This window comes from Lathyrus oleraceus, chromosome 7 (genome assembly GCF_024323335.1).
Source record: "Lathyrus oleraceus cultivar Zhongwan6 chromosome 7, CAAS_Psat_ZW6_1.0, whole genome shotgun sequence".
Lineage (NCBI taxonomy): Eukaryota > Viridiplantae > Streptophyta > Magnoliopsida > Fabales > Fabaceae > Lathyrus > Lathyrus oleraceus.
The window spans coordinates 523381416-523453504 of NC_066585.1; the positions used below are offsets into that span (position 1 = coordinate 523381416).

Genomic DNA, 72089 nt, shown 5'->3' on the forward strand with positions numbered 1-72089 from the left:
GATATGCAGGGCTTTATTGTGATTCTTTCCTGCTGGTGTCAGATCAGCGTCGGAAAAGCCTAGGCCATTGTCAACAGCCAAGTGAGCAACATAATTTTCGAACTGATCAACAGATGTTCCCTGAGGCACGTGAGCAGTCTTCAAGAATTTTACCAATGCATTGGCATGAGATTCAGAAGATAACAGCAAGGATAACATTGAGATCTTAGACGGGGTATGCCCCAACTGTTCTACAACATCAAAATCACTCTTGCGAATGATTTTCAGCACTTCTTCCATTTCTTGTTTGGCAACATCTTCGGGAGTAACTTCAACCGGTGTCTCTGACTGGGAAGGGTTGACTGGTTCCTTTCCCCGAGTTTCAAGGACAGGAGGTGAGATTTCTGGAGAGAAGATCCTTCCGCTTCGAGTAATTTTACTGGTCCCCACAATGCCACTAGTATTAGCAGCATCATCCACTTGCTTCACGCCATGGACGTAAACATCACCGCCATAATTCCACGGAATAGCTTTGCTTGAGGAATACGGGATCGGGCCAGGTGCAGTGATGATTAGGGGAGCAACCCTGGGCTCAACAGTAATCCTCACAGGCGCCCTGGTAGCGGTAATCTTCACTGGAACTTTGGACCTAGAAACCACAGATATTTCTTCAATAGAGTTTTCCGCCTTAGGAATCCCTTCGAAGAGAACTGTACGATCGTCCATCAGCCGTTGAATACCATTCTTCAATTTCAAACAGTCCTCGGGCCGGAGTATGCAGAGATTGCAATCTTCAGCACAACCTGGAAATAAACCAGCTTGCAATAAATTCCTCTTTATGATCGGGAGGGGAGATATTAAGTCCGCCACATTGGAAATGAGAGAACCGTCATCTACAGCATTAACAGTCTTGTCATGGTTAGGCATAGGAGCAGTGATGACATTAGGAGTCTCCGGAGGCTCAAACTCAATTTCTCCAGCTTCGATCATATCCTGAATCTTGTTCTTCAATGGCCAGCAATCGTTTGTATCGTGCCCGGGGCTATCGGAGTGATATGCACACCTGGCATTGGGATTATAACGAGAAGAGGAAGTGTTGGGATTTGTAGGAGGATCTCTGAGGGTGATCAAATTTGCCTTTAGCATTCCCTGCAGTGCCTGTGCCAAGGTCATATTGATCCTGGTGAACTGCCTTCTTGGCCTGTCTTGTTTGGGCTGGAAGTTTTGAGATGGTGGTGCTGTAATCGTAACTGCTCCAATGTCGTGGTCACGGTTTTTCTTGTTACGACCCTTTTGACCGTACACAGCATTTGATTCGTTCTTCCCCTGGTAGGACTTTTTGCTGCTTGTAGAGGTAGCTGCCTGTATCTTTCCACTTCGAAGGCCGCTCTCCACCCGTTCACCTGTCAGTATAAGTTCAGTGAAACCTGATGAAGAACTCCCCAGTAGATGGCTGTAGAATGGGCCAGTCAGGGTACCCATGAACAGGTCTACTAATTCTCGGTCAGTCATAGGGGGTTTGACTCTGCCAGCCAAATCTCTCCATTTCTGAGCATACTCTTTGAAGCTTTCTTTAGATCCCATAGCCATATTCTGCAACTGTAGCCGAGTAGGCGCTAATTCAGAATTGTACTGGTACTGCTTGTAGAAAGCTGTTGCTAAATCAGTCCAGGTGCGGATGTTAGAGCTCTCGAGCTGATAATACCATTCCAACTGAGTGCCAGACAGACTTTCTTGGAAGAAGTGGATCCACAGTTTCTTATCAGTGGTATGCGGCTGAATCTTTCTCACATAAGCCCTTAAATGCATCTGAGGATAGGATGCACCATCGTACTTAGTAAAAGTGGGGATTTTGAATTTGCGAGGAATGGTCACATCGGAGACCAGACCCAAACTTTCGAAATCCAGACCGGGCGTCTTCTGACCCTCCATGGCTAGCATGCGCTCTTCCAGCAATTTGTACTTATCATCTCTCGGAGAGTACTGTTCATTTTCATACTTCTCATCATCATCATCAGGGTTGGAGAAATCAACATCCTCTTCCTCTGAATCATTCTCCGCCTCATCTTCTGGACCATTCGGGATTCCAAATTTGATTCCCGTAGCCTGTCCTTTACGCCTTCTTCCTGGGTTAATGAAACTCACAGCCTTCTTGTCTTTCTTCTTTTCGACCAAAAGAGCCTTCAGTTCCTCCTGCCCCTTGGATAAGCTTAGCATCATCTCCTTGAACTGAGCATTTTGAGTCTGGAGATCTTTGACAGTTTGTTCGAGATCCATTTTTCTGTTTAAGAGGCAGACCGTAAGAATATGGTCCTTTAGAATACCTGTTATGCAATGTTATGTTATGCGATGCAATGCATGAAATGTTTTCAAGGACTTTTGGAATTTAACTTTGCATAAATCACCAACAAGAGAGAAATGTTTATTGCTACTTTTTTGATCAATGTTCATTACAAAAGGAATAATAGCAAAATATAATGAAAGCTCAAGTCTCCCAGGGGCGATTTCTTTTTGGGCGAAGATATGCATTGAGTCTTCGTTCCTCATTAAGCTGACTGGTGAGCCCTAATACTTTCTTCCTTTCTGCATTGAACTGAGTTTCGAAAGTATCCCTCTCCTCTCTCAACTGGGTCCAGGATCTCTTTAGTTCCTCAACCTCAGTAGGTATATCTGGATAAGAAATGATCTGGGTAGTACCTCCTTCGACACTTGATTCAACCATCAATGGTCCGACTGCAAGATATGGCATGACAAACTCACGAGCTCTGGCTCGTACCCATCGGAGATAAGGCTCCATAGGAATGGAGTTTTTCTTTCCTGAATTGCTTCTTTTCACCATGCCCCAAGCTCGTACAAACGTTTGGCGGAGACCTTGAGAGTCATTGTCATAGTCAAACACTATACCTTGAATGATCATTTCATGTGGACCATCTCTTCGAGCATGCCCAAACTGACGTAGGGCTAAGGCGGGATTATAAGTAATACCTCCTCTTATCCCCATGAGTGGTACATTAGGGAATTCTCCACATCGGTCGATGATGATAACATTTTCTCTGAAGTTAGAACACCATCGGATGTCTGAATGGGAGAGTGCCATTATCCTTTGAGACCATTTCAGATTCTGATCATTCTTCAAGACTGATTGAGGGAGGTGCGAAATAAACCACCTAGACAACAAAGGTACGCAGCACATGAGAGTCCCTTGCCTTTTCATAGTACGGGTGTGAAGGGAATGCAAAATATCTCCGAAGCAAGGTAGGCACAGGGTTACGAGTGAGGAATATCTTAATAGCATTCACATCTATGAATTGGTCCGGATTAGGGAATAGCACCAAACCATAGATTAGCAATGCTAGAACATCTTCAAAAGCATGGACCTTCATAACTTTCAGGAATTCTCGGGCCTTACCTACCAGAAATTTGGCGAGTAAACCCTTAACTCCACTTCTTGTTACCCAATTAGTCTCAATGTCAGACTTTGTCATATGTAAAGCTGCGGCAACTTCTTCAGACTTCGGAATCTTTTCCAGACCACTGAAAGGTATTTGATCAAGGATAGGTATCTCAAGCAGCTTGGAGAATTCTTCTAGTGTGGGTACCAACTGATAATCTGGGAAAGTGAAGCAATGATGCTTAGGATCGAAGAACTGGAATAGGACTCTCATCATATCTTCTTTGAAACCAGTGGTAACCAAATTGAGGAGAGAACCGTGTTTCTTGATGAACTGAGCCTGATCAGGAAGTTCTGACACTAAATCCTTGAGTTGAGGAGAGATTGCTACAAAATTGATCCGGATGGTCTTCCTGGGAGCCATAGCCTTACAAAACAGAGCAAAGTTAAATCCCTAAGTCCTTGAAATGGTTAGTACAATGTTATGATGTCATGATGTTATGATGTTATGATGTTATGAGGTTAAATAAATAACAAGCACAAGCAAGTCACACAACCATCATTCCTAGGTTTTAAGGCTTGCATGAGTTCCATAGGTAAGTACCCTCCCCACTGAAGTTTAGTTGGTTCAACCTGTCCTAGAATAGTAACCGGGTTCTAGAAGGATCTCAGATCATCGACCTTCCTTTAAGTCCACTTCAGTGCAACACCAAGCGGTTGACCGAAGCTTCCCTAAAGTCCAATCTCAAAGAGTGTAGTATCGAGTATCAACCAACCCCAGTCGGAACCGAAGTCAGTTATCTCACTACTTTCTAATGGCCAGGATGAGTCAATTAGGGTTCTAAAGGTCTGGTTAATGCTTTGGTGACACCACGCGGAAGCCAAATTTTTCCTCAAGTAACATGAGGAACATCAGGACAACCAAAGTGTCACATTAACCGTAGCCATCATTTTAACCATTCCAGTATACGCCGGATAGTCGCGATGATCTATTGCTACTTACCTAAGGTACACTAGATCCGGGTGTAGGATCTTTCACTCAAGAATACCCAAGCAATCCCTTAAAAGTAAATCAGACAATTTTAAATAAGTGATCTTGTTTTTAAGGTAACCTCTCTTTTTAAAGAAGTCCCCAGCAGAGTCGCCAGTTCTGTCATACGGTGAACTGACTTGGGGTGTTTTGCTTTTTATCGCAATGTCGCGGATAGCAAGAGTCGCCACCGACTTTTCTTTTATCCAATAAGGAAAGGTGGAAAAGAACAGGAAAGACCTCAATAGATTTTGGGTTCGGGAGGTACATTATACAAAGGGAAGGTGTTAGCACCCTTTGTATCCATGGTTATCCATGGGCTCTTAATTGCTGGATCACTTATCTTTTTGTCTGAAAAAGTGTCGGTGAATTGCTTGAAAAATGTTTGAAAAGAGAATTTAACTTCGTAATGATTCTTGTATGAATATATACAAAGTGGTTATCTCGTTTAGTTTTGAAAATTGTTTAAAAAAATAGTTTAGAAATGTGTGAGGTGTAAAAAGTATTTTAGGTTATGATCCAGTAATTGAGAGTTATACCTTCCTAAGGTCGTTATGGGCATTTCCTATCCTTATGAGGGTAAAACTGTCCTTACTATTGAGGAGTAAGTAATTTTACCCTTTGGATGTTTAAGGGTCATCGTAGGGTCATCGATAGGTCATTGAAGGCAACAGTTGTAAGGATACCTTAGCATTCGAAGGGACGATCATCATTTAACCGTAGGCTACACCGAAGGGTCATCGAGGGACAAAATCGTATTTTCGAAGGCAACATCCGAGGGACCAGGATTTATTTTATGATGATTTAATCGAAGGGTCTTTGCTAAGTGTATCCCTACATTCGCGGGACATGACCGTTATACCGTAATATCGTAAGGCAAAAGAGAGGTCCAAGATCACATATTTAAAGGCCACATTTTAAAGTTAATTAGGTGATTATGATGAATCTCCACATTAAAATCAATACATTAAAAATGATACATTAAAAATAATACATTAAAATTAATACATTAAAATTAATTATTAAAATTAACACATTAAAATTAATTAAGCGATTTAGGGTGAGTCTCCACAAGGGTATCCCACAAATAAAGTGGAAGACCTAACGGCGGTCTTTTTTCTTGGAAACATGTAAACCTTTACACAATTCAACACACGGATTAGAGCATCGAGATAAAATATAATTGAAAGTTGCACCATAAAATAAACACAACAATCATGAACTCAAATCAAATGATGCAGAATTATAATAACATAAGATAGAACCGCCAAAAAAAATTGAAACAGCCACTGTCCCATTCGCCCCTGCTTCGCCTAGCGAAGGCCTAGCGAGTATTCGCTACTGGCTCGCTTAGCGATGTGCTAGCGAGCGCTGCTGGTTTTTGAATATGATATCAGTACAATCTCAACCAATTTTATGCCTTATGGATCTCATTACTGCAATTATACAATTAATCATTTAAAGTATGCATGGTATATACTAAAGTTCACATGCCAAGCTTAAGGTATTTCATAAATCTAATCATAAAGTCATATGCAAATTAAGAATATAAAAACAATGATAGCAATGTAAACCTGTTAACAGCTGAGTTGTGACTTCGAATCGGAAAATCGGATTGAATTGGGCGGCGGTAGAACTTGGTGCCGCCGGCTTTTCCTTCAGGGTTTCCTTCTGTGAGCACTAGGGTTTGCTTGCTAGGGTTCTCCTCTCTCCTTTTTTCGTCCTCTTTTCATTACTGAAGTGCTGGTATTTATAATGCCCTTTTTCATGACCTAATGGGCTCAGAACGAAGCCCGAAATTTTTTGTTGTCTGTCAGCCTCGCTAGGCGAGCTGGTAGCGAACGCGTAGCGAACGTTCGCTAGGCGAGCTGGTAGCGAACGTAACGTTCGCTAGGCGAGCTGGTAGCGAACAGGCCAGTTTGGGCCATTTTTTGGATTGGGCCATTCGTGAGCTGGGCCTTTGTTCCTTTAAGATCAGTGTCATAAAAATGAGTCAGAATGCCTTGAAAAATGTCTTGAAATATTAATGGGCAAATTTTGGGGTATGACAGATCTGTAAGATTCAAGCTCCATGATGAGTCAATAAGGTTGTTGACCGAAGTCAGGTATGTACCTGATTTGAAGAGAAATTTGATTTCTCTTGGTGAATTCGACAAGAAATGACATGTTTTCCAAGGAGACAAAAGTATTCTAAAAGTCATGAAAGGGTTAAAGGAAGTCTTAAGAGGCGTGAAGAAGCAAGGTTTGTATACCCCTGAGACTGAAGTTGCCAATGGTTCTACAATTGTTGCATCCACGGAAATTTTGCCAAAGAAATTTTTTTGGCACAAGAGATTGGGCCATGTCAGTGAAAGGGGTCTGGTTGAATTGGGGAAACAAAATCTACTTGGGGGAGAGAAAGTCAAAAAGCTGAAGTTTTGTGAACTATGTGTACTTGGAAAGTCTTGTAGAGTGAAGTTCAATAAAGACAAACAAAGAACACATGGATCCCTTGATTACATCCATGTGTCGTAGGAAGTCTTAAGAGGCCTGAAAAAACTAACCTGAGTCGCATGTTCAATCCACCTGAAGCTACTACCAACGGTGACATCAACACGAAACTAGAATATTTATTTTATTGCTAGTAACATGTATTTTTATTTTTAAAAAATTGTGACTGAATTTATAAGTTTAATGAATGGGAGCCTTGTTCTTCTGATTTTTTTGCACCTAACGATAATTATGGTTGCCTACTTAAAAGATAAATATGGATGATTATTTGAAAAACGGTTTTAAAATCACCTATTTTTATAAATGAAGAAGATGAGAGAAATCACTGTAGATGAAGGTGAATGGAGGAATGTAATAAACATAATAAAAGGGTTCAATCAGGAGAAACAATGGGGAAATGAAGGTTATGCAAGGCATCGAAACTAAGGGGAAAGGAAAACATTTTTCTTCTTTACATCCATATCAAAAGAGTGTAGGGCGAAGGAAATGTACGAAGCTTTCAGGGTCTACAGAGACATAAATGAAATGATTATTCTTAACAAGAGAGATATAAGGTGGAAGATGAAAACATGCTAGAAAGAAAAACTGGAAAACATATTCATAAGGAACCTAAAGATATTTGTCAACATACCTAGGTTTCAAAGGAGTAAGGTGGGGGTATCGTAGAATCGCCAAAGTCAGAGATGTTACATTAGCAAGGGGCATATCGAAGGAAGAGTCATAAAAAGGAGAAAAGGAAAATATGATCAGAAGGATATAGATAAATACAAAGGCATCAGAAAAGGAAAATATGAACATAAGGGATGGATAATAAGAATGTTCATCGTGAGGGAGGGAAAAGAGATGCAGGGTCTTACACAAATGTGTTGAATAATAACGCGCCACAAAATAAACTCAAACCACTTTGGATACATAAAGGAAACACCAAAAATAAATCAAATCGATTTTTTATCATCTAAAGTTCAACATCAAGAAAGAAGAATACCTCAACCATTTGTAGAAAGCATATACAGGTGTGGTGGAAGTTATAGGCTTGTCATACAATATCCAAGACTTTTTTGAAAAGAAAGATTATTTGGGAATAAAACTAACATCGTTAAGAGAAAACCTTTGTCTGGTGGAGGAGCATGAGGAAGGTAAACTCAAAGCTCTTGTTAATGAAGGAACTGAATGGTTGAAACAATGGTTCAAGGAAATCAGGATATGGAAACCTAATGATATTGATAATGAAAGGGTGACATGGGTTTGTTTTTATGGCATCCCGTGTCATGAATGGAAACCCAAATTCTTTGGATTTTTTATAAAACAACTCAAGGTTAGTAGTACCTTGCATATATTTAAAGACCCTCTTAACATCTATTGAGTGGGATTCTTTAGGATTTTATTGGAATCTAGCACAAAGACATACGGTGAATATAATATAAGGTCTAGAAGCAGCCAAGAATAAGAGAGAATGAATCATACCTCTATATACATTTTGTTCTACCTGTTTGCTTTCATCTTTCTCCATAATGCATGTTGGATGCATTAGAGTTTTGAATGGTTTGCATTCTGATAAGTTAAACTTCTTCATAAGTTCCCTTGTATAGTTACTTTGATAGATATATGTTCCTTCTGAATTTTGGTTGATCTGAATCCCCAAAAAGAACTTTAACTCTCCCATCAGACTCATCTCAAATTCTGCCTGCATAGACTTAGAAAATTCTTTGCAAGAGTAGCATTAGTAGAACCAAGAATAATATCATCAGCATAAATTTGCACAACTAAGATATCATTTTTGAATGTTTTAGAGAACAAAGTTGTATCTGTCTTCCATGTTGTAAAATTATTTTTCAAAAGAAAATTGCTTAGTCTTTCATACCATGCTTTAGCAGAGACCATTACAAAGATTTTTTTGAGTTTGTAAACAAATTTTGGGTTTTTGTGATTTTCAAAATCAGGAGGTTGATGTACATAAACTTCTTAAGTAATGTAGTCATTCAAAAATTCACTCTTAACATCCATCTGATGTAAAATGATGTTCTGATTTACAACAAAGGAAATTAAGATGAAAATAGACTCTCACCTGGCCACTGGTGCAAAGGTTTCAGTATAGTCAATTCCCCCATGTTGACTATAGCCTTGTGCAACCAGCCTGACTTTGTTTCTTACCACTTCTCCTTGCTCATTCAACTTGTTCTTGAATACCCATTTGGTTCCTATAACATGGATTCCTTTGGATCTTGACACAAGATCCCATACATTGTTTATAGAGATTTGATTCAACTCTTCTCACATAGCCATAATCCAATATGTGTCTGGAAGTGCTTCATCAATGTAAATATATTCTATTAAAAACACCAATCCTAGAAGCACTTCTTCAAATGGTTTAAATGAGGACATGGTTCTGATGGGTTCTGATTTATCTCCTATAAGCAATTCTTATAGATGTGAAGATCTTTGCCTTTTGATTCTTCAGAGGTGTTGGTGGGACAAAAGCTTCTGATTCAGTTTGAACAATTTTGGGTTGAGAGTCTTTAGAGTCTTTTACTTTAGATTCCTTGCCTTCTGAATTTAAGTAGCTAATCTCTAGATATTCAGACACGTCTATTTCTGAATAAACGTTAAAATATTTTGGAGATGTATCTTTGGAATAATTTTAAATATTAAATACATCCCACTCGAGTGCCACTTACATTTAAATGGTACCGGAGATGCATCTCCGTGATTATTCCAGAGATACATCTCTAAAATGTATCAGAACAGGTATTTCATGTTATAAATTATTTATATGTGTTCAGATGAAGTATAACGTATGACCGAAAATAAATAAATAGATGTACATAATTTCAGATGGACCAAAAATGACATACAAAAATAAAATAGCAATATACATAAAAAAATGCATACAATTGAGATCAATAATGTAGTAAGACCGTCAAAATAAAGTATAAAACATAATACTACAACGAAATAATAACAGACTACTACAATGTATGTCTGAGAACCTCTCATGTACCTCTTCTACCTCGTTTACCTCCTCGACCATTAATCCCATATGTCCTCCAACGATGTCTCTGGTACAACAATGCCATTTGTGCCTCCGTCATGATGGCATCTAGGACTCCTCTAACATTAAACCCCCCAGGGAAGATACCTTCGTTAATGTCTGCCCGCGCAATCTCCACTATGTGACGACACCTAGGCAAGAAATCATCAGTATGATCTAACCAAGTCTGCTCCTTCTCTAATATCTCTTGATGAGTTGGTCTCAACGGATCTCCTGGAGAAGCATGCACTATGTACGGATGTGACACCCTAAAGAACCATCTGATGTACCCGTCTGCATAGCTCCTTCCGCTCTTAGCTATGGTAACTCGTGCCTTCTCCGGTGCCAGATGACTCTCGTAATCATAAAACATCTTCTTTATTTGTCCATGTGTCAAGGCAGAAGGAGCAGAGACAACAAGGTTCCTGGAAATGGTCTGAACATAGCCAAACTGTCGGATGACGCACTCAGGCAGAAGAGGAACGGTGAGACGCGATCCGCAGGCTAATCATCCAGAGTATAACACCATCTCGTCAAATGGTCGCGTTTGACGCTGATCAACATAGCTGTTGAAGCGTATGTCCTCAGCAACCAAACGATCAAGATAGACTCTGAAAGGCTCGGTCACCTGGTTCCCTATGAGCGGGATAAAAGCAGTAGCGCACGACATATCCTTAGTATACTTAGGCACACTCGCCCAGACAGAGATGCGCGAGAAGTGCTTGAGGATCCAAGCCTGGAATAAATAAGTTTGGAACACATGAATCATCGGTAATGGCTTTGCAAGTATCAAATGAAAATAAAAAAACAATCAAATACCAAAACTTATTAACGTTAGTAGTGTCACATTGCCAGTGACCTGCTTCGTCTTCCACATACAACCCCCTCTCAGCTTCAAATACAGGTAGGCTAAGCAAGCCGCCCCTCAGTTGTACTCATGGATCTGCTCGAGATTCACGAAGTACTGTAGGTAGACGGCGTCGATATAAGTGACACTATTGTCCATAAAAACAGCAGTGCCAACAAAATAAAAGGTATGCTCTCAATGCACGCGATATGTGGACCACCACCTGCTCATGATCACCATCGGCTACTCTACTCTTTATATCTTAGCCACATAGATCTTCCTCAGGAACTCAAATATAACATGAGCACCCCTGGTCTTATCCACCTCATTCATAACCTCTCTGGATCATCCCTCATATGCTCTACCATTATCTCTATTGCCTTGTCTTTGGTAATCCACCCATGATCGAGGAATCTCCCTCTGATAAGAAGATGTAACAGACATGAGACATCGTCTAGTGTAATAGACATTTCACCATGCAAGAGATAAAATGACGAGGTCTCAGAGTTTCCTCTCTCCATGAATGCATTAAGCATCTCGTGGTTGATCGTAGTGTAACTGGTTATGCACAAGGCCGACAGGCCAGATAAGGACACAACAGACTGAAACAATCTGCCTCCTGCTGAGGCAAGGCAACAATCTTCCTCCCGTGGTTAACAAACTTATGGGGATTACGCTCCTGAAATTTGTCAGAAAATAATCAATATTAAGAATTATCAATCAATGTCAAAATTTTACGTAAAAAAATAAAGAATCAAACTAATGTCAGAAATGCTACATCTCCATCCCATATATGTCTGGAAGTATGGTCTGAATATAAAGACAGTAAATACAAATCAAATAGACCTCTAAAAGCCTTTGGCTCGGAATTTGCAACAGCATCACCCTTTGGAGGTGGCATTGGATCAGCAACATCATCATTAGGAGGTGAGACTGGATTAACAGCACCATCCGTAGGAGGTGGCAAGGGTGAAACCTGACGTCGGCGGGAGGATAGGGGGAGCGATGCGTCAGATGGTGACTCTCTTCTCTTACGTGAAGATGAAGGTGAAATGGCCTAAGCAGAAGCACGAGCCCCATAAGTAGACGACTTTGCCTGATCAGAGGGACCTAGAGCCTCCGGAACCTGTTGGCTCTGCTTCTGTCAAACAAATGCGTCCTGAGAAACCCTGCATGCCTCAGTCTGTCATGTCTATCAACCATTATCTTGGTAAGTTAAAGTAAGGCATATTGCACGCAGAAAATTCCGAAGATGCATCTCCAGAATCATTTGCAGAATATTAAACAATGAACAATTCCGGAGTTGAATCTCCAAAATTTTCTGCAACTCAGAATAACATCAATGGCGTAATGTACCATATGCAAGGTCAATTTTTTTGTTATGATCACCATTTTCAGCTAACAAACAACTAATACACTATGTCTAAACTATGTTAGGTGTAATTTCTACTCATTTACACCAAAACTCAAGTATTTATCAAAAACTCAAAAAACTTACTTGAAATTGATGTTTGATGAAGTTGAATGATGTTACAGATGAAGTTGAATGATGTTACAGATGAAGTTTGATGTTCCCTTGAGTTCCTTTGAGCCTTTTTTGATAAAAAATGACTGGGGTGTAGAGAAGTGTTTTGTGAGAGGTTTGTGAAAACTGTGAAATGAGAAAGGAGAAGTGTTTGTCGCGACTTATGCTCTAAAATATTCTTGAGATGCCTATCCGAAATATTTTAACATTCACTTACATTTTGGTGCATCCGGAGATGCATCTCCGAAATCATTTAAACGTTAATTTACATTTGGGTGCGTCCGCAGATGCATCTCTAGAAACAAGGGGACATTCGTAAAAAATTATATGGTGCCATAAAAAATCCCCAAAAATTTATAAAATGAAAATCTTTTCTATTTGCTATGATTATTAAAATACTATCACAATAATAGTGGAATCTTTTTCGAAAATATTATATCTAATATTTAAATATTATCACAATATTTTTCTATTTTCACTTTGACTCTTAAACTATAGATTTTAATTTGATCTATAGTCTCTTTTGATGGAAAAATTCATTTTATTTATAATATATTTTTTTATACTTTAAATTCAATATAGTTTTATTCATTATTTAATTTTGAATAATGTTATAAACATAGCCTTTAATTTATATTTTAGATCATGTATAATTTTATTCATTATATAATTATAAATAGGGTAATGCTAACTTGTGCCCCAATGACACATGTTAAGAAACCCACAAATAAAAAATTTGTTTTGGAAAAATAAAAAAAATTATTAATGATAAGTTTCTAATGAATTCAATACACATTTTTCAAGAATTTATTTCTATATTCATCTATTAACTTATTCCCTTGGGACACAAGTTAGCATTACACTTATAAATATAACACACATATTATAAAATTATGAAAGAATGTAAAATTATTCCTATTTTTTATTTGGTTTATTTATTTGTTAGTTTAGAATTTTTTATTTATTACTTATATTTTTATTCGATTACAAATATTTTAGAAAAGTGAAATTATTACTTATAATTGAATTCGATTTGATGACGATTCAGTTGAGACTGAGTTTCATGATATGTGAGACTCCCGGCCAGTATGGTATCAGAGTCTCGTTAAAAAGAAGGGGTGCATATGGTGTGAATATTAGTAAAGAAAGTAAGTAAGGGAGAAAACCACTTACACATGGAAACACCTGAACCAAACACTCAACCTATTACTACTACTTCTTCTTTATCGCTCCGTAAACTCTGTAAAAAGATAAATTCGCATAAAATAGAAAACCTTATTGAGTATTCTCATGTTCCAGAAGATGCTCAAATTTCCGAAATAATACCTCATTTATTAAGCCCGTACAACATCTTCAAAAGACAAAGAAGTGTTACCAGAACCATCAGAAATCTTATCTCTACGAACCGCCCTCATATGAAAGAATATGTCCAGTCATCTAGACTAGACCAATGTAGCTTAAGAGCTACGAACCAGGAGTAGTACGTAGATTTGGAGATTCCCCAGTATCTCATAAATCACTGGAAGACTGAAGGATATACAACCTTACACTTTGGGGATGTCAGGCTCATTCTTTCCCTACACGGAAGGAAGAACCAACCTGTCTTTTGCAAAATAGCTCTATTGGACTCGAGCTATCTCCACTATGAAAATGATGTGATAGGAACTGTTCTCACCACGTTGCATGCAGGGAGTGTCGTCCTCACCATTTTTCTTAATTATAACGTGAGTCTCAGTGATAATACTTTATCCACGAGACTAAAAGTACAGGTTCAAATCACTGAAACTGACCAAGTACCAGAAGCTATGTCAGCTACTCTCCAACACCAGATAATATACCGCTTGCAGAATCACTCGATAGATCTCCCTCTCTCAGGTTGCTCTTCTGATTCACTATTGGTTGTCACCAATAGAGAAGAAGACATACCATATATAGTCCAAATTCCGAGAAGAATTACAAGGGAAGAGTTAACTCAACTAATTCCCCTTGAATGGATAACCAACTACGAGAGACTTCATGTTGATAGAAGACCTATCCAATCCCAAGAGGCTACTTTCAGAAGATCTATTGACAAGACGGTCAAGACGATTTTCAAAAAGCCAAACGAAGGGTCGACCTCAATGTCTCCAATCTTCCAGACAATGATGATCCAACCAGTTTTAAAAGAAGATTGGTGTCCTGTCCATGCTGTTACAACAGAAGGAAAACCCATCTACACTGATAAAATAGATGGCCACTTCATCTGGGATGTTGATCCCACAAGATGTGACCCAGATTGTGACTGTTGGATGCACGACAATGATATTGACCGAGATATCATTCTTCCCAAAACAAATAAAAAAGGGAGATGTAAACCCTCTCCACCTCCTTAAAGAAGATTTGATCCAGACAATGGTCCATGGGTAGGAATCCATGGGAAAAAGAAACCCCTCTCTATCTATGAGGAAGGACTAAAAATCCTCAGGAAAGAAGGAGTGTTACCACCTGATGATCCAACTCTTGTTACCTGGTCACCAACAAACCATTGTAAGTCACTACATCCTCCAACTGTTGTCCAACCAATTCCTTGTTTTATGTACTCAGCTGCAACTCCAAAGTACGAACGACAATTTCCTTCCCTGGAAAGGAAAATGGATCCAATCACAGGCAGAACATCTAAACCCTTCATTCATTCCAGTGAAGTCCAGCCCGATGGGAAACTTAAGCCTTTAACTCAAGCTGAAGAAGTGCTAAACTGGCAATCTGAAAACATGGTTTCTCAAAATGAGATTCTCCAAAGCCTTGACAAAAGGGTGGATAAGATTGCTGAGAAAATTGATGAGACAGATGACAATCTCAAGGTTTTATCCCAAAAAATGCAGAAGCACTACAGGAGCTTAAAAGCCCAAGTATCTCAGCTGGATCGTGATTTGCGGCAGATGTTAGAAGAGAGAACTGTTGGCAAAACTTTTGACCAAAAGGAAAGAGAGAGATCAGAAATCTACAAGGCCAAGTAAAAGAGATAGATGATTTCTTAAGAGCCTTTCATGAAAGAAAGCCCAAGCCCGTTGAAAACTCTTTCTTTGACCCTCCTGCTTTTCCTACATATTTCAAACAACCAGAAAGGCCTTCTCCTTTCTACCCTATCTATGTTTCATCACCACCAGATCAGGTTAGATACATACCTACAACTTATAGGCCAAAATCTACTAAAACTTCAACTCCCTCGACCTCCAAGACAAAAGGAAAAGCTTCCTGCCTAAGCGCCTCATCCTCAGACTCTCAGGATATCCCTAAAACACCTCCTCCAAAAATCCAAAAGGAAGAAGAAACTCCAGATAAAGGTTTCCAAGCTATGGCGATCACTAGAAGGTAAGAATCTTCCCAGGAAAATCACCACCTTGCTGAAACATCGGCACGCAAGGAAGATGAGTCATCGACAGATAATGACAATAACTCGGATCAAGAAACATCTACTGATGAAACACCAGGATCTGTTTCCTCAAAATCAGAATCTGAAGACAACTATATCCCAAGACTCTTCATGGCAAATATAAAAGAGGAAGATTCCTTTTTTGAAGAAGAGTCCCCTGAAGAAACTTTGATCCCTGAAAGGATTAAACCAAATGGCGGTCCCTGGTTCACCTTTGATGACATTCCACCCAGTCGCTGGAGAAAAAGACTACTTGAATTTGGAGCTTGGCTTGACACCCAGATGATGAAAACAAGTGCAGATAGCTATAAGATCATTGAAGAATTTTGCTGTAGGATGACAGGCACAATGAAAGAATGGTATCACAATCTTAGAACTTTCAAACAAGATGAGTTACACCGTTTAGAAACTACAACTAATATTCTTGGTGTGCTTCATCGTGAATTTATCGGTGATATGGAGATGTTTGATAGGAAAAATAGACAAGAATTCTTTGAGATGAAGTGTTGTTCCCTCAAAACAAAGGATCTCGACAGACACTATCACAGGATGGCACAGAGATATTATGTCCTTAATGGATATAATGACCCTAGTCTCAAGAATACCTATGTCTCCTCTCTACCACAAGAACTCCAGCCAGAAATCCATAGGATGTTAGCCACAACTCAAAGAGATATCAAAACCATGAGTCTTGGACAAATTCACCAGGTGACAATAGAAGCACTTGAAAAGCTTTGCAGTTTTCATCACCAATTTTCAGAAGTTATAAAACAAAAGTCAAAATTCACTCACGCGTGTAGAAAACCCTACCTGGAGATTAAGTGTAAAGACAAAAGGTGTAGCTATACAACAAAAAAGAAACACCATCAACAAAAATACACCAAATCTCATAGGACCTTCAAGGGAAAGAAAAGGAAGAATATGAAGTTCTTCAGAAGAAAACCTTTTAGAGGAGAAGGGAAAAATGAGAGATGTTTTATTTGTGGAAAGAAGGGACATTTCTCTAAAGAATGTCCTAATAATACTCATAAAGCCGCAAAACTGATCAACTCTCTTCAACCTTTAGAAGGAGACTTAGAATCGTTGTATTCTGAGCAAAGCTCTGCTGACGAAGAAACAATTTTTGCCCTCCAAGACTCTTCGCTTGATGAGGCATCATCTTCGGAGTCGGAAGATGGCAGATATCTCCCTGTTTACTCCTTCAAAGAGATAGGAAGTTCTCTTCCTACTCCACATCTCCCTTGTGTTGAAGTTCATGTCCTCGCGACGAAGTTTTCACGTCCAAAGAAAGTTATAGCTTATATGTACACTAGGGCCCAGATTGCAATGATGAACCCTAGCATTCTCCCAGCCGAATCATGGGTAACACATGTCGCATACTTTGTAGCAACAGATGTGAAGGTTTTTAAGACAGATCTAATGACCAAGGAGAAAATAGGAATTAAATTCTTCCCCGACTGCATTGTCTGGACCAGGGTCATTGGCAGTAATCTTTCAAACAAAGATATTGTAGTAGGAATGGATGTCTATTCAGCAGCAAGCAGACTTCAAATTCTCCCCATAGGAATAAAGTTCAAAAGAGAATTCAAGCCTTATTCCGGAATATTGAAACTATATTCCTTGTCTAAGATCCCTATTGGTTATGAAGAAATCAAGTCCAACCTATTCAAACTCTGCGCAGACAGCCATGAAGAATTCCGCCATCCGAAACCCCTATGGAAAAATAAGGACTTTTTTGTTCAACTTCCTTTTAAGCTAAATGAGGATATTAATCCAACCAAGGCCACTCATCCAGGAATGAGTCCATCAGATTATTCATTGTCAAGGGAGGAATGCCACCAGTTGCTCAAGCAAGGTCTGATAGAGCCCACCAAATCAGAATGGGCTTGTCAAGCATTTTATATGGAGAAAAGATCTGAAAAGTTAAGAGGGAAAAAAAGCTAGTAATTGATTACAAACCTCTAAATTATTTTCTCTAAGATGATAAATTTCCCATTCCAAAGGCCTCGTCCTTAAATGTTTTCATCAAAGATGCACAAATCTATTCTAAGTTTGATCTTAAGTCAGGATTTTGGCAATTGGGTATCAACCCAGAGGATCGGTACAAAACAACATTTTGCATTCCTAACGCCCAGTACCAATGGACGGTGTTACCATTTGGGCTTAAAGTTGCTCCGTCACTCTTTCAAAAGGCCATGACAAGAATTTTTGAACCCATTCTCAATAGTATCCTCATCTATATTGATGATGTGCCATTGTTCTCAAAAGATGAAAAGACCCATAAACAATTATTGGGCCGATTCCATCAAATAGCCCAACAACATGGAATAATGCTCTCTGAAAGGAAAAGTCAATTGGGCCAAACAGAGATTGATTTTTTAGGGATGCATTTCTCCCAAGGGAAATATCAACCTCAACCTCATATTGCCAAAGAACTGTTAAACTTTCCTGATGAAAATCTCACTGTCAAACAAATCCAACAATTTCTTGGTATAATTAATTATATAAGAGATTTCCTTCCAAGACTGGCGAAATACACAAGCCCTCTATCACAAATGTTAAAGAAAACCCCCCCACCGTGGGGAACAATGCAAACTGAAGCAGTAAAAGCCTTGAAGAAGATCACACAAACTCCACCTGCCCTAAAAATCCCTGGAAATGGGAAAAGAATCTTGCAGACCGATGCTAGTGATCATTATTGGGGAGCAGTTTTGATAGAGGAACTTGAAGGGAAAAGATACTATTGTGGTCATGCCAGCGGCCAATTTAAAGAAGCAGAAAAACACTATCACACCACTTACAAAGAAGCTCTTGCTGTAAAAATGGGAATTCAAAAGTTTGACTTCCACCTAAGAGGCTACCAGTTTGAAGTACAGATGGATAATTCCTCTTTTCCCAAGATCCTTGAATTCAAAAATAAGATGCCACCCGATCCTCAAACCCTTCGCCTCAAAGATTGGTTTTCCAGATATGATTTCTCGGTAAAACACATCAAAGGAACCCAAAATGTGATTCCGGATCTACTATCCCGACCTATGAAACCTGTCCAGATCATCACAGCCAAACACACTTTCCCTTTGATTCTTATGGTCAGACCACTACCAGTTCATGCATCCACAACCAGAAATCTTCCTCCAGGAATAACAGTCTCCTCTTCACCATCTCAGCTCAAACAGTATGCCAGGAACAATCTCTTTTATTACATGACAAAAATCATAAGGAATAAACTCCCGGATCATACTCCTTATTTTCCTGACACACCTTTCCTCCTACCAATTTTAATAAACCCAAATGTCAAATTCACAAAAAACCATTTATGGTATGTCTGGTGTGCCACAATATTATATTTTATGCCTGTTCTTATTCCTACCGAAGCCATGTATCAACACTTGATGAATCCCGAAAATCACAAGTCCTTGATTTGGACTACTCTTGAATGGTATTCTCCATTACAATGGTGGAGGAATCAATTAAAACCAGTCATAGACGAGGTCAAAGAGAGAGGATTAACCTTAGAAGCTATTAACAAGCTCAAGTCTGTTTTCTTTCTACACATGCCTTATCAGACAGATCCTGAAACAAAGTTACTTAATTGCAAGAGTTATGTTCACTTATGGGAAACAATTGATGATTATCCTCCCAGTCTAAAAATCACCAGGGAATTAATGGAATATGTCAACTGCATCAATCTTTATGACCCAAAGAACCTTGATGATAGTACAACTTGTATAAGTCATGGAAAATTCCGAAGATCAGAAGTTGGAGAAAGCTCAACTTAAGCCATACAACAGAATCCAGATTCTCCAATGGAAGCTGAATTCTCAGAAGGACAACTGGAAGAAGCTAATAGAAAATTGATGGATCACACTTACATGATGGATGACATCTGGCAACATGAGTCATCACGTTATGGAGATTGCTTTTCTGATGAAAGCTTATCCGATCAGAACATGTCCCCATCTCATGAACCCATTTTCAAAGACTAGGTGACAAGTGTCCCTTATGGGCCATTAGCATGCTTATGAATAGTATTTTCTCGTCTTTTTGTGTAAAAATAATTTCATTATGTATGCTTTAGAGATAAGGGTGTCGGACTTTTGGAAAAGACATTTCTATAATGCCATGCTTGTAATAGTATTGCTTTTGTCCTTTATGCTCCTCCTTGCCTATAAAAGGAGGGCTCTTGTAAACTATTTTCATCAAGCAATCACAAATAAAAACTCTTTGTGTGTTCAAGAACAACTATATTCTAAATATTCTTTCTTTCTCCCTAAAAGCTTTAGTTACTATATTCATATCATAATCCCCACGTAGATGCAAGTATGCTCTACACCTGCCTCAACTGAGGATCTTGTGTATCAGAAAACATCTGACCTTCGATCCATACTACGGTCCTCACTATTATGGAATATCAGTTTTAATTGATAGTCTGTGTTATGCCTATGGTTGGCTGTTTGATGACGATTCAGTTGAGACTGAGTTTCATGATATGTGAGGCTCCGGCCAGTATAAAATTTAATAATCAATATTTATAGTTCTCATAGTATCTACTGACCTAATTAATCTGATTTAGAAGTCATTTCTAACCTCAAATGATTTTAGCATTCTCGAGATAATAATTGCAAGAAGATCGAATCATCGTCCTCCCTAACAAATTTAACGTCAAACACCGTTAAATCAATAAATAATTGATTTATATACTCTTTTTTACTCATGAAAAAGTTTAAGTGATTAAAATCACATAAAATATTCTTTAAGCATAAGCATAATTATTTTGATTTTATTCTATAAAATGTACAAAAATTAATTAGTATATGAGAAGAGATTAAATTACATAAATAATTTATAATTTATGTTAATAATTAAATTCTTTTTAGCTTTTGATATTATTAAATTTAATGGTTATAAATGACCACTTAACAATTTACATAATTCTTACTAAAAATAGTCTACTCACTTCTGGTAATAAATAAAAATATCATGTTATTAAATTCTAATATATCTTTTTCTAATTTTTTTATTACAACTCCATAACTAATATGATTCTTACTAATATTTCTTGATATTTTATTTAATATTTCATCATAATAAATATGATTTAAAAAAATATGTTTTCTTTCAATTTTAAACAAATTTCACTATCTACCTTTATTCTGCCGCCAGTTCCTTCCATTCCATTGTTCATAGCCTGCTTCAGCTGCTTTCCCTCTCCTCCGTTTTCCACTCCTTCGCCGCCGTTGCATCCGCCGCCGTTGGTATTTTTTTTCTCTTTTTCTTTTCTATTTTCTCTCTCAATTAACAATTTCACCCGTTCTCCTTGATTGCATATAAATCATGAAATATTCTTATTATGGTTTTCCACTGAATTAAACTCTTATTTTTTTTATGATAGAAATTGAGTGAAAGAAAGTTAATTGATAGAGAGTAAGAAAGTTAATTGAAAACATAAAATAAAGTAAATCAAACTATCACTCTTCTATATGCTATTGCAATTTCAATTTCCACACCAATAAAACAAATCTCCAATTTCAATTTTAGTTTTAGGGTTTAACAATATCTGCGTTTTTGTGTTGCAGTGCTACTTCTATGTTTTCTTTCTGTAAGGTAAAATATATCTTTCTACTTTGCTTACTAAAAGAATGGGTCAATTTGATTAAAAGGTTTTTTCTTTTGATTCCGTGCAAATGAAATCACTTTTACCATGCTAGTTTTGTTTTGGAATTTGTTGTTTATCTGAATGTTAGTTGTTCTCGAGAATGTTTATGTAAGTTTATAATAATAACCTATGAAACACTGACACTCTGAATCTGAATACGACCCTGAAACTAACACGACATGACGATACTCATGATAATTTGAATGTATCATTTCCCCGCTCCATTTTATATGTAATTTTTTTATATCCATTCATTAGGATTGAAATGATCAAACACCCGAGAGACTTTTGATTTTGATTTTGATTTTTAAACAGGATACTAAAGTTGCATTATTGTTGACTAGAGTGGGAAACATTGACATACTCCGGAAAACTAACAGCCTTACTGTGAATTCAAGTATGTCACTGAATTATATTTTACTCGCAATTCTGTAGACATGTATGGGATGATATCAAACGCCCCCATACAATGTTTTTTTTGGTTAATTTGTACATCATGAAGTGACTCCCTACTTGTATAACTGTTTTTTTGGTCAATGTTGGCAATCGGGATTTGCAGAATATAGAAGTTTTGTTCAAATTCCACTATTATTTGACATCACTTTGTACTAAATACTAGTATATTGCTAAACAATAGTGGTTTCTTCAAATTCCGCAAAACTGCAGGCTATAGTGCCGCTATTTGACAATACTATTCCAACTTGTGGTAGATACTCAATAAAGAACTTGTTTGTTTTTAGTTTTGTTTTTCTTTTTACTTACTTCTTTAGCTACTTAGTTTGACGATAATTATTTTTTTGTTGCAAATTTTTGTATGATTTGAAACAGGCTTTCGGTCTTGCTTTTGACGACTTTGACATGCATTGGGCCCGGGTTGAGTTGGATAAAGTTAGTTTAACTGACCGCTCTAACTGTTTCATGAACTAGGGTGCAAATTTTTATTTTGCAAAGATAGCAGAAGAACGTATATTGGCCGAGTGAGGTGTGCAGCTGCAGTGGCTGGAACAAGAGAGAGGATGGAGATGGAGAGGAAAGAGAGGGTAAGAAAAGCTGAGGCATTGGTGGAGATAGCAATGAAAGGGAATGATGCTTCTCATGATGCAGCGCATGTTTGGAGGGTTCGTGACCTTGCTCTCTCCCTTGCCTCTGAGGAAGGCCTCTCTTCTAATCCGCACTCCATGGAAATCGTAACTATCCTACGTTCTTCCTATTTCTACTTTACCATTATAAAATGTACATTTTGTTTTTTTAATCTTTCTATGCTCGCCTCATTCTTGTTTTTCTATTTCAGGTAGAGCTTGCTGCACTTCTCCATGATATAGGTAAGCAATTATCAATTATCAGTTATAATTGTTGGCAGAATTGTTTGTCCGTATAACCATGTGCGTGGTTTTTATTTTAATCAATAAAACTCAAATTGTAGTTGACTAATAAATTCACTTCTTTGTTGATACTTGCAGGTGACTACAAATACCTAAGGTTAGGAATTTTGGTTGATTTTAGGAATTTCTTTTTTTTGTCATTCATTTTGTTCATATTTTTCCCCTTCTCCTCATGTGAGCTAACAATGTCATTTAGAGACCCATCTGAGGAAGAAACTGTTGAAAATTTTCTCACAGAAGAGGGAGTTGAGGAGAATAAGAAATCAAAAATTTTGGAAATCATTAAAGGAATGGGTAAGTTGGCAAAGCTAAATTTTTCATACTTTTTTCATATGTACTTACTTTTTTCATGTTTTTTAATTGAAATTGATATGGTTAAGCATTAATTTAGGACATAACTGAAATTGAAATTGATATAGTTTCAAAGACTCATTGTTGATGCTGCTTCCAATATTCAGGTTTTAAAGAGGAGGTGACTGGAAAAGGAAATACCGAATGGTGTCCAGAATTTGGCGTTGTCCAAGATGCTGATAGACTTGATGCTATTGGTGCTATAGGTATTTGACAGAATCTGGTATCATATTACTGGAAAACGGGGAATAATAATTCTCTTTTGATCGCAGAAATATGACGGCTTTTCGAGGTTTCATATTTCTGCAATGTCTTATCTCGGACGCATGCTGGTGTCTGACACAACACCGATATTAGGAATTGCTACTTAAATGTGATATACTTAAATCAAGGTTTCCTATGCTTAGGAATTGCACGGTGCTTCACCTTTGGCGGGAGTAAGAAGAGGTCGCTGCATGATCCAGCCATTTTACCAAGGTCAGATTTATCCAAGGAACAATATATGAACAAAGAGGAACAAACTACCATTAATCATTTTCATGAGAAGCTTCTCAAGCTTAAAGATATGATGAAAACCAAGGTACATACAGCTGTATTACTATTTCGACGACCTTATCAAAATTTCACAATTCTCTGCTGTATTCGAAAAAATATTTACATTAATTTAACAAGTTTGTCAAGTATATCCCTGTGCATTAAAATGTGTCTAGGAGTTATAATTTAAGCCATTTATTTCAGGCTGGGAAAAGGAGGGCTGAGATAAGGCACAAGTTCATGGAGGAGTTTGTGAAAGAGTTCTACGACGAATGGAACGGTTCAATCTAACAAATACTTGTTCTCGTCTTCATGTAGTTTTACACTTATAAACTTGCATCGGTACTTGTAAAAAGACAAAAACATGCCCAAGATGCTGGAAATTATTTACATCTTGTCTTCTTAGTTGCAGCAGTTAGTAACCAATTCATGCTTCATGCTCTAAGCATAGTTTTTTTTTTACCATCAAAAGTCCTTGGTTTTGGAGGCTAGACTATATATATAACATGAGTTATCTGTTTTTTCCATTTTATTGGTATATAACTTCGCTGAGATCATTCATCAAACATTATGTTTTGATGTTAATTTGATTAAATAAATCTCGTGTATGTAAATCTAACTATGAACTATCTAGATAACATTGAACTTTAAATGGTTTAGATTGTGTTTAAGTAGTGATTATATGCCATTGAATCTTAGTTTAGAGAATTTGAATTCGTTTCTTAAGATTAATTGGACTTCTTACATATGATCCTTCAGATGTTTGAATATTATATAGTGGTAGAGATATTTGATTTTCAAGAGTGTGTTTGATTTGAATAGTGGATTCTAATGAGGCAATGTAGTCTAATGAGAAAAATTCAAATTCTTCTATCCAAATCACGTTTTGTATATAATTCTTTTGGAGAATTTGTAAAAATGAAGATTTTATAAAATCTTTTATCAAAGTTAAGTTGAGAAACTTCTAAATTTTATTTAAAAATCAAGAATTTGAAATTCTCTCATTATTTTTTTTATACGGTCTTTATATTTTTTTAAAATTGATATCTAAAAAGTTTTAAAAATTGTGAATTAATCCTTATTATTTTGAAATTGGTCTCTAAAATTTAACATTGTACTACAATTGGTCACTATTTTTTGTATTTCGAAATGGGTTCTTCAACATATTGAAATTTTATAAAAAAAATAAATAATTAAAAGTAAATAAAGTAAAAGATAAAAATCATTTAAACCAAATTATTTTTTAAGCAAATAAGAGGATCAATTTAAAAATAAAAATCATTTAAACCAAATTATTTTTTAAGCAAATAAAAAATAAAAAATCATAAAAAACAGTTCCATTTCATTTGTTTAAACCAAATTATTTTTACAAAAAATAAGTTAAAACATTTATATTGTTTATAACTTTGATTTTCATACAAAAATTAATTATCTAAAAAAAGTTAAAATTTAAAAGAGTTCAATTGAAATATAGAATATATCTTTGAACAAGAGATTAAAACATAAATCCTATTTTTTTTATTTCTTTGTAGAGGGAAATAACTTCTATGAATAATGTAAATTCTACTTAACTTTATAAGTAAATCATTTATAAAATAGTTTTGCTTAATTTTAACTAATAATATTGTAAATTCTACTTAACTTTATAAGTAAATTCTACTTAACCAACCCATAAATAACTTACTTTTTAATAGCTTTTATTTGTACTAAACATACATACATACATGGTTTCACATTAATTTAGTTTAAGCAAAATTTCACATTACTACTAGTATTTTCTAAAATTAATATTACACGTTACATAAAAAAAAGTATATTACAAATATATGAATTTATGAATATTTTATTTACAGCAATCCTCAGTCCAAACACAGAATCCATACACTCCTAATTTTAGCTATAGGACACAAATGAGGTTGCCATGAAAGTACATGTTTTTATGAACAAAAAGAATTAGTAATTTGAGTCTTGCACAACTTTTGTTTATTAAGAGAAGTTATGTACAACATTAACTACAATTCTACAAATGCACAAGCATACGAGAATATTGATATCTATGTTCTAGATTTTATGATTTGAATTGTGAATATCCCTTATATGACCCAAAAAATACACACTTTCCAAGTGGAAGGGGTCAAACAAAGCAGTGAACCTTGATGAATGCACCTACAAAACTTCATCAGCAAGTATGTTCCGACCTAGTTGAGCATGGCTTGGAAGTACTTAATAAATAATGACAAGTGGAAAATCTGCAAATTTTTTAACTAGAAGCCGAAGCAGCTTTCCGTTTATCCGATTCCTCTTGCTCTTCCTTGGCAAACTCTTGTATCAATTCACGCTGTCTCTCTGTCAGGCTTCTGTAAAATCACATCATAATAAACCAAGATTCATCAAAATGTATCCAAGATTCATGTTGCTCCAATTTATGGTTGGGCTCAGTTTTGTTTCAAACCAAGCAGTAGTACATAGAGAAAATCAGAAAAACACAGTTCATAAATAACACTGCGCCATATTATGAGAAACTCACGTTGGAATGCTGACATTAAAATGAACATATTGGTCCCCATATTTGAAAGTATTTGTTCCTGTTAAAAGAAAAAAACAAGTCACGATCAATGAAAGAAGTCTGTTTACTGAAACAATCTATTAAAAATTCCAGTAGCATGTCGGTATATTCCAAATCAGAGTTATCAACAATCACAAAATCGATATAGAAGATAGCCTCTATTTTGAAATTTCAGAGTAAGAGAGAAGCTAAAATGCTGTTCAATGTTTTTTAATTGAAAGAAGTCCTAAAATACCTAATAAAAAAGCCCTAACAATTACTTTAAGGGTTTCTTTTTGGAATTTTATCTCATTATGAGGTGCACTGCGCCGTTATTGTGGCTGCTAATCTAAACAGCTTTAGTACTGCATGTCTTGTGACGGCACTTTCCCAAAATGATTTCTAGAAAATAATAAATTTCTCTAAATAATATCACCTTGCATACCTTTCCTTATACCTTTCCTTTTCAAAACCACCTTTTGACCAGGTTGGGTGCCCGGGGGAACCTGCCAAACAGAACTCATGTTTCAAACAGAACCAGACATGCCAAAAGAAATAATATTATACAAAAGAGTGTTAGGAACACACTCTTCCCATCACTTTTTCTATTGGCTAAAATTCATACAGATCGCATTATTTTGAAAATTTGTCTCGCTATATAGGAAATGAGACCCGGATATATTAGTAGAATCCACATGAATTTTCGCCAATAATAGTGTTAGAAAGAGCATCTAAGCATGTTGCCAACACCTCTGTATTATGTGTTGTAAATTGTAATACTAACCTTAAGCATTACATTTCCAGTAAAAGACGGGACCTCAATGGTTGCCCCCAAAATCGCCTGAAATAAATATTTAAAAGAAAAACTAAAATTTCAACTATTTAGTTTATTTATATTTCTTATTATAATTATTATAACTAACAGTATCAATAATGTTCCAGAAACTATAATTAATAAGCAAGATAACTCCTAAAAAATATAATTAATAGCTACAATTATATTAATTGCAAAATACCCAACCCAATAACCCGTAAAATCAATGCTCAAGATTTTCTTCATGAAACATTACCTGAGTAAAACTTAAAACAGCATTCACATGAACATCTAACCCTTCTCTGCGAAAAACAGGATCTTCCCTAACCTGCAAAAAGCATGGATGAAAGAAATTTAATTGACTTGGCTTTAACATATAAAGAAATAATTAAAAATGGCAGTAATTTCTAAGCTACCGAAGTACCTTGATAGTAACATATAGATCACCAGAATGATGTCCATCAGGATTTGCTCCTCCACCTCCATACACCTTTAGAATCTCATTGTTGTCGATTCCTGCAAATGCAAGAAAAATCACACATCCTTGAAACATTTATCTCTGTGCCATATAACCACGGCCTACATAACATATTACAACAATGCATTCCAAAATTTTTGAAATAATTACCAGATATAATATCCAACTTTACTGTCTTTGTTCCTTTGACAACTTTCGCACCCTTGCAAGACTTGCAGAAATTCTGATACCAATAACAAAAGATTAAAAATCATCAAAAACCAATATATCATCTCAATATCATATTTGACATTAGTATGAAAACCCCCATATTCATTGCATTAATTTTAATTACAAAAATCAATGGTAGAGTGAACAAATAACTGCAGACTACCGGGTAAATGGATACAAAAACAATAAGCAAGTTATGTAAAGTTGTAAACACAAGAAGTTCATATATCATATTGGAAGTTCTGAATCTTTATATATAACATATTAAATAGAAAAGAATCAATATTGCAAATTAGAGAGGGCAATTTGTACCATACCGATACAATTCTTCCAGTTCCATTGCAGGTACCACAAGGACTCTGCATTCTGAATATTCCAGTTTGCACAAATATCTGGACATCTCGAAAATTATCAATTGAACAACACTTCTGAAGCTTGTAAAAGAATTAAATTATTTCCAACACGATACTGACCACCCCTGATCCTTTACATCGCGTACAAGTTTCAGGTCTTGTACCAGGAGGAACACCACTCCCACCTGAATCAGTTTGGCAAGTGAGAGATGTGTTAATTTTAAGGAGCATTGACTTGTGAGAATCAAACCTAAATGAAGACAAAATACCAGAGAAGGATAACAATTCAGAGCTTATTTATAAACATACCACAAGCATTGCAAAGTACATCTGTTTGAAATGTCAAAGTTTTGGTGCACCCTTGGATAGCTTCGGTAAAAGATAATTCAATGATAGTCTGTGATAAAAAAGATCAAAAAGAATATTAATATGGTTTTCATTTAACAATCACTAAGCATGCTTAATAAAGCATGAAAAGGAGTGATGGCAACACTCTCTTTCCAACACACTCGTATTGGGTAAAATACACGTGATTCCTACTATTTAGGAAATGGGTCTATATAAAGTGATGGAACCTGCATGTAATGTATTTCATCCAATAATAAGTGAGTGTTGCAAGGATAGTGTTTCTTTGCTAGCACTAGTCATGTCTGAATATGAGGAAAGAGAAAACCTTGACATCTGCACTTTGACGGAAAATGTTGAAAGGATTGAAGCCATTGAACACATGCTCGAAAGGATTGAAGCCACCCTCGCCTCCAAAACCAGTGCTTTGTTGGTTTACATAGCCATCATGTCCAACCTACGCATTCATGACAAAGTAACTCAAACGAGAGGCGGTAGATACTAGGGGGAAAGCAACAATCCACTCAATAAAATACACAATCAACTAAGAAACATGGACAACTTCGCAAGTACATTAAGCATAAGTCGTTCATAAACAAAGAAACAAATACACCTACATTCTATAAAATGTTGCTGAAGATCATAAAATTTCTAGCGATCTACTATGCCTATTAATAAAGTTTTCTTCCTTCCACTTTAAAGGGGGAAATGTCAACTGAAAACAAAGGGAAGAAACCACGAAAAAGCTAAAATAAAACGAGCTAGGCATTTCTGTTTCTCTCCATCTTTCTTTTTCTATTAAGGAGCTTTTAAAAAATTTATAGTTCTCCATGAAACAGGGCAGCACTAAAATCATATCACCCCTCTATAGGCATTAAAATTCACATTACAGTACACTTTCTCATTCATTAGAATTCACATGAACTTATCCTACAATATGTCCCAATTTGGTAGTTACAACAAAGTTTCTAAGAAATAGCCAGTAAGGAATTAAACCTGATCATACTGTTGACGCTTTTCCTCATCCTTCAAAACCTACACACAATAAAAGGGAATGTCAGCAGTCAAATAATTTGGGACATGAATATGGATTTAGGGGATATGCATGGTCAATGTAAAACAGTTTTCCATCGACATCCATGAAAATCTACTATTTTCCTACAACAGCCCAGCATTTTAAGGGTATTTTGAAACTGGTGGTATGAAATGGAAAATGGCGATCTCTCATTGGATGTCAATATAAAACTTTTACACAGACAATGTATGCCTGTTAACCTCTGAATACTTAAAGATAGATAGATATATGGCTCTGAGCAGTATGACAAGCAAAAACAACAATAGTACACCTCATATGCCACTGTGACTTCTTGAAACTTCTTTTCAGCTTCGGGATCATCTTTATTTGTGTCTGGATGAAGCTTCTTTGCAAGCTGCAGAAAATGGAGAAGAAAAATGAGGAATAATAATAAATTACAAAAGCAGATGAGTAATCCTGATTTCAAATTTGAATCAAACTTGATCTAATCTTAATTTCAATTTTAAATCAAATATAATCGAATCCTTAAATTAATCTTAACAAATCAAATGCAAACTAATCCTAGTTCAATTTTGAATTAAGAATATAATAATTGGAATAAAAATAACAATACTAAATGATTGAATTTCTCCCAAAACTTCCATCTTAATTTTAACCACAATAGAGGTTGGCTATGGTCTCCATGCTAGTATATAATAATGTGAAATTACTCAAAATAAAACAAACTCTTCTCAGTCCCACAACATGGGAAAGGATTGAGTTTCCATATGATTATTATATTCTTATGTTAAGAAACTTAATGAATCGACGAAGTTTAACAATGCAATGAGCTAGATACTTACAAAAAACACAAATCCATATTCCAATACCTATACTCACGTACATGGACAATTATGAGGAACAATAACCTACCCCGTAATAAGCTTTCTTTATTTCAGAAGAGCTTGCATCTTTACTCACACCAAGAACATCATAATAGTCCCTTGCCAATGATGCTATAAAATAGTTTGAGTGTGCAAAAAACAAGTCAGTGTCATGCATAAAACAATAAACAACTGAGCATAAGGAAGCAAGGACATACTTCAATGAAAAATGAAAGAACTTAAACCTAAATCTACCATTCTAGTAAATCGTAATCAATATAATTTAGTACCGTAGACAGCATGTAAGCTATAAATAATAACAACAACAACAACAAAACTCTCAAACGCGAGTCCATATGATTTCATGAGCAATAAAACAGGGCTGACATGCATCATGTAACACATGATTTATTAATTTATACCTGAGCCGTGAATTGATCTAGACGCCCCCAAATATGAATTAGCTGCTCCCCATAGCAACCAGTTCTTCAAATTAACACCGCCTCTAACAGCAACTACGCAACCGGAAGGTAATCAAAATCAATATACAAAACTATGGTGGTATAACCTTTTTTTAAAGAGAATAACACTTTTAAATTCCAACAAAAACAAGAAAAGGATCAATGGTCAATTAACATAGCAACTTATTGACCTTTCCGAAATAACTATACAACTTGTTGGGGGAGTTTTTGTCACTAGAGAGCATTGAACATTGTGGGACTTCTTATTTTAGAGCAACACCTTTGTGAGAAACACACAACATATTCACCTAAAACCTTAAAGTGATAGAGGGGTGGATTCTCTCACTTATAAATGCTCAAGTCTCCACATTTACAACTAATGTGAGACTATTTTCCATACTAGTCACACTTGATATATTCTCAACACAACCAAATTACCAAACAAAAATTAAAATAAAATAAGATAAGGCATACCATTTGGTGCATTACTACCAATAACTCTAGATGAACTAAATGATCCTAAATTCAATGTCCTATAACCCCTTTGGAAAGCTACTTCATATACCTGCAAAAAATTGAAAAAAAAATCCATTAATTTGTTAAACCATAGTTCATAGAAAAATGTCTAAAAAACACGCACTCATACACAGAAGAAGAAAGGTATTTACTGAATCATTGGCGTGAAAGAGTGATCGACGAGCAAGGTGGGTAAAGAGGATGATGCTACTAGAGCGAACCATTTGGTTGACTGAATTGAATAAGAAATTAGAAAGCTTTGTTTGAAGGAGAATTGGGATTATTTTGGGATGAATAATCAAACCCTAGAAAAAAAACCCTAATTTGATGAAACGGAATTGGAAGGTTCTAGTAGAACCAGGAGGGAGGGTCGGTAAAGTTGTTACGATGGTATTGGAACCGGAATTTTTGTTTTACTTTTTTTAATTAATAAAAAAAAATATTTCTATAATAAAATTATAAAGGATAAATATAGTATGTTTGTTTATTTCAGGTATCTCGTTATTTTTTGTAGTATTTTTGTCTCAAATTCTTTATTTTTTATAAAAAATATTAATTCAATATAATATGTTTATATTTATTATTGTTTTCAAGTTAACTAAATATATTCTTTATATTATATTGGTGTAACAATTTGATGGCAATTTGAGTAGTTTAATGTAATCTTTTATACAATATTACAAACCGTTATTTTAATGACAACTTGTTTCTCATCACTCAACATTACATAGTGATTTTTGATTTTATTTTGTATCTTTTCAATATAATACCAATAAAATTAATTAATGTAACATAATTACTCCAAATAAATTTGAATTAAAGTAACATTATTTTTAAGTTAATTATCACCATAATACAGCTAATTTCATGTTCCTATAAGTAATTTCGTACTAAATTCTATTTAATATTCTAACTAACTCTATTTCATGTTGTTCTTATAAATGAAAATGGAAGAGTTTGATATTCAAATTTTTATTAGTTAAGGGGTTATTGTTATTAAAGGATTTCTCTTTCTCTTTTTTTTTTTTTTTTATCCTTTTCTCTATATAATTTTTTTTAATTTTTTAAGTAGATTAAATTAAATATTATTTTATTTTTAGAAATCTGCTTTAACGTAGCATATAAAATATTTTAATCATATGATTTAATTACATAAAATTTAATTCAATCAATTAAGTCTGATTTTTATTGACTTTTTATTTTTAAAATATAGTTTGATATAAAAATCGTATATGATATTATGACGTGGTACAAGGAAAAAAGAAAATACTTACCTCATTCCAATAAGAATTTAAAATAATTTATTTTATTTCAAATTTAATAAATAATAATAATAATAATAATAATAATAATAATTGATTACACTTATTAATATATAATTTTTTTTTTGAAAGATTAGTAAAGAAAAGATATCAATTAGATTTATTAGTTATTTTTTTAAAATATGTGAAAAACATTAGGGTGATAAGAGAAAAGAATACATATTTTTATCCTTTATTAAAATTAATTGTCTTATTTATAAAAAAAATAAAATTGATTTAATATTTATGATATAACTACATTATTTGTAAGACTATAAATATATATGTTTCTTTCTTTTATTTTATTACATATAAGTGTTATTGATATTCATGTTTAAGAAAAAATGACTCAAATGGATCTTTATTATTAAAATTTGTTTGGCTTCTTTTTATCTATATACATAGATATTATTTTTTATAAAAGGAAACATATGATTTATATTATTTATATTCAACGTTTTTAAGTAAAGTGACAATAATAATATTAAAATCTATATTATGAGTTAAAAATGTGACAATAATAATGATACAAAAACGAAAATTGACCTAATCATTTCTAATAAAAATATAAGATAATTCATTTTTATTTAATCATATGATTTGATTACATAAAAGTTAATTCAATCAATTAAGTCTGATTTTTATTGACTTTATTTTTAAAATATAGTTTGATATAAAAATCGTATATGATATTATGACGTGGTACAAGGAAAAAAGAAAATACTTACCTCATTCCAATAAGAATTTAAAATAATTTATTTTATTTCAAATTTAATAAATAATAATAATAATAATAATAATAATAATAATAATTGATTACACTTATTAATATATAAATTATTTTTTTTGAAAGATTAGTAAAGAAAAGATATCAATTAGATTTATTAGTTATTTTTTTAAAATATGTGAAAAATATTAGGGTGATAAGAGAAAAGAATACATCTTTTTATCCTTTATTAAAATTAATTGTCTTATTTATAAAAAAAGTAAAATTGATTTAATATTTATGATATAACTACATTATTTGTAAGACTATAAATATATATGTTTCTTTCTTTTATTTTATTACATATAAGTGTTATTGATATTCATTTTTAAGAAAAAATGACTCGAATGGATCTTTATTATTAAAATTTGTTTGACTTCTTTTTATCTATATACAAAGATATTCAACGTTTTTAAGTAAAGTGACAATAATAATATTAAAATCTATATTATGAGTTAAAAATGTGACAATAATAATGATACAAAAACGAAAATTGACCTAATCGTTTCTAATAAAAATATAAGATAATTCATTTTTATTTAAATCTAATAAATAAAAATATTTATTTAATTTTTAAATAAAATTACTCTAAAATATTAAGATATTATAATCATTTAAAGAACAACTTTTTTATGAATTTAGTTTAAATATTAAAACTATACTAAATCACAACTTATTGTTATTTTTACATGTGAAAAGAAACACTTCATTCGTCCTTAAAGACTAAGCCAAGTATCAATAATAATATCAGATCAAAAATGATATCAAGCAGAAACATTACCAAATTAGGAGTTAACTTATCTAAGAGGTTTGACAATACATTTGCTGCAACAACATCAAACCAAGATCCAATACTAGAATTGCAACTCAATGAGCTTTTTGCATCTGATAGTGGAGACGATAATATGAATGATGAATCTGACAGTATATTCTTAATTATTTTTCATTTGAGTTAATTTGTTTATGATATGTCATAGAATATTACAATATTCTTAACACAATAAATGTTATGTCAAAAGGTTACAGTTCAGCAACAAATTCAAGTTTTGATGAAGATGAAATGTCTAATGGAACAGATGCTATGGGAACTTTTGAAATTACATCAGGTATTTTAAAATGATTTACTATAAATAATATTTTATTATTATGAAATACAACTCATTTAACATATGAATTAAATACTATTGATGATCAGGAGGGTATTATGATATAGGGGATCCTGTCATTGAATGTCAATATTGTGGTGCAAATATGTGGTATTCGGAAAGGAAAAACAAATGTCGTCATGCGTCCAATCCTAAATTTTCCATGTGTTGTGGATCAGGAAAAGTTCAGTTACCTTTGTTAAAACCCGCTCCTAAAGTTCTACAACATTTGTTGTTTGACAACGAATCATGTGAATCAAAAAATTTCCAACAACAAATTCGAATGTACAACGTTATGTTTGCATTTACATCTCCCGGTGCGAAAGTGGACAATCGATTTAACAACAGTAGATGCCCTTCCAATTTTCGTATCCAAGGTCAATCATGTCACCGAATAGGAAGCATGTTACCGATGCCAGGTCAAAATCCACGATTTGCACAACTATATGTTTATGACACTGAGAATGAAATTGAAAACAGAATGCATGGATTCAGGTTAGATATCTATTATTTTCCAAACTTTAAATTTATTTATTTAAGAAACTTGCAATAAACTGTTTCAACTCTTTTCATTATAGGTCAAAAAGTGGAGTTGATGTTAATATTGTGAGAAAACTATCTGAAAGGTTATATGAACATAATGTTCATGCACAATCATTTCGCATGGCAAGGGACAGACTTTGTGAAGAAGGTGTTTCTGATTTAAAACTTCGTTTAATATCTGAACAAAGAAATGATGGAAGGATATATAATCAACCAACTGTATTCGAAGTAGCTGCTTTAATTGTTGGAGATGTCGACACTGCAGAAAAAAGAGACATTATAGTGCAAAAACAATGTGGCGAACTTCAAAGGATAGATGAGTATCATACCAGTTATTTAGGATATCAGTACCCATTATTATTTCCATATGGTGAGGATGGATATAGACCTAATGTGAGGCACCGTGATAAAGGGACAAATATTCGCCACTTCATAGACATAACACAGTCAGAACAGAACAATAAAGATATTCCTTGGGAAGAAGCAACAAAGCGAAATCGACTTACAATAAGAGAGTGGTTGGACTTTAGAATTCAATTAAGATCTAATGAAGCACAAACATTGTTGCGATCAAGGAGACTTTATCAACAATTTTTGGTAGATGGTTTTACAATGATGGAATCAGAAAGACTTAGGTGGCTTCGAAAGAATCAGTCAAAACTGAGGGTTGGCAAGTATCACAATTTGAATGAATATAATTCAAATGGAGAAACGCACGGGTCAAACACAGGTAAGAGGGTTGTGCTACCTTCTTCATACGTTGGTAGTCGTAGATATATGGATCAATTATACTTTGACGGAATGGCAATATGCAGCTATGTCGGATTTCCAGATCTTTTCATTACATTCACATGTAAGTTCTTACATGTGAGTAACTTATTCCATATTCAATTAATCGTATTGTTATTTTCAAATTTATCATTCGTGTGCTGACTATTGTATATATTTTATATATTTATTTTTATAGATATGTATACAATTGAGTTTCAAAAGAGAGGATTACCACATGCTCACATCTTAATTTTCCTCCATCCATCTAACAAATATCCAACTCCAAGTGATATTGATCGCATTATTTCAGTTGAAATACCTGACCAAGATACCAATGAAGAGTTGTATAATTTGGTTAAAACTCACATGATTCATGGCCCGTGGGGATTTGCAAATCGATCTTCACCGTGCATGAAAGATGGAAAATGTTCTAAATATTTTCCAAAACAGTTTCAGCCCGAAACAATTGTTGATCAAGATGGGTTTCCGGTATATAGAAGAAGGGACAATGGACATACAGTTCTTAAGAATGGAATTCAAGTCGATAACCGGAATGTTGTTCCATACAATGCAAAGTTGTTGATAAAGTACCAAGCTCACATAAACATGGAATGGTGCAATCAAAGTACATCGATTAAGTACTTATTCAAGTACATCAACAAAGGTTACGACAGAATCACCGCTGCCATTGTACCGAATGATGATGAAACTTCCAACCAGCCGCAAAATATTGATGAGATCAAACAGTATATTGATTGTAGGTACGTTTCTAATATATCACTTGAAATATGATGTCATGCAATTTATCTATTTCAACTAAAAGTGTGCAATTTTTCTTTACATGCATGGTGTAGAAAATTTTATATGTACACTGTTTTGACTATATGTGTTATAATAAAATTTATATATTCTGTCTACAATAATCATTCTATTAATTTTAAATCCATTGCCTTTCATTATATTATTTGTAGGTACGTTTCTCCGAGTGAAGCATCTTGGAGGATATTCTCCTTTCCAATCCATGGTAGAAAACCAGTTGTTGAGAGACTGTACTTTCATTGTGAAGGTCAAAATTCGGTATATTACACTGATTTTGATCGTATCAATACAGTTCTGGAAAAACCAAGTGTAACTGAATCGATGTTTACATCATGGTTCGAAGCAAATTGCAAGTATCCTGAAACACAAAATTTAACTTACAGCAAATTTGTTTCAAAATTTGTTTATGTTAAGAAAAAAAGAGAATGGAAACCCCGTCAAAAAGGTTACACAATTGGTAGGCTTATATGGGTTCCTCCAATAACTGGCGAATTGTACTATCTTAGATTGATGCTCACACATGTCAAAGGCCCCCGCAGTTATAATAATATAAAAACAGTGAATAACGTAAAATATGATACTTTCCGGGATGCCTGCTTTGCTATGGGTTTTATCGGCGATGATAGAGAATTCATTGCAGCTATTAAAGAGGCAAATCATTGGGGTTCAGGTCAATATTTGAGATTACTATTTGTTCACATGTTATTATCAGGCAGTATTAACAGGCCAAAACATGTATGGAGTAAAACATATCATCTCTTAGCTGATGGAATACTATATGCTCAACAGCGAATTGCAAACAATAGAGGTATTATTTTTCCTATATTGTGAATTTTTATTATATTTATTTGTTTGATTCTTAAAAGTAAATTTGTTTTATAGTTTACACTTATAATTACTATTGTATAAAGGTTTGAGGTTGTCGGATGAAGAGATAATGAATTTAACATTAATTGAGATTGAACGAAATCTTCAAAGGAAGAGCCGAAGTCTAAAGGAATTTGCTGGAATGCCTTATCCAAGTGGATATGTGGTTGAGCAGTTGGGAAATAAGCTCATATACGAAGAGCGGAGTTACAATCCAGCCGAACAATTGCAAGAATACAATAATTTGTTCTTAAATCTTACAGGTAAATATGTTAAATGTTTGTAAGTTTTGTCATAATTTTATAAAGTTAACTTTTAAAGTATGATTTTATCTTACAATTTTTTTTAATGTATAATTAATTTATTCACTGCATGTTTGCTATGTATTTTTTTTAAATTAGATGAGCAAAGAGGTGTATTCAAGCGAATAATGGAAGCAGTAAACAATCAACAAGGAGGCGTATTTTTTTTGTATGGATACGGTGGCACAGGGAAAACCTACATGTGGAGAACTCTAGCTTCCTACATAAGATCAAAGAAACAAATTTGTTTAACTGTTGCTTCATCGGGCATAGCCTCACTACTACTTCCAGGAGGTCGAACGACTCATTCAATGTTCAAGATTCCAATACCTACAATGGAGTCTTCTACATGTAATATCGACAAAGGTAGTGATCGTGCAGAGCTACTAAAAATAGCAAAGTTGATAATTTGGGATGAAGCTCCAATGGCACACAGATTTTGTTTTGAAGCGTTTGATAAAACCCTTAAAGACATAATGGGGTGTTCCAATTGTTCTGACAAATTATTCAGAGGGAAAGTAATTGTATTTGGTGGAGATTTTCGGCAAATATTACCAGTTGTACCAAGGGGCAGCCGTTCAGATATAATACATTCTACAATAAATTCATCATACATATGGGATCATTGTGTTGTGCTGAAGCTTACAAAGAACATGCGACTCCAACAAGCCGACAATACTTCAAGTACATCTGAATTAGAATTGTTTTCTAATTGGATATTAAAAGTTGGCGATGGGAAATTGGAAGAACCTAACGATGGTTACACGGATATTCCTATTCCAAATGATTTCTTAATTTCTAACTATGATGATCCACTAGAAGCCATTGTTAGTGAAACATATCCGAATTTTCTTAACAATTACAAGAATCCAGAATTTTTGCAATCAAGAGCTATATTGGCAGGAACAATTGAAATGGTTGACATCATAAATCAATACGTTTTGGGATTCATACCAGGTATGCGTTATCCATTATAAACATATTTATAGATACATTCATATATTTATATGTACTAACATAGATTTATAATAATAAAATTTCAAAAAATTTCCCAAAGGTGAAGAAAAGGAATATTTAAGTTCTGATTCTGTAGACACTTTTGACGGTGAAGGAAATGAAGCTTTTGATGTTTTGACCCCGGAATTTTTGAATACACTTACAACTTCCGGTCTACCTAACCACAAGATTAAATTGAAGATTGGGACCCCTATTATGTTGCTTCGAAACATTGATCAACCTGAAGGTCTCTGCAATGGACAAGGCTTATAGTTACAAGATTGGCAAACCACGTTATCGAGGCAAAGATTATATCTGGAAAGAATATTGGAGGGGTTATCTATATTCCGAGAATGGATATGACTCCAACACAATCTCCGTGGCCATTCAAAATGACTAGAAGGCAATTTCCCATAACTATATGTTATGCTATGACAATTAACAAATCTCAAGGTCAGTCATTGGATTATGTTGGATTGTATTTGCCTAGAAGTGTATTTAGTCATGGTCAACTATATGTTGCAATATCAAGGGTCAAAAGCAAAAAAGGGCTTAAGATATTAATCCATGACAAGGATAACCATCCATTGAATTCTACAACAAACGTTGTGTTCAAATAAGTTTTTGAAAACTTATAGAACGTAAGTTTTTCATTAGTTATATTATATCAACAAATGTCGTTGTTTATTATTAGAATTTTATTGAATGAGTTGTATAAAATCTACATTATGTTTTAACATTTGTTTATATGGATGTAATTGTTTTTTACAGGGTAATGAATCATCACTTCCTAAAAGGTTGCGGGCAGGTTTTGTATAAACTCAGTTTTTTAAGGACCAAAGAATTGTACGAAGTTAAATCATTTTTGTTGCTGGACTTATTTCTCACAATTTTAAATAAAATTGTGAATCTTTTGTTTCAATATCTTTTGTTGCATTAAACCTTACTGTATCAATTGCAATTAATTTCAACATTTGGTAGTATTCATTACTATATTTTAAAACAAATGAGGTTCTGGTATTTCTTTTACATGGTTTATGTATTTTGGTTAAATAATCATTTATTATGAAGGTTAATATTTGCGCTTTTATACCTCAAATTAGTAAAAGATTGAAAAATTTCATCCATTACTAAATAAATATATTTTTATTTCTTATGTCCAAAATCTCAATGATAAATGAAATGTTTATTCATAACATTAACAATGGAATGTTTATTATATATCAATATACCAATAAATTGTAAAAATATTTTTGTATTATATTTTTTGATTATTTCCTTAATATAGATACAAAAAAATTAAGCAAATTATATTACTATAAATTAATAATGTTTTACTTTATTATGTCCCAAACTGGAAAAAGTTATTTGTGGAAATTTTTTGAACCCATTTATTGATCATTTAACATCCATTACATTAAAAAAAACTCTTATGCAATAAATTTGTGTATGTTGATCCAACCATATATATATATATATATATATATATATATATATATATATATATATATATATATATATATATATATATATATAAACAAAAAAATATATTATATTTTAATTTTTTTAAAATAAATTATTGCACTTGCGCGACCCGTGCGAACGCACGGGTCCTTTACTAGTATTTTATAAAAGATGATTTTGAATCTCTCAGCTTAATTTCCCAAGTTAAATATATATATTCCAAAAATGCACGTTTAAATAAAATCTCGTTCCTACACTTCCAAATACTCCAAAGAACCGCCAACTAAACTACCCCTTCCTTTCCGATTTTAACTTTCTTAATCTTTAAGATATTGAACCATCATAAGAAATCTTTCCACATACTCTCTTCTAGCCTCATTGGAATACATATCAACTTCTCCACCTTCTGCCATATCTTCTTAGCTACGAGACAATTGATAAATGCTCTAAACTTTCTCTTCTTAAAAACAAGATCGTGAGGAGATGATAAAATGTCTCTCCTTCTCAAAATTAATCCTTAGCCAAGAGCCTATTTTGAAAGCTCTTCTACCATGAACGTTTTCACTCCGTACGAGGCTGAAACTTTCCATAATTTGATATAAGCTTATTCCATGCTATGAAGTCCGGACTGGGATACAGACACAGAACACGACACAGACACGTACACGAGGACTTCACTAATGTAAAAAACATAGAACACGGACACGACTATATATATTTTACATATTAATACAATAATGCAATTTATAAGCATAATTTATAAAGAGTTTAAAATAAGAAACAAAATTTATGTTTATTTAAACTTAGTACTTTCAATCAACGAAAAAAAGACATAAATCCACCCAAACAAAATGATACAAATTATATCATAGTCACTTCACATTGAGAAAACCAGCATCTAAGTCTGGTTATTCAAAGACAAGTCAACAACTTCAAGAAGTCCACTGTCATCTAATGAGCCAAACTCATCTCCGACGACATTCCACATTTTAGTTTCCTCTTGGGGAGTGCTCATTGATAGAAATGTAAGGTTAATATGCACATATACTAAAACTTCTGTTCGATGTGTTGCCATCTTGTTTCTTTTTAAATAATGGATAAATGAATATGTGCTCTAATTTCTTTCAACGGAAGCGAAGTAGTGGAATGTGAAAGAATAAGGAATCCTAACTGTGTTGTTTTTATAGTAGGGGGTGGAATATGAAAGATAAAAATCCTTTTTTTTTAATTTTGAAAAAATTTTAGTTGGATTTTTTTTTAATTTTAATTTTTTTTTTGAGTCGGGTTGTGTCCTTAATTTGAAATAAGGCGTCGTATCCGTGTCCGCTGTGATTCAATTTTATTTTTTCGTTAGACACTTCAAAAACGTGCCAGATACGTGTCGTACGTGTATCCGTGTCGGACATGTGTCCCACACGGTGACACACCGTGTGAATGACGTGTCAAAGCTTCATAGATTTCATGCCTTTTTCTTGATCTTCAGTGGGTCTATCCGCAACTAGCAAATCACACCCCGATTTAACAGATTAACCAACTATTGGATTTTGTTTCCATACTATAATGTCATATACACCTCTTTTAGGACCTGCGTTATCCACAAAATCAATCAAGAGCTTCAATTTATCTTGTAAAGAGCGTTCCATTAAACCAATAATTCATAAATCTCCCCATTCCCATACATTATTGCTCTACCTTCTCGGTAGCGACACCACCTCTTCCTTTTTATTGCTCAACTGATACAAATCTAGAAACATAAACTTGAGACTAAAACCTCTTTTCCATACAACATACCAGAAAGGAGTGATGCAACCTTCTCCAATATTAAATTGAAAATTACTTGCAAAAACAAAAATGGAGTTGGAATGCCTCTTGTCAGTGTTAATTAAATCTTTCCACCAAGAGGATTCAGAAATCCTTGCGCTTCTACTTCCCCCTGTTAAAACTTGGTGATTTATATTCCCATATCTAGCCTTCAAAATATCCAACCACATCGACTCTTTCTCCACTAAAATCTTCCATCTTCATGTATACAACAAAGCTAGATTGAATTCTTCTATACTCTTCATCCCAAGACCACCTTGAAGGTGATAAAAACACAAGAAGGGGTGAATTATGTTGACCTTTTCTTTCTTTTTAAAACTCTAGCCAAACTTAAAACATAAAATCTAGAATCTTAACCAAATAGAGCTGGGTGATAAGCAACAGACAAAGAATGAAAGAAAGAAGGAGATACACAAAGTTATCTTAGTTCCTCTCACAAATCGAGAGTAGTACAATCCTTTTCTACTTATAAGAGATGTTCACTATAATCTCAAAGGATTACAATTTGCTCAAGCACATAAGCAAGATACTTTCAGTGCACAAACACAAAGTAAAAGACTTTTATGCTCAAGCACACAAGCAATAGACTTCAAATGCTTAAGCACATAAGCAAGAAACTTCAAATACTCAAACAACAAGTAAAATACTTCTAACACAACGCAATGCAACGAGACAATCAGGGGTGTAGACATAATAAAATGCAATAAGACTTTTTAAGACTTGGAGATTTCTAGAATATACAAAGATAAGAAATCTCAAGTTAAGTTTGTGATTATGTTTTTATAGAGTAACTGCTCTTGAATGTCAATAATTCATTATTGTTCTTCAAGTCTTCATCTCCTTAAATAGAAAAGGAAAAGAGTCGTTGGAGAGCTTGCACAAGAGAGACTTTGAGAAGCTTGATTAGAGAGGTTGAGATGTTTCTTTAAATGATTAATGTCGTTAAAATTTTGTTTGAAGTTCCTCTGCTACAAGAGGAACTATCAGTTACATCCAAGCTGACTATATGAGAAAAAAACTTAGGTCTTCATGTGACCAGAAGAAGAAAAAGTAGCCCCAGAGTCTAACAGTGACCTATTAGAGTTTCCTTGGACTTTACGCTTTGACTAGCTTCAAGTTCTGGTCAACAAAGACAGACTTCTTCAGAGTATGGTATTCAGATGTTGAATTCTTCAGACTCTAGTCTTTAGATGTTGACTTTTTCAAAAGTAGACTTCTTTAGAGTCTGGTCTTCAGGTTCTGATCCTTCAGATTCTGGTCTTTAATCTTCTCTTTAGATGTTCAATATCAGAACTAATACGTAGATTATTCTTGAAATTTTAGTCTATGGTATTGCACACTTGGACAAATATTAGTATACCCAATTGTTCTTTAAATACTTTGTTATCATCAAAACCTAAGGGATATGCTACAAACCAATTTTTTTCTAACAATCTCTCATTTTTTTATGATGACAAACACAAGTATTTAAGAACAATGGTTGTTAATTTAATTAACAAGTTGACTTCAGGGGTTGAAGTTTGTAAGCTTCTCTCGAGTTTAATAGTTCAGAGGGTGAGGTTTGTAAGCTCCCCTTAAGTTCTAGCCAGGTTAATTAAATTTAAACTTTAAAGCACAATAATATCTTTATCCTGTGTCCATTGGTGCATAATAAACAACATTGATTTTTCTTTATTCCGGAATCTCTATATAAACAGGTTTTCGCTACTAGTAGGGTCACATTCCTCATTCTTCCAATCTAGCTCTTCATAACTAAAAATATGAGAAAATTGTCCAGGAACTCTAAGAAAGGTTATTCCCAAGAAGTTAGAAATGTTATTTTGAAATCCAGTGAGCCTGAGGGAAATAAGCACAAAGATGATATACTCAAGATTTCTGAAAGAGCAAAGTCACAATCTATCTGTTGGAGCTTCTATGGTAGGAAGGACTTCCGTTTCTAAGATGAAAAAAGCAATAAGAAGATGGATTCAGCTGATGACATTAGATCAAACTATGATGTGGACTGTATGACCTTCCTCATAATGGGTGGTTTTCATCGTAACATAATCTGAGAGTTGTAATCTTTGTAGTGCATCTGTTAGCTTTTGAGAATGATTCTGGATTTGTAATAATTTCTTAATCAATAAAAACATATCCTTTTTCCCATTGTATTTGTTTATGATTATTTTCCACTAACATCCTTTAGAGTGGGCCATCCAAATAGATGTTTCAGAGAAGTCTTCAACAATTTTAGTCGTGTTTTGTGTTGTGTGTGTTAAGAGTGATATAGTGAGTTTTTTTATTAAAAAAATCACAAAACTGAAAAAATTGACTAGGGGGCGCCAAAACATGTTTTATTTTACCCAAGAAAGTAACTCCCAAAGGTTACACAAATGTTTTTGACACCAATAAGAATATATATGACAAATGTCACACTTCTTTGCCTTAACAACAAATGCTTGGTTAAACCCATCAATATAACTTAGAGTTCATAAGATAGAAAATTCCTAGAGGAACTCTGACTTAGGACCTTCTAAACTAGAGAACCTTCTCACTTAGAGGACTAACTAGTTCATAGTGAAATAATCCAGAACCACATATTAAGCTTAAGGTAAATACTCAACAGTTAAAGACCACATGTTAGAAGACCTTTCAGATTTGTGACACATGAGTAAACATATGTCACAAGAATTTTAAAAAAAATCCACTTAAATGCTATTAGAGATAACTAATCTTATTCCGAGCATAAGAGGATGAGATGATTCAGAGGCTACTATTCATCAGAAGTTGGTTCAGAGCTTCAGATCATAGTAGCTTCTAATCATCATCAGACTCTGATCCTCCATTCAAAAGTAAGCATTATTCTTTTACAAAATGTATGTTCAGATTCTTTTTAATAGAATTAAATCTTTCAATAGTAAGAGGCTTGGTAAATATATCAATTCATTGATGATCAATATCAAATGAATTATATATCTATCACACTCTTTTGAATATAATCTCTAATAAAATGATATTTTATTTCTCTGTGATTGGTTATAGAATAGTGGATAGGATTCTTTGTCAAACAAATAGTAGCAATATTAACACAAAAAATAGGAATACTTCTTCCACTTATATGATAGTCTTCCAACTGATATTTCATCCAGAGTAGTTGTGTGCAACAACTTGCAGCTGAGATGTATTCTACTTTTGTTGTAGTCAAAACAATAATTGTTTGTCTTTTACTAGCCCGAGATATTAGGTTTTCAACTATGAATTAACAGTTTCCACTAGTGGGTTTTCTCTCAAATCTATCCCCATCATGATCAACATAACAAAATCCAACTAGCTTATAATATAGGAATTTTTTATAAAGCAACCCTAGATTGATGGTTCGCTTCAGATGCCTAAAGATCCTCTTAACAATTCTTAAGTGAGTCTCTATAGGATTTGACTAAAATCTTGCACGCTAACTAACAATAAACAAAATATCTGGTCTAGAATTTGTAAAATAAAGTAAAGAGTCAATCATACCTCTATACATCTTCTGACAAACTTTGGTGTTTCTTTCCTCTCTGTTTAGATTATAGGTTGGATGCATAAGAGTTTTCATGATCTTGCAATCATATAGCTTGAACTTTTTCAGAATTTCCTTTGTATATTTTGTTTGATGAACATAAACTCCTTATTTGCATTGATTTATTTGAATGCCAAGTAATAACTTTAGTTATCCCATCATACTCATCTCAAACACATCCTGCATTGACTTTGAAATTCTTGGAAAAGAAAAACATTAGTAGAACCAAAGATAATATCATCCACATATAATTGGACAATTAAGATATCATTTTTAAGTGTCTTTCTGAAGAGTGTAGTATCTACTTTCCCTTTTTAAAAAAAAAAATCTAACAGAAAGTTACCCAGTCTCTCATACCAAGCTCTAGGAGCTTGTTTGAGTCCATAAAATGATTTCTTAAGTTTGAAAACATGATCTGGATAAACTAGATCCTCAAACCCATGTGGATGTTTGACATACACTTCTTCATAAATAACTTCATTTGAAAATGAACTCTTAACATCCATTTGGTATAAAATAGTGTCATGATTAATAACATAAGAAAGAATTAACATGATTTCCTCTAACCTAGCAACATGTGCAAAGGTTTCAAAGAAATTCATACCTTCTTGCTGACTGTGGCCTTAAACTATAAGTCTGGCTTTATTTCTTACTACTTCTCCTTACCCATTAAACTTGTTCCTAAATACCCATTTTGTTCCAATGATTTTCTTCTAATAAGGTTTGTGTACTAGATCCCCCGACATTATTCCTTTGGAACTGATTCAACTCTTCTTGCATTGCCATAATCCAGCTATCATCAAAAAGTGTTTCATCAACAGAAGTATGTTCAATCATGGAGAGTAGTCCTAACATTGAATGTTCTTCTCTGAAGGCAGACCTTGTCTTTCCAGGACTATCTTTATTTCCAAGAATGAAATCTTTAGGATGTGAAGACTTGTACTTAAAGGTCTTATTGGATTATGATGCTTCTGATGAGCCATCTTGAGCTTTTTCAGAATCTTCATCATCAGGATGAGCTTCTAAGGTATCATCTTCTGACCACCAACTTCTAAAGTTCTGATAGCTTGTGAACATCCAGCTTTTGATGGATTGTTAGCTTTTGAATTCCAGCTTATGGACCTCTAGCTTCTGAGGTGTCTTCAGACACACAAATTTATGAAAAAGTTTTTAAATAGCTCTAACATTTTACTGTCAGGCTCTTTGTTATCAAATTTTATGCGTATTGACTCTTCAACCATTTTGATTTCATAGTTATACACCCTGCATGCCTTTGAGCATTCAGAGTATCCTAAAAAGACATCCTTTTAAGCTTTGGCATCAAATTTCTTTAGATATACCTTATTATTCAAGATGTAACACGTACATCCAAATTGATGAAATAAGAAATGCCTGGCTTTATTCCTTTGAACAACTCATATGAAGTTTTGTTTAGAATAGGTCTAATATAGATTATATTATGAACATAACATGTTTTATTAATAGATTCTACCCATAAGTACTTAGGTAAATTATTTTCATGTATCATAGTACTGGCCATTTCTTGTAAATATTTATCTTTCTCTCTACAACTCCATTTTGTTATGGAGTTCTAGGAGAAGATAACTCGTGGATAATTCCATATTTTTCACAAAAGGTTTCAAATGGATCATTTTCAAATTCTCCTCCATGATCACTTCTTAATTTTAAATTTTTTATTTCTTTTCATTTTGTACTTGTATGAAGAAGATGTTGAACACATCATATGATTCATCCTGGGTTCTAAGGAATTTAACCCAGATCCATCTACTATTGTCATCAATAATAACTAATCCACATTTCTTCTCATTGATTGATGTAATACCAACTGGACCAAACAAATCAGTGTAAAGCAATTCTAAGGGTCTGGAGGTAGAGAAAATATTCTTAGTTTTAAAAGATGTTTTATTAATTTTCCCTACTTGGCATGCTCCACAAAGAGCATCTTAGTGATAATTAAGTTCTAGCAATCCTTTAACAAGTTTTAACTTGCTAAGTTTAGATAATAATTTTCAGTTAGCATGACCTAACCTTCTGTGTCAGAGCCACTTTTCATCACTCACTAATAGAAGGCAAAGTACCTTATGATCAATAATTTCAGAAAAAGTTAATTTTATAAACATTGTCTTTCCTCGTACCTTTGAACACTATGGACTTGTCATACTCATTCATGACTATACAATTGTTCTTATTAAACGTGACTTCATAACCGCTGTCACAAAATTGACCAATTCTCAGTATGTTATGTTTTAGTCCATCTACTAACCAAACATTATTAATAGAGACAGAGGAATTACCAATAGTACCCATACCAATGATATTTCCTTTCTGATTTCCTCAAAATCCTACAGTTCCTCCCTCTTTTAGAGTTAGCGTTTGGAACATATGATTTCTCATGTCATATGTCGTGAGCAATCACCGTCCAGGTACCATGACAATTGCCTTGATTCTCCCTTGAAGCATATATGTAGTAAAAACAATTTTAGATTTAGGTAACCATAGTCTTATGTGTCCTTCGGGGTTAGTTTTGACATGTTTCTTCTTACTTTACCTTAACTCTCATATGGTAAAGCTTAGGATCATTTAAGACTTTTGATTCAAAAGTTTGTTATCATGAATGTATCTCTGCTTTTGGTTTTGAACCTTTTAGAACCTTATGTAATGATGTCTTAGTTTTTGGTTTCTTCACAACCTTTGACTTTAGAATCTTAGGTTCTACAGAACCCTTGGCTAAACAGTTCTATGTTTTGACCGGTTCAAAAACTTTGCTTTATTAGCAACAGGTACAAATAAGAGTCTATCCCTTTTTGTGCAGAGCTTAAAGAAAAATATTCATTTGGTTTAATCAAGGTTTCAAACCTTGGATTAAATGGTTTTTTAGAGTAACCAAGACCTTCTTGTTTGCTTCTACTTACACCATAAATCATGGATGCAAGTTTAGTTATGTTAAAGTCATTTATGATAAATTTCTAAAGAGTCATTTCATGTTCACCAAGGGGTTTATCAGACATTTCTTTTACTAGAGCAATATGATCTCTTTCTAAAGCTTCATATTTTTTTAAAAAAGAATTTAATTCATCTTTCAATAGATCATATTGCTTTTTTAATATTTTCATGTGAAAGTAATTAAATAAGAATGAGATAATTTAGAAAATACCCCATCCCCTTCTTCAGAGTCTGAACTAGATTCTGAGTTTGAAGATGTAAGAGCCATCAAAGCTAGATTGGCTTTTTCCTCATCTTTTTCTGATTCGTCTTCTTTGTCAAGTTCATCTCATGTCGCCATGAGACTCTTCTTGGACTTGTTTCTGAAGCTTCATGAGATGAACTTGACAAAAAAGACTTAAACACTTGTCCTTTTGTAGTTCTGGACAGTCAACAACGAAGTTACTAGGCTTCTTGCTGTTGAAGTATCCCTTATGATCATATTTCTTTTCTATGGAGCTTAATCCTTTGAAGTCAATGCTTATATCAAAGAATCTTTTGTTCTTCTTTCCCAAATACTGAAACCTTTTGATAATAAAAGCCATATCCTCATAATCTGAATCATCTTCAGAACCTTCTACATGAGAAGCTTCTTCAAACTCCTAGACTTGAGGAGCCTTAGTAGTCTTAGCAAAATTTTTTAGAGCAAGAGACTTTGACTTCTTGGTAGGTTCAACTCCATTGAACTCCATCTCATGGCTTTGGAGATTGCTTATAAGACTTTCAAAACTTAATGTGTTTAAGTCTTTTGTTTCCTGAATAGTTGTCACCTTAGGTTTGTATCTGATAGGATGACTCCTAAGAATCTTCTTGATATCATCACAGGTTATGCAGATCTTGTTCAAAACCTAAAGTCTATACACAATAATTTGAAACCTTGAGAATATGGTTTCAATATCTTCATCATATTTCATTTTGAATAGTTCATATTGTTGAACCAGAAGGTTAGCCTTAGCTTCCTTAACTTGTTGATTTCCTTCATAAGTAGCATATAGGGATTCAAAAATGGTTTTAGCAGTATATTTTTCAATAATCATGATGGACTCAAAGTGATCTAGAGTATCTACCAGAATGCCTTTAAATCTATGACGTTTTCCATAAATAGTTTTCTAAGCAGGTGTGAGAGTTTTTCTGTCAGCTACCATTCCTACTCTATTAACTGGAATATCAATTCCATCTTCAAGAATATCCCTAACTCATCATCAAGACCTATGATATGAGTGTACATCTTGCTCTTCCACCATTTAAACTCTGTAGAGTCTCCACTGAAAGTTGGAGGTCTACTAGTATAATTATTATTTTCAAAAGTGATATAATTATGGTTAATATAAGCATGAGGATTAGGAGTACCACTATCAGACTCATATACTCTAGACATGATTCAATATGTTTTTCTCAGGATCTTTTATGTACCATTGTTAAGTGTTTAACACAGACCGTGCCCTGATGCCAACTGGAGGTGAAAAAACACAAGAAGGGGGTTAAATTGTGTTGACTTTTTCTTTCTTCTTAAAACTCTAGTCAAACTCTAAACAAAAAGTCTAGAATCTGAAACAACCATAGGTGAGTGATAAACAACGGATAAAGAATGAAAGAAAGAAGGAGACACACAAAGTTATCATGGTTCCTCTCACAAGTCGAGAGTAGGCTAGTCCCCTTATACTTACAAGAGATTTTCACTATAATCACACAAGATTATAATTTGCTCAAGCACATAAGCAAGAGACTTTCAATGCTCAAACACAAAGTAAGAGACTTTTATGCTCAAGCACATAAGTAAGAGACTTAAAATTCTCAAACACTAAGTAGAGACTTTGAATAATCTACGTAACAAATAACATATAGTTTAAGGGTAATACACTTGATATACAATCAGAGGTGCGAACATAATACAATGCAATAAGACTCTTTAAGACTTAGGAATTTCTAGAATATAAAAAGATAAGAAATCCTAAGTTAAGCTTGTGATTATGTTTTGACAAAGTAACTGCTCTTGAATGTCAATAGTTTGTTATTGTGCTTTAAGTCTTCATCTCCTTAAATATAGAAGGAAACAATTAGTTGAGAGCTTGCACAAGAGAGTCTTTGAGAAACTTGAATAGAGAAGTTAGGGATTGTTTCTTCAAATGGTTAATGTCGTTGAAGTCTTGTTTGAAATTTCTTTGCTACAAGAGGAATTGTCAGTTAAATCCCAACCGACTCTATGAGAAAAAGCTTAGGCCTTCACGTGACCAGAAGAAGACAAAGTAGCCTTATAGTTTGACACTGACCTATCAGAGTCACCTTGGACATTGCGCTTTGACTAACTTCAGGTTCTGATCAGTAAAGGAAGACTTCTTCAAAGTGTGGTCTTCAAAGGCTGACTTCTTTAGACTCTGGTCTCCGGACGTTGAATTCTTCAGAAGTATACTTCTTTAGAAGTAGACTTCTTCAGAGTCTGGTCTTCGGCTTCTGATCCTTCATATTATGGTTTTTAAGCTTATATTTAGATGTTCAATATCTAAATAAATACTTAGATTATTCCTGAAATTTTATCCTATGGTCCTGCATATTTGAACAAATATTAGTACCCCAAATTGTTTTTAAAATACTTGGTTATCATCAAAACCTAAGGGATATGGTACAAACCAAATTTGTTCCTATACACCTACTCCGATTGGTTTACAAATTTGATTCCATCCTACGTAATATATTCTCCTTCTTTCCTCCGATTAACCCTGAAGAAGACTAGTTTGAATTTTATCTATATCTCTCTAAATCTTCATTGGCGCTTTGTAAAAAGATAATTGAAAAATCGAAAAACTACTCATAACTGGCTTTAAAAGAGTGATTCTACCTCTAAAGCTTAACAATCTTCCTTTCCATTTTGCTAATCTCAATTTAATTTTGTCCAACAATGGATTACACATGTTGATTCTCCTCGGATTAGTGCCTATTGGGATCCCAAGGAAAGAAAATGCTTTTTCTTTAATCCTGTAAGACTGAAGGTTGGCAGTTGCAGATAGAAAATGAATGTTAATATTAATCCTACAACTTTGCTCTTGTGAAAGTTGACTCTTAAACCTGACACAATTTCGAATCCTCAAAGAATGACTTTAATAGACCATACATTTTTCCAATTTCCTTCACTTATAAGAAGAGTGTCGTATGCAAATTGAAGAATGTCCACTTTACACTTCTCTGTAACATTAAAACCTCTAAACTCCCATATCTCAGGAGCATTCCTTACCAATCCAGCTAAACCTTCTACAATGATCATGAAAAGGAAAGGTGATAAACCTTCCTTAACCTCTTACCGACCTTAAAGTCCTCATTTGAACTCGCGTTAATCAATACCGACATCTGACTCGCGAAAATGGTAACCTTCATCCACACAACACCAAAACCCATTCTCTTCATCATATACCTGAGGAAATCCCAACGTGCCATGCCATACTCCTTCTCAAATCAACCTTAAGCAACAAACACTCCTTCTTAGCTTTGATAGCTGATGACACTCTATCATTGCATATTTTCAGTTGAAGAAATAAATCAAAATAAGTTAAAGAGGAAGAAAAATGGAGAACAAAGACCAAAGAAAGAGGAAAAAAATGACTAAGTGTGATGAAATATAAACTTAGTGAAAATCAGGTGAAAAGGGGAGCAAAAGCGTGCAACCACTGGAATATAACGCACAACATCACGTGCGATAGGAAAGTAAAGGATGCATCGCACACACAATGCAGGTTATCACGCGCGTGATGACCCTTTTTCTGGGATTTTTTGACGCTTCTGATCCATTATGAAGGCGTTAAAAGAGGAAGTTGGTATTTTTTCAAGAGTTCTGAATCGGTACAGGTGAAGGAAGGGTTTGCATCACCATAAGTGATATTTGGAGAGCATTTGAAGTCATTTAAGGCCAATTCTTCAGGGGATTTCTTATGCAACTTAATTATTTGATTTTGGTATTATAATTTTCACTATGAGTAGCTAATTATCTTTAGGTTATGTTGTGTTAGATGGACCTATTTAATATTGTTGGGACATGTGCTTGATTTGATATTGCATGAATAATTTGATCTATAATTCTATTCAATTGCACCTTGTTCTTAATGCTTTTTATGTGAGATACTCTTTTAATATAATTTTGGGCACATAGGGAATACTGACCATTAGTCTATATGTTAGACCTAGGATAATTGTTGTGCTTACGCTAGTGGACTAGAGATAGGAAACTCCGAGTAATGGCTTAGGAATTAATATTCTATTGTATTACCTAATCTTGCTTATGTTGGTGGACTAGGGATAGAAAACTCAGAGTATAGATTAATGAGTTATACACCATGGGATTGGGTATAACAGTTTTGTTAATTCATCGTGGGATTATAGTGACGATACCATTCATGTAATGCATTGAACATCAATAATAGAGAAATAGGGGATTCTATACACAACATGTCCACTTTCACATTATTGTAAGAACACTTTATTTTCTTTTCGCATTTAAAAACTCAACCCCCCCCCCCCCTCCAAAAAAAAATTAGTATTTTTTTATGCATTGCATAATTATTATCTTGTTAAATAACAATCCTTATGGATTTGATATTTTTTATTATTGCGAAATTATCGATACACTTGCCGAGAAGTCATCAAGTTTTTGGCGCTGTTGCTAGGGACTCTTGATAATTTCAACAAGGTAGCACTGGTGCAACATTTGTTTATTTAGTTTTTGAGTTTTGTTCTTTATTTTCTCATTAATTACCGTATTGCTGAGGTATTTCTTGTTTGTGTATGTGCAACTCAGGATCAACATTGACACAATTTGATCCAGAAATTGAAAGAACCACATGTGCTATCAGGAGGGCAGTTAGAGAAACAAATCTAGCTCAAAGGATCTTAGTAGAAGACGTCTCATTAATTTCTTCGGAACCTGAAGAGGAAATCACCATGGCAGTCGTACCACCACCTACTATAGGGGATTACTATAAAAGGACTGATGAAGGACAGGTTTCTAGAGGGTTTATACTGGAAAAATAAGCTAACTTTGATATAAAAAATTATGTGCATTTAGGTTTAAGAGACAATCCCTTTGACGAGAACACAATTAGAGATCCGCGGGAGCATCTTGCTCGCCTCTACGAAATCGATTCGATGTGCAGACCAATTGACATTACAAAAGACTAAGTCAAGCTAAGGCTATTTGGATTCTCGCTAATTGGAAGAGCCAATGATTTATGGCTTTACCTTCCAAAAGGAACTATTCAGACATGGAAAGAGATAGAGGATAAATTATTAGAGAGATTCTTCACCATCACTCAATTTGCTGAGCAAAGGGCAAAAATTACAAATTTTGAGCAATAGGAAACTGAATCGCTATATGACTCGTGGGAAAGGCTTAAAATTTTATTACGCATGTTTCCAAATCATAATATGAATAACATGGAGCAAATGCAGAATTTTATTAAAGGCCTCAAGAGTCAGACACGCATGTTGTTAGATGCTTCAACGAGAGGCACGATCAGAACCATGACCGAACCACAAGTTAAAGACCTGATTGAGAAGAAGTGCTTGAATGAATATCCTTCAAAGAGCGCCAGGTCAGTAAAAATTGAAACTGTAGGCACACCCAAAGGTATGTTAGTTGTTGATACTAATACTACACCTTTAGCCCAAATTGAATTATTAAACAAAAAGCTAGATGAAAGCAGCTTGGGTAAGGCTAACGTGAGTCGGGTACAAGCACTTAGGTGTGATTTATGTGGCAAGGAACATGCAAATGAAAGGTGCTATTTGGAGGGATTAAGTGAAGAGGCTCAATTTGCAAATTTCCAAAAAAATAACCCTTATTCCAACACCTACAATCCAAATGGAAGGATCATCTAAATTTCAGATGGAGCAATAACCAGAATATATGTGCAAATCAAGGGATTCAACAAAGTCAACAAGCTCCAACTCAAAGGAAACTTTCTCAACTAGAAGAGACTATGCAAAACTTCATCCATGACACTCATAGTAGCTTTGATCAGGTAAATAATCAACATGAAACAATGAGTAAGAACCATGATGTGTCTATAAAAAATATGGAGATGCAGATTGGTCACATATCTAGGCAAAAATGGCTGCCTTACCTGGCTCGAGTGGAGGATTTACATATAATACCGTAGATAATCCTAAAAATGAGTCTTGGAAGGCTGTAGAAATAGGTTTTGAGGTGATCACCAATATGGGTGAATATGAAATAGTGGAGGAGGATTTTATGGAAAAGGAAGAAGTGAGGACTGAAAGAGAGGAAACTAAAAATCAGGGTGACCAAGCTGAGAGAGGAGTCACCATTGAATAATTAATAGATAAAAAAAACCTTATAGAAGGACTAAGAAACATATTCTTAATGATTCCAATTTAGAACTACCTGATCACATCAAACCGCCTTATCCTATAATTAAGAAGAAACCATTACAAGGAGATGGGACAGGGTTGTTCACGAAGTTTAAAGAGATGTTCACTACACTTCAAGTAAGTATTCCGTTTCTTGAAGTTGTAGAACCAATTCTCAAGTTTGCTAAATTTATGAAGGCATTGATAAAGGGTAAAAAACGGAAGTTGGTCAACGAACAAGTAAACATGACAGAAAAAGATGAGACGACGGTGCCTCAAACATTGCCATCAAAATTAAAGGATCCAGATAAGTTCACCATCGCTTGTATCATTGGTGGAGTAAAGATCCCACACACTTTATGTGATTTATGATAAAGCATTAATGTAATGCCACCGAATAAGGTTAAGTAATTGAACATGGGAGAGATCATACCGAGTAATATGACTCTCACTTTGGCTAATTATATGTTACTCATCCACTCGTTATCTTACAAGACATGTCATTACATGTCGATAGTTTAGTTTTTCCTGCATATTTCATGGTGGTTGAGATAAAGGGATAGACAAGTGGGCCAGTTATTCTCGGGCGCCCATTCTTGGCAACCGAGAAGGTGTTAATAAATGTAGAAACGAGTGAAATTAACTTGAAGTTTAACAAGGAAAAAGTGGTGTTTAATGTGTATGAATGGACACCGTATATGGATGATCTAGAGACATCCTACCAATTGGAAGAAAAAGGTAACAAGGATGAAAATGTGAATAAAGAAAGTGAATTGACCGACATGGGGGTATCCCTTGCGCCTAACATGCCTTAGGCATGGGCCGTCGAGCTAATGACGAAAAAGAAGCACTGGATGAGAGGCAACCTGTAACACCTCAAAATTTTCCCTCCTCTCTTGGGACTAGCTTAGCATATTGCATTTCATTTTGTAGGACTTTAGGCATTACATCTTTGCATATCATGTGAGATAAGCAAGTCATCCTCCTAGGTCTTTCTCAGAAGATGGAGAGGCTAAGAGATGCAAGCCTGAGGGTCTCATAAGTTGATCACTAATCATCTGAGGTTTATGCTTCAATTAGGGTTTCTTGGTTCCTCAAGGAGGTTGAGTATTATCTTGGTTGAAATGGTACATCATCATCATCATGATTCATTATTCCTGATCAGATTCCTTGGGATTAGGGTTTTGACCTCTGGTCAACCCTAATCAGTTGCATTCTTCTAGTCAGGGTTCTGCAAGGAGATGAGGTCTTTATTGAGATGGAGATCTTCATGTGATTTTATTGAGCTTGTATAAGCTGGGGTTTCATGGTGGAGCCATTTCATCAAGTGTTGAAGGCTCAAAGTCCACAGGGCATGACCAAGTCAACTGCAAAGTCAACTATGGATTTAAAGGTGGGAAGTGGTCAGTGATGCCTCATTCATGTGAAAACGAGTCTCATTTGACATTTCAAACATCAACGTTGAAGAATTTAAAGTCAGGTCAAAAATTTCCAAAAATAGAAAGTGACCTATAGTTTGAATTTGCCAAAAATGGAAAGGTTTTAGCCTAACTTCAACTTCAAATTACATCATCAAGAAAGCTTCAAATGAAATTTTGTTGAACATGAAAGTTGTATATCTTTCTCTCCCATTTCCAAAAAGTCCAAGATCATCAATTTCTCATGTGTGGTTAAGGAGATATGATCAAATCATGGCAAACTATGCATGGAACTTCAAATGGACATAACTTCTCAACCAAAACTCCAAAATGGATGGCTCTTTTTGCATTATTCTTCTTTTGACCTCTAGTTTCCAAATCATGCATTGCATTACACAAATTATATTCATATGAGACTTTGATAATTCATTGGATTTTTGGAGGGAAAACTTAAAATTCAAATTTGGTGCATTGTTTGAACTTTTGACCATCACCATTGGCTCCAAAATTGAATTTTAAGTGAAAGTGAACCAAAATCGTGCACTGTTCACACATGCATTCCATGCATGAGGGTGAAAAGCAAATTTGCACTTACACTCCATAACTCATCAATTTCATTAGCATTTGGTTTAAGCTTAATTAAACATGATTAGCAAGGCATATATATAGAAAACCCTAACTGTTTTCAGGAGAGGATTCATAATTTCAGATCTAGATCCAAATCTCTCAAAATTCTCTCTCAAAATTTCTTCAAATTTCTTCAAACAATATCCATTTCTCTTGCTTGATTTATCATCCTGAAGTATCATTGAGCAAGATTGGACGTGGAATGGAATGAAATCGTGCCTGTTTGTTCATAATGGAAGCTTGGAAGCATTAATGGTGAATTCAAATTCTGGTGAAATCAAGAGCAATTGAACCTTAATCTCTCCTCCAATCATTCATACAAGCATCATAGAGGAACATTTGAGCTATCACAAGCCTCGAATCAAGCCAAATCCAGATCTGCTCTTCAAGAGGTTACAAAATCGATCCTCTTAATTCTCAAAATTATTGTGATGTTATTGTAGATCTCTTTATGCTGATCATGCTGAGCTTTGAATCATGATTTTTGGTGCAAAATTGAGTTAATTAGGGTTAATTAAAGTTCCATGCATGAAAATAGATTTGCTCGATTCTCTCTTAGCATGATGATTTAAGCTTAGTTATGCATTGATCTTTGATCTCCATGGAATATCCTACATGATGATGTCCTTAATTGTGAATTCTGGAGATTTTGTTCTTGGACATTGATGAACAGTTACTGTTCATCTTCTTCACGAAGAAGAAGATGAAGTTTCAGCATAGGCAACGGTTTTGATTTCAATTGCCACGAAAATCCGTTGCTGAATGTGTTTGCTAGGGCACGCGTGTGATTGGTGCATGCGTTTGGCCATGCTGGTCTCTGATTGGTCCGCTTGCCTTGACCGTGCCATTGGCTGCCACCGCATTAGTGAAACGACCGCGTTTCACTTGCTGGCGCCAATTATTTCAAATTCAAATTAATTAGTTCATATTAATCCATTTTAAATGTCACATGTTATTTCATTTTGTTCTCAATCTTTAAAAAATCATATCAAATTGAAAATTTATCCAAAAATTACCAGGTTTTTGCATTGTGATCCTTGGTTTCTCTAGTTTTTTATCATCATGATTTTGCAAGTTGTGCTTGGCTGGATAATTTTTTGTGCTAGAATGTTTGAACATGTATGCTTATTTGACCTTGCCATGCTTATACCTTTGTGAAATGCTTGTTTCTTATCCAATGATTCTGAAATTTTGTATGATGAAACTAGACACATTGCTTGACATTTTGGGGTTGATTTGGTATTTTTATCAATTGTCATCTCTGTTTTATGATTGTTCTAAGTTGGTGTGACAATTTGTGTCACACCTTTTGATGTTCTATTTATATGATGTGTTTGCCATGCCAAATGATGTCCAATGCTTATGATTTTTTGTGTGATGCATGTTATGAATGTCCTGGTTGATCATGAATTTTTCCAGATTTATTTGAATCATTTCTGATTTAATTGAGATTTTTCATTCTGGTGGATCACATATGAGCCTTAAAATTGCCTTGAACTTCATTTGATCATGAAATGCTTTTGGTTAATGATATTGATGTGAGACCTTTTGGATTGTGTCAAGATGTGATTGAAGTTGATTCATGTTAAATTTCAGCTCCTGTTTTAAATTTTTTCTCCATCTTTGATCCTAGGCTTTGACCTAGTGGTTTGTTGCTTATGTTTGAGCTTTGATTTCAGGTTAAGCATTCAAGTTCCATGGTTAATGATGCTCCATTCATTTGAGCATTGATGTTTGCTTGTGATTACTAACATTGTATGTTTTTGTAGGTTGATGGTAACTCATTTGAATTTGCCTTTTGGCTTACACCTTTTGTACATTGGGATTGTCTGTTGCTTATTAACTGTTATCTGTTTGTCTGAACATTGTACTGATTTGTCTGATGTTTCCACAGGTACTTAAGTTGCTTTAAGTTCATTGTGAACTTTGCTTTGCTTGGTTGCTTAACCACTGAGGTATAACTCCTTTGACTTCATGTAGTCTGGAAGACCTGTCCTGTTATGTGGGCAGGCACCTGTCTGAAGCCCTCCTTAAGAGGCAATTCTTGTGAATGTTTACTTTTGTGCCAAGCAGGTAAAAACCTCTTAAGAGGCAATTGGCAGATAAAAGAGATGCGTAATCCATCTCCTGCTACTCAGTGTGTCATTCACTTTGCTCATACACCTTGTGTTGATGCATTATGGATAATAGCCCAAGATCTATGTTGTGTCAGTCATCTGTGGAGAAGAGTTCCTACATTCTGAACTCCTACATTTTCTATTTGAGTCAAGCTCTCCCAGGCCAGGGATAAGAGCTGTGAGGTCTTACCCTCACTTCCCATTTCATCTGCTTCACCCTAACTCTAAATGTTAGGGTTAAGAGCTAACCACACCCCATTCCAGTTGGCTTGCTTTTGCAGCCTAACCTTGTATGAGCCCAATTGATCGCATATAGTGTGTGTGATTGTTTATTGTGCTTGTGTTGTTTGACTGTGCTGTCTAGGATAGCTTGCTCCCTGTGCAAGTTAGATAGAAACCTCAACCTAGGACCATTGCGGATTACATGATAACTATTAGGCTCGAGTCAGTCTCCCTTCTAGTTTGTCATTTCCCAGTCTCTGGTTAGGTTAGAATTTCTCCCCTGTTCAGGGGAACTACGTTGCCCTGATCCTCATACCAGATAAGGTACGTAGGCAGGAAATCGTGTGAGATCTCTCCGGGCACCCTTTTTCTTTTTGTGTGTGTTTGCTTGACAGCTAGCAGGCTCAAGTACCAGACTCCCTGTTGGTTTGTTTGTTCAACCTTTTTGTTGCTTTTGACGACTCAGCGTCCGGTTAACCTCTTGTTTGTGTGGAGTCTGACATAAGTCCAGAGATTGGCAGTCGGTTTCCTGTTTGTGTTTTGTTTGGCGTGCGTTAGCCGAACTACGGTAGCTCTGATTCTCATTCCAGATGAGATACGTAGGCATAAGATGCGATATCCTAGCGAACACGTTCCCTCTTCTTCCATCTGTGTTGTATTCCAGCGTGTGTGCATTCTTTGAGCAGTTTGAGCAACCTTATTCTATCTTTCTGAGCGTGGATCCCGTCGAGTACGACGGATGCGTAGGGGTGCTAATACCTTCCCTTCGCATAACCGACTCCCGATCCCATCTCTCTCTGGTCGCGAGACCATGTCTTTTCCAGGTTTACTTCGAGCGTTTCCTTTCCCTCTTTTGGGATAAATAACGCACGGTGGCGACTCTGTTTGTTTGTTTTTCCCGCCGGTTGTTTTTCGCGGATGCGACACAACCCATATGTTATAACTAGTTTTTGTTTTGCAGAATTTACTTTATGTTAGTAGTGAAGGTCAATAAGAATGATTAGCCATTCGAGCATGCCTTTCAATCACTATTTATGTTTGTCTTTAATGAACAAGTTTGTAGCTATTGTTTCTTTCAAATTTACAAAATTTGCAATTATAGAATTGAACAAATGAACCAAAAGGAAACTTGACCATTATGAAATCAACTTACAACTTGAAGGATAAGGAAGAAAAAGGGATCAAAGGACTTGTACTCAACCTTCAGATACCTCAACTAGTAAGGTTTGAGCCAAATAAGTTCCATTATTTACTATTCATTTTTATTGAGTGTGCCCATGCATTATTATTTTATCAGGTTTGAACTATTTCCGATTAAATTTGTCTGGTTCGATTGACACACACTAAGGCAGTTGTTTGCTTTTAACTTTGAGCTTTTTTGAACCATCCTATAGTAATAGGTACATCCATTGCTAACAACTTTGAGCTTAGGCTTTCTTTCAGTGACTTAGCCTTAATTCTTAGCCGTATGACTTGAAAGATCTTATCTTTCCACCCTCTCTATGGAGTTAAGTAGAGTTGTAGTTCTTAAGTAATATGAAAAAGATTAAGTTTGGGGTTGCTTTTGAAAGTGAGCAAATTTTTAAGTTTGGAGTTTGGGTACTAGAGAAAAATGGTCAAAAATCCAAAGTTTTGAGAAAATAAGAAGTTGAAAAAAAGAATTTCTTAAAAAAAAGATTAAAAGAATGAAAAATGCATAATAAGGACCACAAGGGTATGATAATAGAAGGAGAACTAGGCACCTAACTCTAAAGGTTTAAACCTACTTTCCCAAAAATATCCTACCCGAACATAAGTCAAGATACAACAAAAAAAACCCTCAAATGTGTGTATTTTGATTTCTTTGATGAATGATATTAGAACATGATCAAACTTAGTAGAAACTATTTTGCATGTTGATTGAGACACTACCTTATCCATTGAGTGAGTCAAGGTGAGATGAGAGATAGTCTAAGTACTTCTTAAAGTTTGAGGATGTTTTTATAAATTTGTCGGATGGAAGTTAGAAGTTAGAACGATGGTCAGTTAAAGAAAAAGTTATATGGTGATGCTCAATTATTATTATGCAACTTGTTTTTGTTTGGAATTAGCAGTGCAAACAAGTTACTTCAGGATAAACAACGATTCAAGTGTGGGGTTGTGATGACACTCTATCATTGCATATTTTCGAATGAAGAAACAAATCAAAACAAGTTAAAGAGGAGCAAAAATGAAGAACAAAGGTCAAAGAAAGAGGAAAAAATGACTAAGTGTAGAGAAATAGAGAGTTACTGAAAATAAGTTGAAAAAGGGAGCAAAAACATGCAGTCACTGGAATAATCACCCGCAGCATCGCGCACGCGATATAAAAGTAAAGGCTGTATTGCACACGCCCTGAAGGTTATCACGCGCGCGATGACCATTTTTCTGACGCACTCTGATCCACTCTAAAGGCTTCAGGAAAATGGTATTTTTTTTCAAGAGTTCTGAATCAGTACGCATGAAGGAAGGGTTTTTAGCACCAGAAATGATATTTGAAGAGCATTTGAAGCCATTGAAGGCTAATTATTCAAGGAATTTCTTATGCAACTTTCTTATTTGGTTTTGGTATTGTAATTTTCACTATGAGTAGTTGATTTTCTTTAGGCTAGATTGTGTTTGATGGACCTATTTTGATATTGTTGGGACATATGTTTGATTTGATATTGCATGAATAATTTGATCTATAATTCTATTCAATTGCACCTTGTTCTTAATGCTTTTTATGTGAAATACTCTTTTAATGTGATTTTGGACACATAGGAAATACATATCATTAGTCTATGTGCTGGACCTAGGGCAATTGTTGTGCTTACGCTGGTGCACTAGGGATAGGAAACTCCAAGTAGTGGCTTAGGAATTAACATTATATTGTATTGCCTAATCTTGCTTACGCTGGTGGACTATGGATAGAAAAATTCGAGTATAGATTAATAAGATATACACCAAGGGATTGGGTATAACAGTTTTGTTAATTCATCGTGGGATTATAGTGACAATACCATTCATGTAATACATCGAACATTAACAATAGGGAAATATGGGATTTTATACACAACCTGACCGCTTTCGCATTATTATCAAAACACTTTATTTTCTTTTCACATTTAAAAACTCGACCCCCCCCCCACCCCACAATTTAGTATTTTTTTACACATTGCACATTTATTGTCTTGTTAAATAACAGTCCCTGTGAATTTGATTTTTTTTATTACTGTGATATTATCGGTACATTTGCCGAGAAGTCATTAGTAGCATAATCCAATCTCTCGTTTGCTACTAAAACACCATCCAGAAGATGTTCTACCTAGCACAAAGGCGTTTTGACACTTAGAAATCAGATAACCCAACACACGTTTCAACATAGAGGCTAGATGTTTGGACAAATCTTTGTATAAACAACCGACTAAACGTATGGGTCTATGCTCATTAAGACCTTGGGGATTATTGTTTTTAGGTATCAGAGTGAGCAAGGAAGAAGTAATAGATTTAGATAGTTTAGCTTTGCCATGGAAATCCTTGAAAAATATAACAACATCACCTTTAAGGAAATGCCAATACTTCCTTATGAAAACAAAGTTGAATCCACCCACAACCAGGCTCTTCGACTCCTAACACCCATAAACCGTATCTTTTATTTCTTGATAAAAAAATGACTTTCAGAGAACTAAAACTAGACTGAGACAAAACTCTAAAATCAATCCCATAAAGACGAGGCCGGTTAAAATCAGGTTCCCTAAACTTCTCACTGAAGTGCCTTTTGAATTCTTCCTTGACCTCTCAAACAAATTCTAGCAAACATTTATCAGTTGAAATAGACCCTATAAAGTTCCTCCTATTTCTCCCTTTCATATTATTGTGAAAGAATTCGTATTTTGTGTCACCTTCACTATTCCACTTCATCCTCGACTTTTGAAAGACCGTGTTTTCTTTTATCAATAATTTCTTCCACATTAGACTAATCGTTTCACTTCTTCTAATCACAAATTCCTCCACTTGATCCTTCTTACAACAAGATAGAAGCTTCCACTTTATTTATCTCACTTTTGCCTTCTTCAACTTCCAGATTAACCCTTCAGAAAAATTCAGAATTCCACCTTCTAAGGCTCCTTTAAGATGCTTTATTTTCTCTTTGATAACATAATCGCTTCTTCCTTCGATTCTTAAGCTCTTCCACTTATTCTTCACAAACAAAATAAAATCTTTGTTTTTGAACCAACATTCGTTAACTTTGAAAGGTTTATGCCCCCAATCAGATTTGTTTATCAAAACCTAGATTGGACAATGATCAGAGATGTCCCTCTTGCATATCATTTGACTGACAATTCCCCATCTATGAATCAAAGATCCTGAAAGAAGGAAATAATCTATCATGCTCATAGATCTCATCACCACTATACCAATTGAACTTATTACCTTTACAGGGAAAGTCTATTAAATTTAATTCCTCAATGATGTCAGAGAATCCCCTCATTTTAGTTGTCGTATTATTGTTCATACTGCATTTCCTTTCCTTTTGAGCTGACTACCAAGTTGAAATCCCCACAGACACATCAATCTCCATCTACATACTTATGCTTGAGATCAATAATTTCCTTCCATAGCTTCCTTTTTAACGATAAGATGCAAGAGGAATAAACATTTACCACATAGTAATAATTATCCTTCCATTTCAATTTCATTCCTATAAAGCCTCCCCCTTTGAAGTTGAACACAGGTTCAAACATTCCTTCCTTCCATATTGTAATCAAGCATCCAAACTGCTCTACTGATTCAATATAAGACTAACTCACATTCTTCTTGTCCCAAAATCTATTAGCCACTGAAAAATCAACAAATTTGAGTTTGGATTTTTGGATGAGAAAGATGTTCGCTTTACCTTAAATGATATCTTAATTGATTCTCTTCCGCTTTACTATGTTTCCTTCTCCTTTGATATTGAGAGAATCTATAATCATTTTCCTAATTTGGATAACGCCTTCAATGACTACTTTCTAACTTTGTCATTTGCCTCCATTTACATGATCTTCCTCTTGTAATCTCTATTCTTGTCTATTGGAACAATACCAAGATTAGAGATTTCCTTCTATAGTTTGCCTCCCACGTTAGATTCCAAATTGTCCTAAAATCTAAGATTTCCTTGAAAAACATCGGAATCACTGGTCGACTCACAACACAACACAAAGTCACCTGAGAAACGATTCTCTTCCTCCTTCTGTTGAGATGGTGATACTCTATTTATGGAAGATCTTGGTTTTGATTTAGGATTAGATTTTCTCATAACAACAAAATAAGAGGGTTTTGCTATTTTATCCCGCTCAATTTCCGAATAAAAGTAACATTTTCAAACTATAATTTAAGTTACTCAAACTATAATTTAAAGTAACATCTTCAAACTATAATTACTCCAAAAAAAATATATCGATGTAATAAAATTATTCAGACTATAATTTAATTGTGTCAGAATATTTTAGTTATTAAAAACAATTACATTAACTATTCAAAATTATTATTCAGTCTCACAAGACATTTTTTGCTCAAAATATTTTTCATTTTTTAAATAAGGATTGCAACAAACTTGCTAACAAGTTTTCTATTTAAAATACATTGTTAATAAAATTAAATTCAACCTTAAATTAATAAACTCAAACACCATTGACATCTTCGATTATCATTTTGTGTTAACAAGAGCATTCTTCAATTTGAAATTTTTTCTATTGCCTTTCAATTTTTAAATTTCTTTTATCAAGAATGTCTCATCTAATCACTTGAGAAAACTATGATCTTTTGTGTAATTTCTACCATCTTAAATTTATTTTCCAAAATTCAAATTGACCATGTGTCTTCTTAGTGCATATCTAACATAATCAAAATTTGATTGTTTAACTTCAAACCACCATTGAAAATATTTGACAGTTTTAAAAATAAAGATGAAATGAAATCTAAGTGAGAACAAATCTTAAAATAAAGCACAAGAACAACAAAGGTTGAAAAAGAAAATAGGGGAAGATGAAAGCTTCAAACGAAAATGAGAAAGATGATAATGGATGATTTTGGAGAATTATAAGAGAACCCTAGAAACAAGAAAGCTTGATACGAGCCGTTTCCATTTACGCGCAAAGATGATTGAAAGTGGAAAATATATTTTATTAGAGATTAATTACTATGTACTGTCAGTGTAAAAATATTTATATTGTCGATTCATCATCATCACCCGTTTGCATTATTTTATAGATTTTCAAAATAAACTCAAATTTATTTTAATATTCAACGTCTAAGATTAATTGACGGTGTAAAATCCTTTCATAATGTCAATCTGTTTCAATTAAATTCTTTTATTAACATTTGTTACTACTCACTCTGATCAATTATACTAACCAGATTATCACATCAATATAAGTTAATGTCTTTTAAAAATCACATCTATGTTTTTAAAAAACTTATAGTAACATTTATTAATTCAAATATAAAAGTAAAATTATAAAGTAAACCTAAAAAATTTAGGTTTAGAAATGCTACCACTTGGCTGTTACAAGTATTTTTGTCATATATTATTCCTTATGTGTATTTAAGAAAAATATTAAATATATTTTAAAAGTTTTTAAAAATAAGATCTCATTAGCCTTACAAAAAATGACCATATTAAAATATATTATTTATTAAAGATCTGATTACATTTTTAAAAAAATGATCATATCTAAATACATTATTTTTTAAAGATCTAATTGTCCTTACAAAAGATTGACCCTACCTTAATATATTTAGCTACAAATAGGGATGTGCATGGATACCATTTAATATGAACCAATCCATTTTTATGATTAGGGTTTATAAACCAAACCATTTTTCACAAAAACCAATTTAAAACCGATTTCGAACCGGTTTAAAACCGGTTTAATTCCGAATCGGTTTCGAACCGGTTTAAAATCGGTTTTAAATGGTTTCGATTTTAATCAAAATTATTTAATTTAATTTAAATTTTATTTTCTTTAAATTAATATTAATTTTTAAATTTAAAAACATAAACAAATTTTATGAGGTTTTAAAATATTTTTTATTTTAAAATTTAAAAAACATACAAAAATAATTTTAAAAAAACAAATATTTAGAAAAAAGAAAAAAAATATCAAAAAAAAGTTGAAAATAATAAAATCATATTCTGAAAATGAAAAAAATCTAAAAAATAAATTATTCCAAAAATTAAAAATAACTGAAAAAAATTTATTTAAAAAAATGGGAATCGAAAATAAAAAAATTCTGAAAATAAAAAATTATTATTTAAAAAAAATTGTTTTTTTGAAAATATTTTTTTTATTCTGAAAATTTGAAAAAATAACCTTTTTGAAAATTAAAAAAATTATCAAAAAAAAATCTAAATTTTTTTATTGAAAAAAGTATATCAAATATAATTTTTTTGAAAAAAAAAATCCGAATATAATACTTTTTGTGAAAAGAAAAAAAATTCTGAATTTTATTTTTAAAATATTTTTTTTATAAAATTTAAAATAATAAAATATAAAATTAATTTATAATGTGATAAAACACGAAAACAGAAAAATATAAAAATTTAAGATATAGTAAAATTTGGATACCCAATAATAAAATGGATATCCAAATTTTTATGTTAGCATTTGGTTTGGTTTTTTAAAAGTGGAACAATTTGGATATCAATTTGATTATAAATAATCGGTTTTTTTGGACACCCCTAGCTAAAAGTAGAGATGTGATAGATAATAATAGACTAAACCGGACTATAGAGTTTACTGTCTGATTTATTTAAATCTGATTTGACAATAAAATAAATTAGGCTTAGATTTTTTTAAAGTTTATTTAATAAAAATAGATTAAATAGTATATAAAAGACCGTGTTATTAATTTTTTAAAAATAGATAAAATAGACTATTTAAAAGTCTTAATATAAAATAGATTTTTAAATAGACTTTCAAGTCAAATCAGTCTTTTATAAAGGTCAGGACAGACCAATTAAAAAAATTCATAAGCTATATGTCAAATTCAGACCTTAATAATTTATCGTAGACCATGTTCAGACCTTATAAGATCTGACCTTATAAGATCTTATCTGGCATATTCTCACTCCTAATGAAAACCAAATTATGAACAAAATATTGTTGAGAATAACAAAAGTGAGTAGTGTGAGGAAGTCTCACATTGATTATAAATATGGAGACTTGAACATTTATAAGTGAGAGAACTCACACACCTATCACCTTAAGATTTTGGACGAGTATGTGGTATGTCTCTCATAAGGTGTGTTGCTCTTAAAGAAAAGTCTAAAAGTGTAAAATGCTCCATCGTGTTGACCTCTGATTTGTAGCCCCAACAGTGATATCATGAGCATTTGATTCGAGTGAATGACCAGTTCACTTGTATCGAAAGTCCTCTCCACGGGATGGTGGATAAAGATGTGTCTTGTTGAAGAGTGTCAACATGGTATAAGTGCATGTGATGAAAAAAAAGAGATTCCGCTTGAAATGGATTATGGTAGATAAACTCACACTTGAGGGAAAGTTTTGAGAATAACAAGTATGAGTAGTATAGAGAAGTCTTACATTTATTAAAAATATGAAGACTTGAACATTTATAAGTAAGAGAGTTCACACATCTACCACCTTAAAATTTTGGATGAGTATGTAGTCTCTCATACGAAGCGTTAGTCATACAAAAAATCTTCAATATACAAATGTTCTTTCATGTTGACCCTCGAAGTTATGTTTCAACAAAAATATAATATATATTCTCTTTATAAAATATAAAGAATAAAAAATTATTATTAATAAAAATTAATAAATGTCTAATGCTAAAAATTAAAAAATTATATATATATATATATATATATATATATATATATATATATATATATATATATATATATATATATATATAATATATAATATATATATTATATAATATATATATATATATATAATATATATATATATATATATCTATATATATATATATATATTATATATATATTATATATATATATATATAATATATATATTATTCTATATATATATAAAGTTAGTAAAAACTCTAGAGACAATTATAAATATGTAATTTATAATCTCAAAAGGTGCAGGACAACAAAGCACAAGCAAAGAATCTCTAACTAAGCCAATCTTCCTTTGCTTTTAGTCCTGCAGCTATGGTTTTATGCCTTGCTTAAACACTTTTGTTTCTTCACTTTGCCATTGCTGTGCATAGAAGAAAGTAACAATGATACTAAAATACACATATAATAACTAAGTATACACTATATTAACTAACTATTACATGACAGAAAGTTAAGAATCTTTTAAGCTGTTTTTGTAAGTTAGGAATCAAACAAACTTTCCTTAATCTCATTATACAAACATATACTGAAGAATTGATATGGAATCCTAACAAGAATGTCAGCTTCAAGTTAGACAATCTCAGAACCTTTTCCTTAATTCATTTTCATTTTTCCATCTTCATATTGCTAAAGCTCATGCAGCTTCTCCATGAAATTATTCTTTGCTTAACCGAAACTTCGCCGCCTTTTATCTATTTCACTCTTAAGTAAAACTTCATTGCTTCAAACTCAAATCTCCAGTTACTTCCAATAGATATCAAATAGCTGCAACATCTTGCGGCAAATAAGCACTAGAAAGAAAAGGATATGAAACTGATAGTTGAGGTTATTAATGCTCATGATCTTATGCCAAAAGATGGCGAAGGATCAGCTAGTACCTTTGTCGAAGTAGACTTTGAGAATCAATTGAGCAGAACAAGAACTGTCCCTAAAAATCTCAACCCTGCTTGGAATCAAAAACTCGTCTTTCATCTAGACACATCCAAACCTTACCATCACAAAACTATTGAAGTTTCTGTCTACAACGAGAGGAGACAACCGATACCTGGCCGAAACTTCCTTGGAAGAGTAAGAATTCCTTGCTCAAATATTGTTAAAGAAGGAGATGAAGTGTATCAGATTTTACCGCTAGAAAATAAGTGGTTTTTTTCATCTGTTAAGGGTGAGATTGGCCTAAAAGTTTACATTGCATCAGAGTCCAAAGCTGAAGATTTTTTTACTCCCACTTTCACTTCAGAGCTAGAAAAACTCTCCCCTTCTAATCCAAAACAAGCCCTAGAATCCATTGATACTAACCTTCTTTCATCCGCAGAAACATTAGAAGCTGATCCGAAAGGAGAAGATCCTGCACTTGACACGCCAAAAGTAACAAGAGAAGAAGCAGAAAAAGTATATCCTGTTGCTGGATCGAATTACTCCATTGAAGAAGATCAATCTAGCAGCATTGATATTGATCAAGAGCCAAAGATAGGAAGCAATGAAGATTTTCAACATATACATCAGCAACTAGATAAACATCAAGTTCACCAGCAACCAAGGATTTCTATAAAGAAAAGACCACAAGATAATCTATTCACAATGCATTCAGTTGATCCTCATCAAGTTCAATCTAGTCGTGCCGAAAACTATAATCACAACAATGACTCCAACGTGCAGCCAATGATTTCAATCAAGAGACGGCCGCGACCACAAGGTACTCCTCCATCAACAACATACTCAGTTAGTCCACAAGTCCAGCCTAGGTATGATGAAAGATACAATCTCAAGGGAACCAACCAACAGCCAAGGATTTTAGTAGAGACACCACGGCATGTTTCTTCACCCCCAAGGCACCACGTAGATCCGCAAGTTCACACTAGCAATGATGAAGACTACGATCTCAAGGAAACCAAACCACAAATCGGTGAGAAGTGGCCTAGTGGTGGAGCTTATAGTGGAAGAAAATGGATGAGTGGTGCTGAAAGATCGACTACCACACATGACCTTGTTGAGCAGATGTTTTATCTCTATGTTCGCGTTGTGAAAGCAAAGGATCTTCCACCAGGAACCATCACCTCAAGCTGTGATCCTTATGTGGAAGTGAAGCTAGGGAATTATAGAGGAAGAACAAAGCATTTGGAGAAGAAATTAAATCCAGAGTGGAACCAAGTATTCGCTTTCTCCAAAGACCGGATTCAATCTTCGGTTCTTGAAGTCTTTGTGAAAGATAAGGAAATGATTGGAAGAGATGATTATCTAGGAAGGGTGATCTTTGACCTCAATGAGATTCCAACAAGAGTTCCACCAGATAGTCCATTGGCTCCTCAATGGTACAGACTCCAACACCTGCGAGGCGAAGGCATGATGAGAGGCGATATTATGCTTGCAGTTTGGATGGGAACACAAGCTGATGAAGCTTTCTCAGATGCTTGGCACTCTGATGCTGCCACTGTCTATGGTGAGGGTGTTTTCAACATCAGATCAAAGGTTTATGTCTCTCCAAAACTATGGTATCTACGCGTCAATGTCATTGAAGCTCAAGATGTTATCCCAAATGACAGAAACCGCTTACCGGAGGTTTCTGTGAAAGCTCAATTAGGATGCCAAGTACTGAAGACAAAGATTTGCTCCACCCGGACAACTACTCCGCTTTGGAATGAAGATTTGGTTTTTGTTGCAGCTGAACCATTTGAGGAGCAATTGACAATAACCGTGGAGGATCATGTGCAACCTTCAAAAGATGAGGTACTAGGGAAGATAAACCTACCATTGAACCTCTTTGATAAGAGGCTAGACCATAGACCGGTTAATTCTCGTTGGTTTAACCTCGAGAAATTTGGTTTTGGAGTCTTAGAAGGTGATAGAAGAAACGATCTTAAATTTTCGAGCAGGATTCACCTTAGAGTTTGTCTTGAAGGTGGATACCATGTCTTAGATGAATCCACATTGTACATAAGTGATCAAAGACCAACAGCAAGACAGCTATGGAAGCAGCCTATCGGAATACTTGAGATAGGCGTCTTAGGAGCAAAAGGGCTTCTCCCTATGAAGATGAAGGATGGACATGGTAGCACAGATGCATACTGTGTTGCTAAATATGGTCAGAAATGGATTAGAACTAGAACACTTTTAGACACTTTCAATCCAAAATGGAATGAACAATACACATGGGAGGTTTATGATCCTTGCACTGTCATAACATTAGGTGTTTTTGACAATTGCCAGTTAGGTGAAAAAGCTCCTAGTGGAAGTTCAATCAAAGATTCAAGAATCGGAAAGGTACGGATTAGGTTATCAACACTTGAAGCAAATAAAATTTACACCAATTCTTTTCCACTACTTGTTTTACACCAACACGGAGTTAAGAAAATGGGTGAGCTTCAACTTGCAGTGAGGTTCACTGCACTTTCACTAGCTAACATTTTTCATATCTATGGCCAACCTTTGCTTCCAAAGATGCATTATTTACAACCTTTCACGGTTAATCAAATTGACAACTTAAGGTACCAAGCAATGAATATTGTAGCAATGAGGCTTGGTAGAGCCGAACCACCTCTCAGAAAGGAAGTAGTTGAGTACATGTTAGATGTTGATTCAAATATATGGAGTATGAGAAGAAGCAAAGCAAATTTCTTTCGCGTGATGTCGCTTTTCTCCGGTCTGATCACAATTGGAAGATGGTTCAATGATGTCTGTCATTGGAAGAATCACATCACATCAATACTAGTCCATATCCTCTTTTTGATACTTACATGGTATCCAGAACTGATACTGCCAACGTTTTTTCTCTACATGTTCTTGATTGGCTTATGGAACTATCGGTTTCGTCCGAGACAACCGCCTCACATGGATACTAAACTCTCATGGGCTGAATCTGTTCACCCTGATGAACTTGACGAAGAGTTTGACACATTT

General features: G+C 34.2%; 4 protein-coding genes across 8 annotated transcripts in view; 3 read left to right on the plus strand and 1 right to left on the minus strand.

The window, feature by feature from the left end:
* Positions 1 to 20739: 20739 nt before the first annotated feature.
* Positions 20740 to 24152, plus strand: LOC127106062 (uncharacterized). 5 transcript variants are annotated; one of them, XM_051043341.1, is made up of 9 exons: positions 20773 to 20957; positions 21674 to 21755; positions 22286 to 22545; positions 22650 to 22680; positions 22819 to 22837; positions 22937 to 23034; positions 23199 to 23297; positions 23499 to 23671; positions 23830 to 24152. In XM_051043341.1, exons 1-9 carry the CDS (start codon positions 20811 to 20813, stop codon positions 23914 to 23916), a joined length of 996 nt encoding a protein of 331 aa, XP_050899298.1. In that variant the 5' UTR covers positions 20773 to 20810; the 3' UTR covers positions 23917 to 24152. The 5 variants fall into 5 exon arrangements, with proteins under 5 accessions (XP_050899301.1, XP_050899297.1, XP_050899298.1 ...); XM_051043342.1 differs by adding an exon at positions 21279 to 21306 and having other exon boundaries at positions 20833 to 20957; positions 22819 to 23034; XM_051043340.1 differs by having other exon boundaries at positions 20761 to 20957; positions 22819 to 23034.
* A 1275-nt stretch (positions 24153 to 25427) lies between these two features.
* On the minus strand, positions 25428 to 31669 carry LOC127106017 (chaperone protein dnaJ GFA2, mitochondrial). Its single transcript, XM_051043296.1, has 17 exons — positions 31399 to 31669; positions 31205 to 31295; positions 30692 to 30784; positions 30319 to 30401; positions 29717 to 29800; positions 29367 to 29405; positions 28699 to 28827; positions 28335 to 28422; positions 28146 to 28210; positions 27990 to 28064; positions 27613 to 27685; positions 27409 to 27500; positions 27241 to 27312; positions 26955 to 27011; positions 26616 to 26676; positions 26153 to 26210; positions 25428 to 25982 (listed from the first exon to the last, which is right to left on the minus strand). Exons 1-17 carry the CDS (start codon positions 31468 to 31470, stop codon positions 25886 to 25888), a joined length of 1329 nt encoding a protein of 442 aa, XP_050899253.1. The 5' UTR covers positions 31471 to 31669; the 3' UTR covers positions 25428 to 25885.
* A 2402-nt stretch (positions 31670 to 34071) lies between these two features.
* Positions 34072 to 39029, plus strand: LOC127104730 (uncharacterized). Its single transcript, XM_051041897.1, has 9 exons — positions 34072 to 34237; positions 34333 to 34419; positions 34509 to 34953; positions 35037 to 35854; positions 35969 to 36533; positions 36744 to 37399; positions 37503 to 37721; positions 37860 to 38717; positions 38818 to 39029. The coding sequence occupies exons 1-9, from the start codon at positions 34072 to 34074 to the stop codon at positions 39027 to 39029; spliced, it is 4026 nt and encodes a 1341-aa protein (XP_050897854.1).
* Positions 39030 to 68848: 29819 nt separating this feature from the next.
* LOC127106963 (FT-interacting protein 1) overlaps positions 68849 to 72089 on the plus strand; it is a 3657-nt gene continuing 416 nt past the window's right edge. Inside the window, exon 1 of the mRNA XM_051044257.1 lies at positions 68849 to 72089. This exon is cut by the window's right edge and continues 416 nt beyond it. Within this exon, the coding sequence (XP_050900214.1) occupies positions 69003 to 72089 (3087 nt within the window). The 5' untranslated portion in view covers positions 68849 to 69002.

Bases quoted from the DNA above. Each gene is read 5' to 3' on its own strand.
- LOC127106062 (XM_051043340.1), top strand. From the start codon at position 20,811: ATGTTTTCTTTCAATTTTAAACAAATTTCACTATCTACCTTTATTCTG. The intron at 21,756-22,285 runs GTATGTCACTGA...TTCATGAACTAG, and splicing joins CAGCCTTACTGTGAATTCAA to GGTGCAAATTTTTATTTTGC. The intron at 22,681-22,818 runs GTAAGCAATTAT...TGATACTTGCAG, and splicing joins TGCACTTCTCCATGATATAG to GTGACTACAAATACCTAAGG.
- LOC127106017 (XM_051043296.1), bottom strand. From the start codon at position 31,470: ATGGTTCGCTCTAGTAGCATCATCCTCTTTACCCACCTTGCTCGTCGA. The intron at 30,402-30,691 runs GTATAAATTAAT...ACTATTTTATAG, and splicing joins TAGATCAATTCACGGCTCAG to CATCATTGGCAAGGGACTAT. The intron at 26,677-26,954 runs GTTAGTATTACA...TCTGTTTGGCAG, and splicing joins CTGGAAATGTAATGCTTAAG to GTTCCCCCGGGCACCCAACC.
- LOC127104730 (XM_051041897.1), top strand. From the start codon at position 34,072: ATGATATCAAGCAGAAACATTACCAAATTAGGAGTTAACTTATCTAAG. The intron at 34,238-34,332 runs GTATATTCTTAA...TTATGTCAAAAG, and splicing joins TATGAATGATGAATCTGACA to GTTACAGTTCAGCAACAAAT. The intron at 37,400-37,502 runs GTATTATTTTTC...TATTGTATAAAG, and splicing joins GCGAATTGCAAACAATAGAG to GTTTGAGGTTGTCGGATGAA.